We start from the raw sequence: 72,089 nt of genomic DNA, 5'->3' as shown, positions 1-72,089 counted from the left end.
GTTGAATGGCTATGATATGTAAAAACAAAGTGAGCCATTCATAATTGCTTCTTAATTCATCATCAAATGAGTACAAATAAACTCCTTATATGGGAGAAGGAGGAGGTATCTTGTGTACAACATATGTGATGTGCGAGAGTTTCTTCAAATCAAACCAAATGGAGAGGATCATGGGAAAACCCCATATGCACCTTTTAAGGGGCTGTTTTGACCCTTCAAATGGACTCATATGCAAGGGTTCCATAAGTGATGCAAAATTTGTCACACACCTTAACAAGCTTCCCCTTGAGTGTCATATGTAGCACCCAAATACAAAGTATCCCCCCTAGAGAATTTAATAGTAGGGTGTAGGAATCAAATGTCTCTCCTAGAGAATTTAACCTTAGGAGTAGAAAAAAAGTATGCACCCACCCTTGACAAGTGTATTTCATCAAGGTTTTGGTTGCAAAAGTTAGTGCTTTAAGATGAATTTGTGTGTGCCTCCAGTGTCAAAAGGCCAAATATGTTTTTGATGCCTCTTCAGATTTGCAAATTGTTTGTCAATGCCATTGTCAAAATTTTCTTTGTCTTCATGTCGTCCAAAGTCGTTGTGTTGGTTGTTGTTTTCCTTATTTGTGTTGTCATCGTCTTCTTCTTTGAATTTCTTTGTCGTCAATTTTTGTTGATGCTTTTCGGCGATGCCTCTCCTTGCTTGAAGTATGAAGGAGCTCCAAGTGCTTCTTATTTCATCATCAAATAAGTACAAATGAGCTCCTTATATAAGAGAAGGAGGAGGTATATTGTTGCTAGGCTAGAGAAACCTTCGTTAAGTATGAAAAGGTGTGCCTTTGTACCGGTTTGTTGAAAGGAGATCCATAAGTCAGGTGCATTCTCCTTTTTGTGGATGTAGCAATCAGTTTTTCTTTATTTGTATGATGAATGTCCATACTATTTTGACTCTTCAGTACAATGATTTTTTATCTTTTGTACCTTACTTGTGTGTAATGAAGTAGGTTCAATAGTTCCCCCTTTGAATTGGAATTATGATACAGATGGTGCAAGTCTATCCAAACCGCTCCTTCCTTTGTTAGTTGGATTAGGTCTTGGAGGGAGTGTTGCCGCAATTATAGGAACTGTGCTAGCTATAAATGCAAGTCGGGACCTTTTTTCATTTGGACCCTCTAGACTGCATTCATCCAGACCAATAGGAGGCCCAAATGGAACTACGGGATTCTCGTATGAAATTCGGGCGATCATAAATGTACATGTTCTAATGAGACCAACAATACTAGGAGGTTGCCGTATCATAGGGCCCAACAATAAGCATCATGGGCTCAAGTATAATAAATTTGTTGGCAAACTTGAAAGATTTGAGGTGGAGACTTACACAGGTAAGTTTTGCATGCTACTTCAGAGAGTAGAAATGCCACGTCTAGCGGACAGGATGCTGAATTTTGATTATTTCTAGGGATTATGGAAGAGTCTCCAAACTGCATTGGATAATATTGATGTGGAGACGGTATCATTAGGAAAGGGTCATATTGGCGGCCCAGGTGGCAGAGAGATCTCTGGGTGTATCCAAGTTAAAGAAATCCAAGAGACAGTCAGTAGATAATAACTCCAAAGGAGACACAAAAAATGATTCAAAAGAGGATGATAGCTCATATGAGGATGAAGATCCTCTTGCATGATTGATAAAGACCAAAGAAGCCAAAAAGAAGGCCCTTGTGGCAATGGCAAGAGGGGAAGACCCTCGGGGTGTTCACCAAGTAAAATTTTCTTATATCACGTACGTTCACCAAAATGGATTTTAATTACCCTTATACCCCTCTTGTACACATGAATCTGTAAATTTACAAGAAACTAAAATCCCTTCTGTTGAACCCATGTGCTATGTTACATATATTTTGGTGAACTCCCCGAGGGAAGACCTTGGAAGCGAACACCTCAAAATAGTGTAGGAAGTGTCAGACTGAGAATCATGCGACTAATGATTGTGCATTGAATGTGTCTACAAATGTAGCAATCATTTTTTTTTGCATGTATGATGAATGCAAATACTATTCTGACTCTTTTGTAAAATGGTCTTGGTCTTTTTTACCTTACTTGTTTGTAATAAAGTAGGTTTTATGCATTTTGTTTCCGATATTTCACACGAGTAACACTCTCGTACATAATTTGTGAGGTGTGAGAGTATGGAGAGGATCATTGGAAAAACTTGCATGCATCTTTTTAGGGTACCCTCCAAATGGACTCATATGCAAGTGTACTAGGTCTGGAAACCTCTATGGGTCATATATAGAGAAAGAGAAAAACAAATAGACACAAAGAGATGGATATACATTGAGAGAGAGGGAGCAAGCTAAAGAGAGAAAGGAGATGATAGTTAGTGAAATAGAAGATAGAGAAAGAGTGGAGAAGAAGAAGAGAGAGAAAGAGAGAGAGAGAGAGAGAGAGAAGAAGAAGAAGAATATGGTGAGAGAAAGAGAAAAGAAAATAGACCAAAATAGATATGGATATTAATATGTGTGTGTGTGAGTGTGAGGCATAAGGTAGGATTGGGGGGCACGGTCCTACACATGTATGGTCAAGGGGAATCCCACTAGGGGTCCATATAGGGGCAAAGATGGGTGGAGATGAGCATGAAATAGTACCTCTATTCTTACATTGGTATGAGAGCTCAGGGGAGAGGGGAAGTAGGGAAGAGGCATGGAGGCATAAATTCTCTCTCTCTCTCTCTCTCTCTCTCTCTCTCTCTCTCTCTCTCTCTCTCTCTCTCTCTCTCAGGTGATGGAGGGATGACCAAGGCAAGGGAAGATTGTGACAAGGAGGGTATGGTAACTCTCCAAGGTCTCCATGCAACCTTCCATGCAAAGCACGCATGGCTTAGGAAATTGAAGACAAAGGTGGTGGTATTGGATGCTTGCATAAAGCTTAGAGCTTGTTGGGAGAAGCTGTGGGTAATGCCCCTTTCACACAAAAGTGTTGAAGATGAACTTACAGCAAACAAAACGGGCGTGGCACCAAACAGGTGCACCTCGACATGCTCAACAAGGTTCGATTCTATAGCAAAAGTCAAAAGATCTTTCAATTGCCTGCACAAGCAGTTTCTTCCCCCTGCATTTTCACGTGCTACTACCATGGTTTTTTCTTTTTGTTCATAAGGTGGGTGCCCTAATTTAGGCATCCTCCCAAATTAGGGGCTATAGCCCACATCCAAGGTTCGGCAAGTTCTAGCAACCCAAGATTCAACATAGGATTGGAGGGGAAAGCTTGTCCAAGGTATGTGTTTGTTACCCTTGGCAATATAACGAACAGAACAAGAAATGAAATACTTCATTGCCAAAAGATAAGGTTTACAAGACCAAAGAACACGAAACAATAGTGATATTCATCATCATCAGATACACAAAACAAAATAATTAATACATCAATAGTGATATTCATATTCATCAGATACACAGAACATATAAATAATACATCATCTCCATCACTCAATACATAAGACTCCTCTCTACATACATACATAGTATGCAATGCACATTTGATTTATAGACCGGTTTCCAACGCATCGTACAAACAGTTGCACCTTTTCCAACCCGTGAACATGTTGTTTCATCCTATTACTAAGGTTCCCTCGGCCTAACATTTGGCACTCATGGAGGACTTGATCCCAAATTACAAACATTACTCCCCATCAGAGGAATCCAAAAATAACAGGGGAAGGTGGGTTTGGGTTCACATATGATCACAATTGTACAAACGGCTGATAGTCAGATACAAAAAACAAAATAATTAATACATCAATAGTGATATTCATATTCATCAGATACACAGAACATATAAATAATACATCATCTCCATCACTCAGTACATAAGTCTCCTCTCTACATACATACATAGTATGCAATGCACATTTGATTTATAGACCAGTTTCCAACGCATCGTACAAACAGTTGCACCTTTTCCAACCCGTGAACATGTTGTTTCATCCTATTAATAAGGTTCCCTCGGCCTAACATTTGGCACTCATGGAGGACTTGATCCCACATTAAAAACATTACTCCCCATCAGAGGAATCCAAAAATAACAGGGGGAGGTGGGTTTGGGTTCACATATGATCACAATTGTACAAACGGCTGATAGTCAGATACAAAAAACAAAATAATTAATACATCAATAGTGATATTCATATTCATCAGATACACAGAACATATAAATAATACATCATCTCCATCACTCAGTACATAAGTCTCCTCTCTACATACATACATAGTATGCAATGCACATTTGATTTATAGACCGGTTTCCAACGCATCGTACAAACAGTTGCAGCTTTTCCAACCCGTGAACATGTTGTTTCATCCTATTACTAAGGTTCCCTCGGCCTAACATTTGGCACTCATGGAGGACTTGATCCCACATTACAAATATTACTCCCCATCAGAGGAATCCAAAAATAACAGGGGGAGGTGGGTTTGGGTTCACATATGATCACAATTGTACAAACGGCTGATAGTTCAGGCGGAGCCAGTGGATTGAATAGACTCATAGAATTTTCACACTTATGGAGAAAGAAGGATGTTCTCCAAAAAAGAGTCTTGTACTTTTGGACGTTATGCTTCTGCATTGCCACTTCCTCCTTCAGTTGTTCCTCCTCCTCCTTGCTTAGCATCACCTATGTTCTGAGGGTGTCTAGCACCATCTCCACCGCACACAAGGCCACCTCTAGATTTTGCAACCGGTTTAGAGGGTTGGAATCAGATACAGGGGTTGAAAAATTAGGGATCTAGGGATTTGTGCTTACATCAATAGCTTTCCTCTTACCCCGATCTACGGAGCCAATTGTGGTCCTACCCGATGGGCCCAAAGTGTGGGAAGTGCTTGAACATTGGAGAATGGTTTAAGTGCAAATTGCCTCTTGTGCATTTGTCCTTCCAAGTGCATGTGAATGTCCTCTTTTAATAGAGAGACAACATCATCAAGATCATCGTGCGGAGTATGAATGATCAATAAACTCTTTTTTAAGATTGGAATTAAGCATATCTCTGTTATCCGGAGAGGATTAATTGGGTGGCTAGGAGAGGCTTAAGGAATTGGGGTTTTTCAAATGACAAGAGAAGGACAAGAGGGGATGACCTTGCTTGGAATGGGAAATCCTCTTTTAAAGAAAACTCCTTTTATTATGATAAAACTACCATTTCAAAACTCAACTTCCTCTTGAGAGAACTAGATATTAATTTGATTATATCACTAAAAATATTACGCATGTATACTTTATAGAGAGGAAAAAGGAGATTCTATTTCTTTATTTGACTTGAATGCATAATCAAGAAAAATTTGTGAACCTTTCATGAGAGCACTTCTTTTGGATAAATTATAATGCCACTTTTGAAATATAAGGTTAGTTCCAACTTTACACAATAACTTAGGTTAGAGGAAAATAGAAACTTTAAAAATTGATAAGAAATCTTTGCGAGGGTTCAGGGATAATTATAGATAATAGTCACCACTCATCATGCATAATATTTAAATAAGTATGATCTCCAGCACCTATGGATAAAGAGAGTGCTTTCTACTCTCTCTAGGCCATATTAGCATGGTGCTCTAAAGAACTTGAAATAACATCGTGGTTAGTGGTTAGTAATGTTGTTAGTTTAAGAAACATCAATAATTTATTATTCTAAGTAAGAAGAAAGCTTTTGCTGATGGAAACATGAGAGCTCAAGTATGAATTAAGTTAGAATGAAAAGTAACCCAATTTTTAAAATATGCAATAGCATGAAAATGACAAGAAAATATTACCTTGGTGTATGTATGGTAGAGTCTTCTCTTTTCTTTGGGGATTATTAAAGGAACTTGGTGATGTAGTTGGCCTTCTTCACCTTCACTTGAATACCACCAATTTAGCTACTTGGAATGAGGGAATGGAATGAGACAAGGGAGGTTCAAGCTATGGAAAGCTTGAGGGTTAAGAGAGAGGAGAGGGAGAGTCTAATGAGAAGAAGAACATCAAGTTATGGCAAGCTTCGTTATGATTTTGGCCATGGATTTTCTTGGAGAGGGGTGTTTATAGGAGGTGTGTGTGAAAGAGGCTTAGCTATGGCTTTCCCAAGCTTCCTCTACAACTTTACTCTCAAGTTTGCACCTCAAAATGGAGGAGAGAAGTGTTGAACGAGAAAAACTTCTTCAACAAGTTACTTACTCACCTTATCCTTATCTCTTTTTCCTTATGCTAATTCTATTAAGAGGAAAAGACAATTTTTCATGCATTGGTTATGTCCATGTCTCCATGGTGTAAACTTATTGTGAGTAAACTTTGGTGCTTTGATTTAGCCCAAATTTACCTTAACTTTTTTTTTTGTTTTTTAAAAGTTGATGGCTTAGATGCATTGGTCAAGAGTAAGGGCTAGGAGGAGGCCCTTACAAGCTTTCCAACAAAAAGAAAGAGTTGTCCTCAGCTTGGAATAGTAAAGGAAGGTGGTAAATCTTCAACTGCAAGTTACACCTTTAACTTCTAGGGAACGCTAATTCATTCTTTGCTAACTGGCTCATCTATATAAGGTGTAATCTATCCTCATCTCTTACAATAATCTCACCTCTATCTTTCTCTTTTCTTTCCATCTTCTTTTCAAGAACTTCTTAGGATTATCTCTTTTAATCCTTTAGGGTGTCTCTTTGCTTATTAACTTAACTTATGGACCACTGGCAGGAGCTGGTTTTATCAATGGCCATTCCTCATCTTCAACAAGTAAGTGAATCTGTAAGGAGAGATTTGTGGACTGATATGAGCACCTGCTCTTCCTTGACTTGGAAACTTCAATAGCATAAACCAAATGATGGACGTTTTGTGGCATAACAAGGGGGGACACTTTGGGATCGGGATCACTTTTGCAACAATGTTCGCTTGGCTATGGGTATGGAAGCTATCGCTTTGGGCGTTGGATATTATTGTGTGTTGAGGTTGATGCATCATGGGTTCTTTGAGTGAATATTTTTGCTTACAAGATCTAGGTTACTAGGATCCAAGGCAGCATAGACATTGGCTTGTTCATCTATCTCATCCTTTACTGAAATGAAGTTTATTGTTGTTGATCTAGGTGGATTGATGGTTGGCCCTTGAGCACAAAAATGAGTTGTAGGGAGAGTGTTTTCTTGGGTTGGGTTTCTTCCTCGTGCTCTAAGATTTTTGAACTATTATCCTTGATTGGGGCGATTCTAAAAGTTAATAGGGATAGCCAAAAGACTAGGTTATTTCCTTGTGGGCATTTGGTCTTCTTATGGAAAACTTCTAGGCATTTATAACATTGCATTTGTCTCTCAATGGTTGGAAGAGTATTCACATGAACAAAATGGGTGGATATTGGGGTTGGGCGATTGGCTTCAGTGTAAATGCCACTTTGGGTGCCCTAGAGGGATGATTGGGGTAAGAAGGGAGTTTGTGCTTCCTACTTGTTGTAGTACTTCCCTTGAAAATGCTCTTGTGTTTTGACTTGGCCTAGATTAGAGTATCCACCAATAAGGTAGGTCGAAGGACTGTATTTTAGGAGCCAAATCATTTCCAAGCCCAAGGATGAAGCAACTTAACTTTTGTTCCTTTGTTATGAGAGGAGGATATCATGAAAGTTGGACAAACTCTTCATAGTAAGCTTCAACAGACTTGTTCCCTAGCTTGCAAGAAAGAAACTCATTCATCTTAGTGGTTGTAAGGGTGCAAGCCATATAGTGGCCGGACACCGCCCATCTCTATAATTCTAACCTTATTCTTTATAATATAAAATCAATGGAGTAAATGGTATTATCCACTCTAGCTCCATCCCAAACCTAATCATATTGTCTCTTGCACAACATACCACACTATTGCACTCACACAGGCACATTTGCTCACTTCACAAGTGGTATCAGAGCAAGGCGGCAATTTTGGGTCCAAAGGCATGTGCATGAGCTCTATTTTGAGCTAAGGTTCAATGCCTTAGAGCAATTAAGGATTTTACATAGTGTACGACAGTCTGCAGGAAGGAGTTCCAATTGGAGAAGTTCGACCAAGCAAGTAGCAAAGGAGCATTGGAAAGTGCCATAATAGCAAGAAGGCTGCATGAAGAAACTTTGGAGAGAGCACATCAGAAAAAATAAAAAGAAAATTGAGGTTGCATTACTTATGAACTTTAAGGCAACAATAGCAAATCATTGGCAGCTTTTGGAGATAGTGCAAGTCACATTGGCCAGTATTGTGGGCTTCTTAGAAGTGCTATTGAGAGAGAGAGTGCGAGAGAGTAAGTCTCAATCAAATGTGTGTGTGTGTGTGTGTGTGTGTGTGTGTGTGTGTGTGAGAGAGAGAGAGAGAGAGAGAGAGAGAGAGAGAGAGAGAGAGAGAGAGAGAGAGAGAGAGAGAGAGAGAGAGAGAGATAGTTCTATTACCATCCTCGAAGGTCAAATATGACCTGTGAGACCAAATGAACATGTTATGTGGTGTGAGTAGAGGTCATAAGTGACTCTCCATGCTCAAAAATGGATGAAATGAGCATCACAATAGACAGTCCACATGTGGTTGAGAGAGGAAGGTATGTAGGGAGATCTCATGGCTGAATATATGGGGAAAGAGGACCTAATGTGGTCAAAAGCTGAGCACTCAAGTAGTGTGTGGTACTCACTCTCTCGCACTTGACGAGGGCATAAGGTGCAAAGTCGATGAGACTCCTTGCGAGTGCCACAACGTCCTATCTTGCAGCAGCGTAGAGAATGGGAGCTAAGACGAATGGAGGTTGTTAGCGAGTACGCCGCGACGGACGATGGAGCACAGTGAGAACACAGACCAACAAACTGTCAATCCGAGGACGTAGCTGACCCGACTAGGGCATGGAGGCAATCTCTGGGTTGTCAACCCTAACCTACACACGAACAACACTCTACAGTCACTAATCCTACCACAACACTACCATAAAGCAAAGAAACAGACAGCGCATTCTACGAAACACTACAAGCTCGAAACGGTCTCAAATCATATCGGAATGACTCGAAATCGGAGGGCAAGACTCACAAGGACATATCCTATATGGCCAAACACCTAAACCCTGAAAACTATAACTGTAAGACCTCTAATCGCTATCGCGATAGACTCAAAACAACAATTTCCAAAGTGTCCGAAACTGATCTACAAAGACATCAACACGAAGAGCTTCTCGCCCTGATTCTAACGACTACTTGATCATTCAGATCGGATGTCGTTTGAGGTACTTACGACCATATATAGCTCGTAGCAGGCGGGCTCGCGATGTGGTCCTCGACTTGCATTGCTTGCGTCGATGCGGAGAGCTCCTCGATGCTAACACGCTCCTACTCTCATATCTGCAATGTGATTAGTGTGCGCGACGGTGTGTGTGCGTGAAGCTCACTACTGTGTGCTGCAGAACCCACGACTGTATATTAATTGAGATAACGTAATGTGTTTTTTACAAAGCCTTAGGTTTCGGCTTATATACAAAGCCTTCAAACCTAATGTCCGGCCAAATGATATGAATTGTCCCTAGGCCTCTACAGAGCTTAATTACAAGAAACTGAGTTGGCTTTACTCATGATACAAGCATCTGTGGCCAAAATACAAGTGCCGATTTAAAATATGAGGTTCCCGTAAACATTACAAAAGTGGCCGTAATGGCTCAAAATAATAATAACGGGATATTCGATGACGTCCATGAACTCGTATCTTCATGTTGCAACATCCATCTTCATCTTCAGTTGGCTTTACTCATGATACAAGCATCTGCGGCCAAAATACAAGTGTCGATTTAAAATATGAGGTTCCCGTAAACATTACAAAAGTGGCCGTAATGGCTCAAAATAATAATAACGGGATATTCGATGACGTCCATGAACTCATATCTTCATGTTGCAGCATCCATCTTCATCTTCATTACTTCATCACCATCTTCATGTGGAATCTTTAGAATCTTTGAGGAATCTTAATGGAATCTTTGTGGAAACGTTGTTGAAAGGGCGTCCTTTCAACACTCTCCCCCTCCGAATTCTTGTCGTCCCCGACAAGACCCTATGTCTTTGCTGGCCTTGACGAGTTCTTGATGTCTTAGTGTTGGTTGAAGTTGTTGTGGTAGCTTCTTCTATAGTTGGTTGCTTTGCGTGATGTTAAAGCTGCCTTGAAGTTGTACCTATAGTGTATCTGAAGCCTACAACTCTCCCCCTCCGATTGGTTGTTGTATCTTGAATTGCATGAGGTTATATCAACTTGTTGGTGCAGCAGGTTGTTGTCATTGTATCTCTAGTATGCTTTTCCTGTGGTTGTTATTTGGAAGTCGTACCTGTAAGTTGACTTGAAGCTTTGTCAAGCTGTTTTTTGGCCTCTCCCTTTTGACTTGTCAATAGATTTGCAATTAGTAGTGTGGGGATATCGTGGTTCTTCTTGTTTTTGTTGTTATAAAAAATAAAAGAGTAAAAGTAAAATGTAGCGTATATACGAAATGAAGGTCTGGGATACCTGGATAAGACTAAAGGGAAAAACCCAGTGGGAAAAAATGTCTTTAGTCATAATTAAATGCGAGGCTATATGTACTTAGGTTCTGATGTTATAGAGTTATGCTGAGTTAAAGTACATATGGCCATATGGCTACTAGTATGGACTTGATATACATGGATAAGTGTTAGTAGCTTGAAGTCAAAGTCATTGCTCTTGAGCAAAGGCTTAAAAAACCTATTTTCGCTTGGTCATCCTCATTTGTTTGTGTAAGTGTATGGGTGGAATAAAAAAGAGTGCCTAATGCATATGTCCAATGATGGGACATCTATATGCTTGCACAAAGTTATGCATGTTAAACAAGATGCGGTGTGAGAGAAGAGTATTGATGGGTTCTTCATGGAGTTAGTGTAGCAAGAAAAACATATAGCATGAGTGCTTCAAAAGCTTTCACTACTCACAAGAAGGTTTTTTGCTGTCGAGGTTTCTCCACTCTTTCTCACTGTGTCAAGTGCGTGAGTGTTTTGTTTTGACTACTCCGCCTTCTCCACCTTATATATTATATGGACTTTGACTCTTATGCTCACCTCTTCCAGCATGAGCGACATGACTTTATGTATGCTCAACTCTCCAGCTTGAGCTTATACCTATTAGCTAGACTCATAGACCACAGAAAAATATTAACTTGAAGCTTGGGTCTGACACTTTGCTTGTTTAGTGGCTTAGCTGCCCGACTCTAGACTCTTATGCCATGTAAGTTTAATGGCGACTTGGACTTACCTGATCACGGCCTGAAATCCAATTCCATATGCTTTTGATGTTTAGGCCTTTCTCGTTAGTTTCTATTTCAGATGCCATGTTGTCCAATACATTGGCATATATCTACTCTTCATTCCTTGGTAGCAAATTGTGGTCGCTTGATGAGACAGGTATTGATGTTGAAGCAATGGTTGATGAAGTCTTCTTCTTCCAGATAGTGTTCTTCAAAACTGTGACCTCCGTATTTACCGTTGCTTTCTTTTTGTTGTTAAGAGGCTGTAAAGGAGTTGTGTATCTTTCTTGTTGTTGAGCTTCAATCGCGGATTTTGGAACCCACATTGTTCTTGGGCCTGGTATGATCTCCTTTGCCACTTGCCTTGTTTCTTCTTTGACTTGATGGTACCTTGTCTTTAATTTCCAAATATGGCTGTTACTTTTGTAAAAGCCTTGCTCTTGTAGTAATCGACGAGGGATCCATCTATAGGTTGTAGTCCTCTTGGGTGTAGCGGGTGGCTGCTCTTCATTTCTTGATGTTTCTTGCTTTTCCTGGGTGATTCCTTGATAAGCTACTACCTTAGGTAACCAGATTTGAAAGTTACCCTCATAGAATCCTTGTGCTTCGAGTAACTGGAATGGAATGAATCTTTAGACTTGCTTGGAGGTGATCTTCACTTGACTTTGTTGGGTAGTCTGGTAGAATTCTGATTTCATTACCCAGACTTGTCGTATGGTTTGTCCAGTGGAAGACCTTCTGTTTTACTTTTTGTACCTGTCCTTTCTCTTGGTTGAGTTATGTGATTGACGTTGACGGCTTTGTTGATTCCCGACTGAGTGGTTATCATGGGATGGATATCGCCAGGCTGTTATCTTGGGCTTGTTGACCCAAACATCTGAATTTCCTTTCTTGTAGCCTTGTGCAATAATTGACTTGCTTGATGTGATCCATCTTGTTACCTTTTCTTGTTGAGGTTGTTCCTGTGATTGTATCCAAATTGGATCATTAACTTTAATCTGTGCCTTGGATACTAGCACTTGGTTGACCTGTTTTGACTTCCTTTGGAGACTTTTGGGCAATGGAAACTTCGGTTGATAGAATTTTTGCTTGGGTTTCCATTGTTTTGTTGATGGTTTGGATTTTGATGTAGAGGCTTTGTCTTGCACTTGCATTGGCTGTGCTAGAGACTGTGGGCTTACTTGAGCTTTGCCTTTTTCAATAGACAAGAATCTTTGAACTGTTGTAGGCTTGCTTGTCGTGATGACCATTGTGAAGATTCAAGCTCGTCTTCAAAGACTTGTGCCCATGGATTGGACAAAATCAAGTGTGTTCCCATTTGTCGAGAATCTACCACCAAGAATTTTTCCTTGACATTCTGTGAGTGTAGTTGGACAGTAGCTTCTGCAATCCCCATACTTATAACATCCACTTAGGTGAGAGATTTACCTTTATCTGAATATCATAAAGCTTTGGATTACCTAGAAGTAACCACATGCCATATGACATGACATTAGTCGTGGAATTTGTATCAATTTCTGCCATAAAATTCATCTTGACTCCGTCTTGTGCACTTAGCAAAAAGTTGATCTTCTTTGGTACTAGATTTCCCGTGTTCTCTTGAGTGACTTGAGCAATCTTTGGCCTGGAGTCCTTGTCGTCTTCTTCTTCATTGTTCACACTTCTGAGTTCATCTGTGTGTTCTAGCTCCTGCTTGACCACCATTTCCTCTGATATGTCTTTTGGAGAGACAAAATCAGCATTTGGTTCCTGTAGAGTCATAGGCTCTTCTTCCTCGACTTCAGCTGTTGAAATGTCACCAATAGTGTCTGAACTTCCTGTCACTTGCTGCACCTCTTCTTTGATTGATTCCAAGTCTTCATATTGCTCGTTTGTAGGCGTTGGACCTGAAGCATCTTCTTTGGATCTTAGCCCTTCTTCCTGCAACTTTGCTTCATTGACTTGCGGCTCCTCCTTTGTACTATGCATTCGAGTTGGACAGTTTGTAATCAAGTGTGTTATCGCACATTGATCGCAAAGAGCACCTATTTCTATATGACCAGTATTCGGGCTAGGTATCTGGTTTTGTGTTATCCCCATAGCTGATAACCCTATTTTGAACTCATACTCAGATTCTTCATCTGTCTCACCCAGGACCCTTAGCATGTAGTAGGGGACTATGTCATACCCATTCTCATCGCAAAATTTTGTTGGTGTGGTCTCATTAACATAGACATCCAAAGTAGACAATATCTGAGTCCAGTCTAGCGGTTCTAACGCCTCTTCCGGAAAAGGTTCTCTTATGTAAGCATCATCTTCTAAGACCCTCTCTAAGGAATTCTCATTTCTCCCAAAGTCACTACATTCCGATGCTCCGCACATCCAAATTTCTTTCTTTTTGCCCATCCACGGATGGTCTGTTGATCCACTTTGTGTTGCAAAATCAAAATCTTCCACGGGCGTTCTAGTTACATCTTGGTAACTATGATTTCTCATATTTACACGTGTTGTGGTTTCAACATGTCTCAAGTATAGATAATCATAACCCCAATCTTGTACCATCTTGAGTTGCCTCATGAATGGTCTTCCAAGGATGATTTCATAGTTATTTTTCTTGCCAAAGTCAACTATGGCAAAAGTATGCACATACTCTATATCACAAGAAGACACCACTATTGCTTCTAGCAATCCCATGGGTCTTTCCATATGCCCATCCGCTAACTTTAATTTTATTCTGGTTGTTCTAAAGGCGGGCTTACCCCATTTCTCCCATATTCGTTTTGTTGCTATGGCAATTCCTGCTCCACTGTCAAGTATAGCTTTCGTTTCAATCCCATTGTACTCGACAAGTAAAGTGGCATTACCATCTTCTCCTTCACAGTACTCTCCTACTTTGTTCAGAGGTACCGGTCTTACATTTGATCTAGGCTTCTCGATCTCATCTAGCTCTTTTTCCAGGAACCTTAACGGGCTTTTGATCCCAATTTTTCCAAGCATTTTCCTATATCCGTCCACATACTTGGCCTGATTTTCAAAAGTTCTGCCAACGTAATTGTGCACTTCACTGGCGTGGAAAGCAAGTCAGTCAAATTTTTTTGTCCCTCCTAGCCTCTGTGATGGAACTCTCACAATCTCAGACTTTGCCTCAAAATCTCCCATGTACTGTGGCAAAGTTCTTAACGATGCAGGTCTACTGTCTTCGGAGGCTACCGATCCTACGTCACCATAATATGACCTCACATCAACACTCATTTGTGGTCTATCTAATGTGATTTCAGGAAATGGTGCTGGTCCAGCATCCTCTTCTCTTTTTTGGGCATCTCGGACAGCCTTCCATAACTCCTCTGGCCACTGCTCCTCAACTATAGGAACATAGGGTGGGAAATCCCTCATTGATTCATCTGTTGTATTTTGGACTACCCTCGAGTCTTGCGACCTTGGCAGTGGTTCTTCCCTATGATCCACCTCTTCTCTAGGCAATTCGTCTACTTTAATGCTCTCGTCTTTGTGCACTGGGGTGACTATCTTATCCTTCAATTCTGGTGGAGGTGGTTCTAGCAATGCTTGAGCAGTTTCAATGAGCTGCTTACACATTTCTAGCCTCTGCTTCTCTAGTTCAGGATAAGGATAAGTCATCCATCTTTGTTCTAAGGTCTGTCTATTTGCCAATCTAGCCTCATAAGCCTGTAAAATCGCGTCTAAAGGCTCATTCACTTTGTCCACTAGGACAGATCCTCCTGAACTAGCACTCTTTAGTGCTTCAACTGGTTTAAGGGTTTCAACTTCCCTTTGCTGTGTCTGTTGCTCTTGAGTTGTTTTCAACTCAGCTGTAACAGCCTTTTCTTTGTTAGGAAATAAGACATAGCTAAATAGATAATTGAGTAGATTACTTAATGGAGAGAGACAGATTTATATACACGGGATTATAGAGTAGAGAGAGAGAGAGAGAGTACACATGATATACGTGGTTCACCCAATGTGGGCTACGTCCACGGGAAAGCAGCCACTCAATGGCTTTAGTACTTCAAAACAAGAAGTAGTTTACAAAGGGATTATACCCTTAATGGAGCTCCCGCCTTGCTTCACTCTCACCACCTCACACTCACCTTGTTGCATCAACTTCACACTATGAAATGTGTGTAGAAATGTCCTCCTTTTATAGGCCAAAAGGGCTGCCCTCTCTTATGAGAGATAGCCATGTGTAGCCGCCCTTGTGCGAATAAGTCCAAATCGGACCCTCCAATCCGCCCATGTGTGGCCGCCCTTGAGAAGACAAGTCCGCTTTTGAATTCGGCCACCAGCCACCGGCCATTGACTTCCGACCACTGGCCACCGGCCATTGACTTCCGACCACCGGCCATCGGCCATTGACTACCGGCCACCGGCCAACCGACCGGTTGTTTTCCGACCACTTTCCGGCCGCCGTCCGGCCATAATATTCCGGCGAAAAAAAAGTCTCGGGGGCCTCCGCCCCCGAGGCCTTTAAAGTTGCCCCTGATTCTTGTCCGTGAAAATTTTGGTTTCCGGTGAGTGATTTTCCTTCACGCACGATGGCTTCTCCTCATAATGGGCGCCTTACAAATGTTCGCTTTTACCACAAAAAATTACAAGGGTAAATCACGCTCCATACTTAACAATCTCCTGGCACTTGGAGACTGATCTCCAAACCAAACCTGTGACTGCTTTCCATTCTGGCTTCTTATCCTTGAATGCCGATTGAAGATGAGCAAAAGCTCAACTTCTCCTTGTTGACCACCTTTGTAAACATGTCTGCAGGATTTTCACTTGTATGCACCTTTCCTAGCTTTAGTTGTCCCTCTTCCAAAAGAGTGCATATGAAGTGATATCTCACCTCAATGTGCTTTGTCCTTGAATGAAAGTCTGAGTTCTTCGCAAGATGGATAGCACTTTGGCTATCACTGTACAAGACACAATTGTCTTGTTTGAATCCAAGCTCTTCTAAGAATCTGTGAAGCCACATAATTTCTTTGCTTGCCTCCGTCATTGCTACATACTCTGCTTCCGTGGTAGAAAGTGAAACCACTTTCTCCAGCTTTGAAGCCCAGCTTACTGCTGTGCCTCCAACCGTGAATACATAGCCAGTAGTGCTTCTTCGAGTGTCTTTGTCACCTGCCATATCTGCATCAGCATACCCTTCTAGAAAAATATCAGTTCCTCCAAAATACAAAGCATTTGTTGTTGTCCCTTTTAGATACCTAAGTATCCACTTCACAGCTTGCCAATGCTCTTTACCTGGGTTGTCCATGAACCTACTCACAACTCCCAGTGCATGTGCAATGTCTGGCCTTGTCAAGACCATAGCATACATTAGAGAACCTACCGCTGCAGCATATGGAACTTTAGACATATAGGCTATCTCCTCTTGTGTCTTTGGACACATATCCTTCGTTAGTTTAAAATGACCAGCCAAAGGTGTAGAAACTGGTTTTGCATTTTGCATTGCAAACCTTTCTAGTACCTTCTTGATGTAATCTTCTTGAGATAGCTTTATTGTCTTCTTCGTCCTGTCCCTTGATATTTTCATACCAAGTATCCTCTTTGCAGCACCTAAATATTTCATTGAAAAAGATTTGGATAGCTCCTCTTTTAGGTCTTTGATGTCCTGCATGTTAGCACTTGCAATCAACATGTCATCAACATACAACATTAGGATGATGAATTTCCCATCTCCCAAATTCTTCGTGTAGACGCAGTGATCCGAGTTGCATCTTGTGAATCCATGATCCAACATCCATCGATCAAACTTCAAGTACCATTGTCTTGATGCTTGCTTAAAACCATACAAGCTCTTCTTTAATCTGCAAACCATTTTCTCCTTACCTTTTACTTCATACCCCTTTGGTTGAAGCATGTAGATTTCCTCCTCTAAGTCACCGTGAGGGAATGCCGTATTTACATCCATTTGCTCGAGATTTAGATCATGAGCAGCCACAAGGCTTAAGACAAGCCTAATTGAGTTCATTTTTACAACAGGAGAAAATATTTCATTGAAGTCAATACCTTTCTTTTGAGAAAAACCTTTTACCATAAGCCTAGACTTGTACCTTTTCTTCCCACCTTCTTCTTCCTTTAGCTTGTACACCCATTTGTTTTGCAGTGCCCGCTTACCTTTAGGCAACTCAACCAACTCCCATGTTTGGTTGCGATGTAGTGAGTCCTTCTCCACTTGCATGCTCTTCTTCCATTCTTCTTTGGATTCATGTTGCATAGCTTCTTCATATGATTCCGGCTCTCCAAAATCTGAGATCAAGAGATGGTTGAAGGAAGGAACAAACCTTTCTGGAGGTCTACTTGCTCTTGTAGATCTTCGGGGAATAGGTTGAGGCTCCTCATTTGGTTGACGTTGTTGCACATTGTCACCGTTTGCAGTCCTTGAGTCTTCACCGTCCTCAAGCTCCATGTACTCATCACCTGTTTCTTTTGTTTGTTTTCTTTCCAAGTAATCTTTGTACATATTTTGTTCGTTAAAAATTACATCCCTACTCCTTAAGATTTTACCATCTTCAGGATTCCATAGGCGATACCCAAAGTATCCTTCTCCATAGCCAATGAAGAAACACTTTTTGGACTTTGCATCTAAGTTTGATCTTAGGCTTCTATCTATGTGCATGAAAGCCTCACACCCAAACACTTTGAGAAATGCATAATTCACCGGTTTACCTGTCCATGCCTCTTCTGGAACTCCCCCATCCAATGCCGTTGACGGTGACCGATTGATTAAGTACACAGACGTACTTACAGCTTCCGCCCAAAGCTCAAGCGGTAGGCCTGCATGTAGCCGCATGCTTCGTGCTCGTTCCATGATTGTCCTGTTCATCCTTTCCAAAATCCCATTTTGTTGAGGTGTCCTTGGGGTTGTCCTTTGCCTCCGAATGCCATTGCTAGCACAAAAGCTTTCAAAAGCTTGGCTGCAATATTCGCCTCCATTGTCGGATCTGAGGCATTTAACCTTGGTACCTGTTTCATTCTCCACAAAGGCTTTCCACCTTTGAAATATGGAAAATACATTGGATTTATTCTTCATGACATAAACCCATGTTTTTCTAGTCGCATCGTCTATGAATGTTACATAGTACAATGAGCCACCAAGTGATGGTGTACTTGCAGGACCCCAAACATTAGAATGAACCAATTCAAGTTTTTTATTTTTTCTTTCATTTCTTGATTTTTGAAATTTTACCCTCTTTTGTTTACCATAAACACAATCTTCACAGAACTCTAAGTCCACTTCTTTCAAACCTGGTAGAAGCTTCTTTGTTTGAAGGATTTGCATTCCTTTGGCACTCGTATGCCCAAGTCGGTAGTGCCACACCGCACTGTCAACTTCTGTAGTTGCTGCACAAGTTGAAGGTTGCGTGCTAACAGTACACAAGTAAAGTGTACCGACTTTTTCACCCTTGGCAACCACCAAAGATCCCTTTGAGATCTTCCACCGTTTGTTTACGAATGCAATGTTGTGACCTTCATCGTCCAATTGTCCTGTAGAGATCAAATTTTTGCGAAGAGAAGGAACATGCTTAACATCTTTAAGCTTCCATTCATTTCCGTTAGCAGTTTTGACAGAAACTGTACCTTTGCCTACAATCTCACAAGCTTTATCATCTCCCAAGTATACATACCCAAAATTACCTTTGGTGTAGTCTTGGAAATGTTGCTTGTGTGGTGTCGCATGGAATGAAGCCCCGGAATCTACTATCCAGGAATTAGACACATTGTCTAATGAGAGAATTAGAGCATCTTGCTCTACTTTGCCTGCCACATTGGCCTCCGATGTTGGCTTGTTGTCTTGAGACTCTGTCTCCTTCTTCTTCTTGGACCAACAATCCTTCTTGACGTGGCCCTTCTTGCCGCAGTTCCAACATTCAAGAACTGACTTTGTGCGTGACTTGCTCCGCCTTGAGCGATCACAACCCTTTTGGTTTTTGAACCTCTCCTTAAGCCTTCCTCTTGTTTCCACTGATAGTGCAGCACTTGATGATTCTCCTGTGCTTCTCGTTCGCATTTCCTCGCTTAGGAGAACACCCACAACATCATCAAACTTAAGAGTATTTGTGCCAGAGATAGAATTACTTACAGCCATCACAAGGCTGTCCCAACTATCCGGTAGAGATGATAGTATAAGGAGAGCTCGCACTTCGTCATCGAAATTGATTTTCACTGATCGAAGTTGACTTATGTTTGTGTTAAAGTCATTTAGGTGTTCTGCAACTGAACCATTCTCTGCCATCTTTAGATTGAACAAGCGCTTCATAAGAAACACCTTATTGGATGCCGATGGTTTCTCGTAGAAGTCGTCAAGTGACTTCATCAAGTCCTCCGTGGTCTTCATCTCCGAAACATTGAAGGCCACCATTGACGCCAAGCTTAACCGGATTGTTCCCAGTGCCTTTCGATCAAGGACAATCCATGCTTCATCTGCCATTGTTGCGGGCTTCTTCGCAAGACCGCCTAGTGGCAAATAGAGGTCCTTCTGGTAGAGATAGTCTTCAATCTGCATCTTCCAATGTTGGTAGTTTTTGCCGTTGAACTTCTCAATCTTGAGCTTCCCTTCCTCGGCCATAACTCCCACTCAATTCAAGGAATCCTTTCCTTGAGATAATTTAGCTACGAGCAAACCTTGCTCTGATACCAGTTGTTAGGAAATAAGACGTAGCTAAATAGATAATTGAGTGGATTACTTAATGGAGAGAGATAGATTTATATACATGGGATTATAGAGTAGAGAGAGAGAGAGAGAGAGAGAGTACACATGATATACGTGGTTCACCCAATGTGGGCTACGTCCACGGGAAAGCAGCCACTCAATGGCTTTAGTACTTCAAAACAAGAAGTAGTTTACAAAGGGATTATACCCTTAATGGAGCTCCCGCCTTGCTTCACTCTCACCACCTCACACTCACCTTGTTGCATCAACTTCACACTATGAAATGTGTGTAGAAATGTCCTCCTTTTATAGGCCAAAAGGGCTGCCCTCTCTTATGAGAGACAGCCATGTGTATCCGCCCTTGTGCGAATAAGTCCAAATCGGACCCTCCAATCCGCCCATGTGTGGCCGCCTTTGAGAAGACAAGTCCGCTTTTGAATTCGGCCACCAGCCACCGGCCATTGACTTCCGACCACCGGCCACTGACTTCCGACCACCGACCATCGGCCATTGACTACTGGCCACCGGCCAACCGACCGGTTGTTTTCCGACCACTTTTCGGCCGCCGTCCGGCCATAATATTCCGGCGAAAAAAAAAAGTCTCGGGGGCCTCCGCCCCCGAGGCCTTTAAAGTTGCCCCTGATTCTTGTCCGTGAAAATTTTGGTTTCCGGTGAGTGATTTTCCTTCACGCACAATGGCTTCTCCTCATAATGGGGGCCTTACAAATGTGCGCTTTTACCACAGAAAATTACAAGGGTAAATCAGGCTCCATACGTAACATTCTTCCCCTTTTTCCCTTTCTAGTCTCGCTTTCATTCTAGTCCTTCTTGCTCGTCTAGAGTTTCTACGGCTTTTGGAACTCTTACTATTATCTCCATCTGTAGGCTTCTGCTCTTGCACTTTTGCTTGTGCTCTTGTGACAACGTTTACTGGAGCAACTTGCTTACTTTCATCTTTTTGTTGCTTAAGCACCTGTTCTTTTGCAATTGTTTCTTGCTCTGTTGTTGTTGTCGTCTCTCCTTTTGTTGCGGCTCGTTCTTTCTCTGATTTGCTAGTAGAAGGAAAGGTAACTTGTGGTTGCATTTTACCTTTCTTTCTTGGATTCTTAGGACAATCCAAAATCATATGTGTGATTGCACACTCATTACAATATACATTTATCATGATATCATGGTGTGGACAATCCTTAATCAAGTGATCACTACTACCACATCTTTCACATGGACGTATTGGTTGTTGTGGCAATACTTGATATTGACCTTGAAGTGGCCCCTGATCTACCACATATCTTTCTATTTGAAGCTCATGACTCACACATGCATTTCTAGCAGCTATGGGTCTTTCACTTAAGAACACTTGTTCCGCTACAGGATGATATCTAGGAGGTTGAGACATAACATGCTCAAACCCTGGTGGAGTCTTAGGTCTATAGTTAGGACAATGTTGCGTCGGTTGGTCCCCTCCACATGTCATGCACCTTCGTCTTTGAGGAACTCTATAGGCTGGTACTCTATCAGAGTGGTTGATGCGTTGCATCACATTCTCTATGATTTGCTCCTCAACATTTACTTGGTTTTGTCCTAGATTCCCTCTTTGATCCTCAAGATCAGCGGTTTGCTTTTTCTCACTCACATCATTCATCTTCTTCTGACCATCGTCATAGAATTTGCAATTGTCAACTAGGTCAACTGTCGCTTTGGTCACCTCTTCCAAGGTTTGGTATCTTTTCATGTATAGGTCCTTTTGGAGATTCTCATTCCTAAGCCCTCTGATGAAGCATAGGATCTGATGTTCTAGAGAGGGTAACTCTTGGGTAGGACATCTAGCAACATATTGCTTGAAACGCAGTATTGCATGTCGCAATGTTTCTGTTTCGCCTTGTTTAAATTCCTGAATCTTAGGAAGGGTGTTATGTTTTATGCCCCTCTTGGTGAATTCTTGAACAAATTCATCCAACATTTTCTCAATGGTTGTGAACTCTCTCCGGTTCAATAGTTCAAACCATGCTTGTGCATTGTCCTCCAATGTAAGTCCAAAACCCTCATACTGCGTGTGGAAGTCCTCTACTCGTTCTGCTCGTAGGACTTGATTGAAAGCCGAGACATGGGCGTATGGGTCTCCTATGCCATTGTACTTTCTATTTACCCATTTTCTTAGCTGAGATGGTCTTATACTTTGGGGTGCAAAGTATGGAACCATACTCCTCTCTGGTATCGTTTCATCTCTCGTTATCGCTCTAGGGGGAAATCCAGGTGGTGGTCCCCTCTTTGGAATTCTCTTAGAGGTTCTTGTGTTTGGTGGATGTATCTGAGGTCCTTCATTGACCAAATATCCACTCATCTCTAATTTGGTTCTCGTCCATACTTGTCAAAAAATAAAGATGTCCATTGTTGGTCGACCTCGTATGTATAGACATATAAGAGCTTGTACTCTGTCAGCTCATCTGGGTAAGGCTCTAAGCAACTGTAAAGGTTGAATTGATTTCCATTAATATACCTATATAGTCCTTCACTTTCATGGTTATACGCCCAAACTCTCTCCACAAAATTGGTCTTTATGTACTGTAGGTTTGGAAGATCTATTCTGGGCGGGTGCTCATCTATCCCTGTAATCCATGTGCTTGTATAGGCTGAGTCTGAGTCTGATGTAGACATGACTTCTAGGCTTAACAGCTCTAGCTTGTTGTAGTAATACCTCTCTCAGTGTGTTCAAGTGTTTTGGTCAGGGAAAATCCAAAACTATGTCCAAAACCGTGAGCGTTTTCTCACAATTCTCTCAAATTGCCGGTTTTAGACACCCCTAACTTTCGGTCAATTTACTCTAAGATCTGTAGTGCTGCTCTCAAGCTACGTTTTGATAAAAAAACTTTTGGAATCGGAGTCCGTATGTGAATGTTATGACCAAAACAGTGAGATGTAATTTGGAAAGTTGCTCTATCTGATGTTTTTGCAAGTGGTCAGTTTGAGCCCAAAATTGGTGTGTGCACTCCTTAGGCAATGATAAACCCAGTGGTATACTTGGTTTCAAAAATTTTCTCAAAAATTTTCCCTCAATTGTCTATCGCGATAGACTCACCAAGTACCCCTTGCAGATGTCCAAATGCACTCAAACTTTGTGTGCAGGGTATAATGGGCCTTCTGAACCCAAATATGAAGTCAAATTTGAATTTCGATTTTTCTACAATGAATTTTTGAGTCTATCGCGATAGACTCACCAGAGTTACTGGGATACAAATTTTCAACTGTTTTTACAGATTTGAGTTCCCCCTTCTCTTGAGATACTACTCATCCAGTTTCAACCAATTTGGAATAATTTTCCTTTGTAACTTGCATCAAAAAACAGTCTCTTTTCTGATCTTATGAAGTAATCCTCTTAGATGCACTTACAATACTCCAATTTTACTCAAAATTTAACCATAGGCTCACAACAACATGTAGAACAAGGCCTTAAGGTCAGTTTTCAAAAATTTCAATTTCTGTGAAAAGGCCTCAGTCTATCGCGATAGACTCAGCAGATTCTTCAGTTTTGAAAAATTTTCAGATTTCTCTTCACCACTGTGTTCCCTATGCTCTGTGTTGGGGTATAAGCGCCTGTGCCTTGCCCGGCCGCCCAGAGTCTGGGCGCCCACTGACTTGTATACCTTATACATAGCATAAGTGTATAGGGGGCTGCTCACTCTTTGAGTCTCCCAACCCATATCTGTGTGTCGTGTGTCTCCTTCTCTCTCTCACTCTCCGTCTGTGGTGCTCCCGATCCCCTTCAATTGGTGTCAGAGCTTTGGCTTCGCGGCAGATGGAGTGCTACAGAGAAGTGAGCTTTCAGCTATGGTGAGCTCGCTTTCGGTGGAACCTTGAGATCGGTGAGCAAACACTAGATCTGTGCTCATGGAAGCTTGAGGGGAATTCCCAAGCTTGAGGTAAGAGTGTATTGCAAGTGTGTATGGTTATTTGCAGCCATACTTGCAGGAAGAATGCAGATTTTCATATCCGCAGGTCATTTTTCGGACCCCGAAAACAGTGTTTTTTGCATAACTTTTGCATACGGAATGCGATTTATGCAAGGTTAAGGTGTAACCTAGGGTTTTGGCACGCTCCGGACGCAATGGTGATGTCCATTTGAGCTGATTTTGACCTCTGAAATTTCTGCAGCAGCAACAAGTTTTTGCTGCGTTTTTGGACCGAAAACAGTGTTTTTTGGCATATTTTGCACACTCGGACTCGGATACATGTGATCCAGGAGTCTACCTTGGGGTTTTGGCATGCTCCGGACGCGCTCGTCATATCAAAATTTTAAAATTCTGAACGCTGAATTTTCTGCAGCAGCAGTTGTTTATTGTGTGTCGAGGATTTCACACATGGCTTGCTCTCAGATGTGAGAGTGATATTTGTTGCAAGTTTCCTCACAGGTGGGAGGATACGATGTATGCCTTATGTGGTTTGATACTCAGGGAGACTAATGTGATTGCATTTTGAGCTCGGCAATGTATGCCTCGAGCATGTTTTTTGGCAGTCACAGGTAGAGCCGATATTTGTGTACTAGATTTGCAGGTGTTTGCAATGATGTATGCAAAGTGTGGAGATTTGGTGCATGCATTTGGAGTACGGTTTGATGCGCTTTGGTTGCTCATGGTTTTGAGCATGCAGTCAGTTTGGTTACTGGTTTTGTGGCCGTTTTACTGACGAAACTCTGGCGAAATTTTCCCAGGATTTTTATGCACATCATTTATGCGATCTAGGTAGAGATTGCGGGTTGCACTCAGCATTTGCGTGAGGTGTTCTCTGCAGGTGGGAGATTTGTGCGTATGTATGCATCGATACCGCACAATGTGGGCTTGGTGATTCGCTCACGGTTTGACAGGCGTACGGTTATCTTGGCACACTCACAGGAGTGAGTATTGTGATGTATGCTTGTGTGGCTACGAGCTAGGTAGCCGGATTCGAGCACTAATGGCTTGAGGTTTTTCAGCAGGATTCAGCTACAGGTTTACAAGTTTACAGGCAGGTTTGAGGGCTTATTTGGGTGCTGAATTTTCAGCCATTGTTTCCTCTTTGCAGGTGTCCATGTATGGCTCAGTTTGTAGGCTGATCTGGGACACGTTTGTGACTTGTTTAAGCAGTTGTTTAAGAGCTGAATTTTGGGGCTGATTTACAGCCATATTTGCAGACTTTTGTTGATGCGATTCGAGCCAGTTTAGGGCTGATTTGGTTGACATTTGCTACTCATTGCTGGTTGCTCTTTTGCGAGCATTATGGCTGATTTTTCATTTGACTTCCAGCGTTATGGTCTGACACAGTTTGATGGTACAGATTTTGTTGCTTGGAAGGAACATATGCTTGTTGCATTGACAGATTTGGGGCATGATAAACCCTTGCGTGGTTTATCGGCGAAGCCCAAGTCTATGCGTGATGATGATTGGCAGGATCTTGATGAGTTAGCCATGTCTACTATTTGTTTGCATCTGGTTGAGTCTGTTTACTGGCAGGTCTCGAGGGAGACTACAACTCATGCTTTATGGCAGAGTTTACATGCTATGTACGCGACATCCATGTCTACAGGGGAGTCTAGTCCCACTTCTATGTCCATGGGAGATATTGGTCCCACACGCAAGTCTCGACGGCATAGAGACTTGACATGTTGGCATTGTGGACATAGAGGGCACATTAGGCATCGATGTTTCAGGTGTTTGAGACAACGGAGGTGACAGATGCGTGATGCAGATTTGGGCATGACAGATGCTAGTGAGATCGGTACGGTGGTTACTGAGTATGATTGTGACGGCGATGTCACATTTACATCTAGCTTGTCTTTAGACGATCTTATGTCTGCGGATTGCATATCGGATTGCACATTGTCTTCACATTGGTTACTAGATTCAGATGCTACTTTCCATGTCATGTCGCATCGTGAGTGGTTTAGCACGTTTTCTAGTGGGAGACTTGGTTGTGTGCACATGGCTGATGGTGCTGTGTATGACATTGAGGGTACAGGAGACGTATGTTTGTCCTTGCCCAGTGGTATGAGATTTACCCTGCGTCATGTGCGTTATGTGCCAGATCTGAGACGGGATTTGATCTCAGTCAGACAGTTACAGGATAGTGGATGTCAGATTTCGCTACGAGAGCGAGATTTTGTGATGCATTTGGGTTTGCTAGTGATTGCGAGAGGTGCCAGGAGTGGTACAGGTTACCCATTGCATGTGGATCACGCGAGAGACGGTGTTGTCTCTGTGATCATGCAGCCAGGTAGACAGTGAGAGAGCAGGCGAGTCTCTTTTGCTTGTGGGTTGCAGGATGCTTTGCATGGAGTGCAGAGTAGTGAGCTCGTTGTGCACACAGTTGGGGCACGACTTGAGCAGTCACACAGAGAGGTGACAGAGTCAAACATGCATGCTCTGCTAGTGAATGAGCAAAGCAGAGAGTCAGTTGTGCGAGATACTTCTATGCAGGATAGACAGGTAGAGCGGTCTTGCTCTAGTGAGTCACGACAGGAGGACGTTGTGCAAGAGTCTATGCATACGGAGTTAGAGCATGAGAGCTCTAGTGAGTCACAACAGATTGAGTGGTCATGTTTGCAGTGGATGATTGCAGAGGAGGCTGAGATGTTAGCGATTATACAGTCATTCCTTTCTATGCTCAACAGTGAGCATGGGGATATATTTGTGCAGGATATGTCTTCCAGCAGACACCTAGAGCAGCTGGTTTGCTCTGAGGTTGCACGACAGGTTGATGCGTCTTTTGCGGACAGTCAGGAGATGCATGTGGCTGACACGCCTTGTCAGTCAGAGATGCCTATTGCCAGGGATATATATGTTGATGCATGCTCCGTAGAGCTAGCAGGGCCCGCTAGCATTGCATCGGCATTCGGTGGTCACATGTATGAGATGCTGATCTTGAGACCGGATATCGCAGCTGTAGTGGAAGCATTTGCAGTTGGGGTTGTCAGTCGTTTGTTGACTGATGATGGCATAGTGCACGAGGGAGATATGCAGGTATTTCATACATACTTGCAGTACGTGTGCGGTACGTCTGGTGGTGTATGGACTTACACGGGAGCAAGACAGCCGGATGCACACGATCACAGCTAGCCAGTGGACATCGGTTGAGAGCGGTTTTCTCTCACCTTTTGTAGTCTTTAGACTAGGTTTCCTTGCTTAAAGGCACAGTCGCCTTTAAGTGGGAGGTTGTTGGGGTATAGGCGCCTGTGCCTTGCCCGGCCGCCCATAGTCTAGGCGCCCACTGACTTGTATACCTTATACATAGCATAAGTGTATAGGGGGCTGCTCACTCTTTGATTCTCCCCACCCATATCTGTGTGTCGTGTGTCTCCTTCTCTCTCTCACTCTCCGTCTGTGGTGCTCCCCGATCCCCTTCACTCTGTACACCTTGCTCACCAATTTCCACTTGTTTTGGACTTTTTCTTAGGTCTCTAACTCCAACTCTAGAATTCTGAGTCTATCTGATCACTAGAAAATAGACTTAGGATGACTTCCCAATTGTCCAAAATCCACCAAATTTTGTGTGTAACCTCCTGAGAGGCTAAACAAGCTATGCTCCAGAGAGTTTTGAAGATTTCAATTTCTTTGGCCCTGCTTTGAGTCTATCGCGATAGACTCAGCAAGTACCCCTTTTATAGGTCAAACTTGAACTTTGACTATACCACTGTGTTCCAACACCTTTCCTTAGTCCTCCTACCAATTTTCAAGTGGTTTGGACTTTTACTTTGTCAGTTAGACCAGATCTGGTGTTTTCTACAAGTTGAATCCTCTCAAATGGTCTTAGACCCACTTTCTGATGTCCAAATGACTTCAAAAAGTTTATGTGTCCTTAATAGCACCTTTTCAAGCTATGCCACACAGGTTTTTGAAAAATTCAGTTTCTATCACTGGGTTCTTAGTCTATCGCAATAGACTCACCAAGTATGCTAAAATGACACTTTTTTCAAATTTTCTCTTCACAGATGTATTCCCTATCCTCTGTAGATCATGTATACCAAGTTTCACAAGGTTTGGAAATTTGGTCAAGTCCCTTTACCCAATTTGTCTCTGAAGTTTGACTCAAAACACCAGACTTGAGGTTTAGTGGTCAAGCAGGTGTCCACGTACACTCAATTTTTGGGAGCATCCTCGTATTGACGCGTTTTACCTGTGGTATGAGGGATTTTGCCTGATTGTGAGTCTATCTCCAATCCATCAGTCTATCGCGATAGACTGGGCAGAGAGCCACTGGGAAGTGATTTTTTTCTCTGTTTTTGGATAGTTTGGTTCCCAATGCCCTTAGAAGCCTATCCCCAAAGTTTCATTCAATTTGGACTTCTTTTCCTTTGGATTCAAGCATTTCACAGTTCACTTCCTTACACTCAGAAAAAGCAAATTCCCACTTAGATGCACAAGCACTGATGCACATGCTTTGAAATTTCACGTACAAGCTCTAGAAGCTCTAGAGCATATACAAAACAAGGTCTTGAGGTCAAACTTTTTTGAAAATTGCAGATTTGGTTTCAGATTTTTGTTTTTTTGGATTTTTTAGAGTTTTTTTTTTTGGATTGGACCAAATCTGTGTTTTCCCCCTACCCTAAGGTCTCCAATGCAAAAACAAGCACTCAAATCGGCTTTCAAACGACCATTTTAGAGCACTTTTACCATAATCAGCACAATTCCGCCTTTTGTGTTTTCAAGCACATTTTCATGTCAAAATTGCTCTAGATCAACATCAGATGTCCTACACTACCTAAAGTCCTACTTTGGATGGTTGAATGGTTGTTTTTGCTTTCTGGCAAGCAAACAGCCTCCTGCTTACCTTTTGCGTTTTTCTTTGCGTTTTTTTAAAAAAAAAAGTTATTCATAACCATAAGTCACAACCAAACACACAAACCATAAAACCTAATCTAAACACACAACAAAATAATATAACCATACCTCAACCTCATGGTGGACCACCTCGGCGAGATGCAGGCTCCCTGGCTATCCCTCAGTCAAGAGATCCGCTCTCTGACTTCCCACTAAGAAGGCAAATGGTGACAACACTCTAGAAAACTCTAGATAAACGCTATACTATCAAACACGAGTGATGCGGTCTACGCTAGTTTAGGTGCTTCGTCCCCGGCAACGGCGCCAATGTTAGCGGGTACGCCGTGACGGACGATGGAGCACAGCGAGAACACAGACCAACAAACTGTCAATCCGAGGACGTAGCTGACCCGACTAGGGCATGGAGGCAATCTCTGAGTTGTCAACCCTGAGCTAGACATGAAAAACACTCTACAGTCACTAATCCTACCACAACACTACCATAAAGAAAAGAAACAGACAGCGCATCCTACGAAACACTACAAGCTCGAAACAGTCTCAAATCATATCGGAATGACTCGAAATCGGAGGGCAAGACTCACAAGGACATATCCTATATGGCCAAACACCTAAACCCTGAAAACTATAACTGTAAGACCTCTAATCGCTATCGCGATAGACTCAAAACAACAATTTCCAAAGTGTCTGAAACTGATCTACAAAGACATCAACACGAAGAGCTTCTCGCCCTGATTCTAACGACTACTTGATCATTCAGATCGGATGTCGTTTGAGGTACTTACGACCAAATATAGCTCGTCGCAGGCGGGCTCGCGATGTGGTCCTCGGCTTGCATTGCTTGCGTCGACGCGGAGAGCTCCTCGATGCTAACACGCTCCTACTCTCATATCTGCAATGTGATTAGTGTGCGCGACGGTGTGTGTGCGTGAAGCTCACTACTGTGTGCTGCAGAACCCACGACTGTATATTAATTGAGATAACGTAATGTGTTTTTTACAAAGTCTTAGGTTTCAGCTTATATACAAAGCCTTCAAACCTAATGTCCGGCCAAATGACCTGAATTGTCCCTAGGCTTCTACAGAGCTTAATTACAAGAAACTGAGTTGGCTTTACTCATGATACAAGCATCTGTGGCCAAAATACAAGTGCCGATTTAAAATGTGAGGTTCCCGTAAACATTACAAAAGTAGCCGTAATGGCTCAAAATAATAATAATGGGATATTCGATGACGTCCATGAACTCGTATCTTCATGTTGCAGCATCCATCTTCATCTTCAGTTGGCTTTACTCATGATACAAGCATCTGCGGCCAAAATACAAGTGCCGATTTAAAATATGAGGTTCGCGTAAACATTACAAAAGTGCCCGTAATGGCTCAAAATAATAATAACGGGATATTCGATGACGTCCATGAACTCGTATCTTCATGTTGCAGCATCCATCTTCATCTTCATTACTTCATTACCATCTTCATGTGGAATCTTTAGAATCTTTGAGGAATCTTAATGGAATCTTTGTGGAAACGTTGTTGAAAGGGCGTCCTTTCAACAGAGGCAATGGTGCGGATCGCACTCAATGGGATGGGCTGAAGGATGTACATATGGGTTCGGTTACCTCGTTCAAAAAAGAAGAAAAATTTGTAGTTTGGGGCAACGGGTGTGGTGTAATGGCTGAAGCAAGAACCTCTAGATTTCTCCCAAGCCGTGATATATTGGCATTGTAAGAAGGCCTCATTAACTTGGGAGTCGATCGCCGTATCCTTGACCAAGTGACATGCATCCCATATTCCAAACCATTTCTTGATGTCAAGCATCCACCCCGAACTTAGTATTTTGCTCTTGCATGTCTTTTGGACCTTTTGACTTGCTTCATATGCGATTCTAGGAAGTCAACACAAAGGGCTACGTTGCGTCTTAAGCATGTACCACACAACCCTTTGCATGCCCAAGACCTCAATGGGAAGCAATCCGGACTCAAGAAGTAAGATCATGTAGGGTGTTTGTGTCTTGAGTTAAAGAAAGTTCGTGAGAAAACGCTTTTGGACATTCTCAAACTCTTTCCAAGTAGACTTCCTGATGCTTCCACCCCACACCTCCACTCCATAAAGAAGCACCAATGGCACCAATGTGTCAAAGAGGTACTTTTTGAGAGCCCAACACTTGATCTCTTCAGCATTGTACATGTTCTCAAATGTATAATAAGCCCTCTTTCCAGATTCCAAGCTACGCATTGAGCAATCCTTCCATTTATGATTGGATAGAACCTCAAGGCCAAGGTACTGGAAGTAATCTACCACTTCAAGTTGCTCATTGTTATATACAATGCATGGAGTTTCTTCATTGAGGGTCTTTACAAACATAACCTTGGTTTTGGATCCATTCACGATCAGCCCGCTATATGTAGGCAAAAGCATTCCAAGACACTCATAAGCTTTTGTGCATCTTCTAAGGTATGCGCCAAGAGAACTACATCATCGGCATAAAGCAAAAGCATGATCACCGCATTTCTGATCTTAACCTCTTCTATGCCTTCTTGCTGCATAAAATCAAGAACCATGCATTCCAGTTCATCAATGAGTAGCCCAAAGAGGGTTGGGGAAAGTGGGAATCCTTGTTTGACACCAATGGTGCTTGCAAAAAATTCTGAAATTCCATCTCCCATACGTAGTCGACATATCACTTTTTGGTAGATGCGAAAGACTGCATGCATAAATTCTCTCGGCACTTGAAGGCTTTGCATACGTCTCCAAAGATTTCCTCGTGGTACCATGTCAAAAGATTTCTTGAAATCCACAAAGCAACAATGCGACTTTTTTCCTTTTAATCGAGACGCTTCCATAAGAACTCGAAGAGTCACAAGGTGATCAATAGCGCTATGATGCTTTCAAAAACCAGCTTGACCGAGCGCAAGTTTGCCATTATTTTCAACACATTCAATTATCTTCATCTCCATGATACATCCAAATAACTTTGCCATCAAAGAACCAACCATTATAGTGCGATAGTTGTTCACATTATTTACATCTCCTCCTTTGTGCAAAGGTTTGATCCAATTTGCACTCCAATCATGAGGCATGCCATGCTGAAGTGCAAGATTAAACATATCACATATCCAATATCATGTTTTCTTGCTTGTCCATTTAATCATTTCAGCTTTGACACCTTGAAGGTCCCCTGCCTTGCGAGTAGTAAGTTTATCAAGCGTGCGGCATACATCTTCAATGGTAAATAAGAGAGGCATAAACGGAAGGGAGCTACAACATTCCATCTTATCAACATTGGGTTTCTCATAGAGGTTCTTGCAATACATATATATATCCTCAAGAGTCAAGTCACCAAAGCTCTCAACGCGCTTTCTTTTTAGATTTTGCCAAAACTTGCCACATGCATGTGCTTTCTCTTACTGTAAAAGAAGTTGTTTTTTGACTTCCCACCTTCTCCTCTTCTTTTGAATAAGTGCTTTGTATGTGTGTGAATGTTCCAACTAAACTTCCTTGTCTTTGCTTACATCCAATGTTAGCAAGTGTTTTTGGGCTTGACTACATTCCATGTCAAACCATTTCTTCTTGATGCTACCCTTCTTAGACCTTTTGCAAGACATGTGTTTCATCGGAAAGCATTCCTTCGCACAAGAGCAAATTACTTCTTTGAAAACTTTCCACTTGCATTCTAATGTTGGGATCTCTTGATGCTCTATCATGACTAACATTTGGTCCACCATATTAGCATATATAAGTGCTCGTTTGAAGTCTAGATGTAGGTATAAATGATTCACATCATGATTAGAGGCTACATACTCGGGTCTTTTACCACACTTGAGGTCAATATATAACATCCTATGATCCGATTCCGGATTCCATTCACCAAGTGTAAAGATTTGTATGCATTCTAGAGTGGCTTCCGTAAACAACATATAGTCAATCACGCTATTATCATTGTGCTTTCTACATGTAAAGTCATTGGTGCCTTGCCATAGAGTTACACCATTTGCAATGAGTATTCCGATACTATTGCACATATATAGAAGTGACTTTCCATAATGATCCAGTTCTTTTGAATCATTAGAACTTTGATTATACATGTATGAGTCATCCATTCTTCTTGAGACATGCGACATGTCGACTTGTTTGTGTCGTGTTGTAACGTATTTGTGAGAGCATTTATGCCTCCAAAGACAATGAATTCACCTTGGTCCTTGTAAATGAGCAATGTCTTCCTCTAGTTCAAGAAAGGGCTGATCTCTATCCATATCCAAGCGAGCATAAAAGTTGGAGTCATAATGAGGAATGTAGCAACCAGCCACAAACATGACTTGACCATTTGGTGGGCTGATTTTCAGTCATAAGTAGCATTTATACTTATCTTCTTTGACAATGGAAAGATCTTTCAAAACCTTTTTGATCATACATGCTACACCTTCTTGGCCTCTACGTTGCTTTGCATTTTTTGCCCACATCAAAGAATGCACATTGTAATTGTCAATCCAAGAATTCGTTGCGCATCATGCCCCCATGTTTCGACAAGAAGTATCACATTGGAGTCATTGGTAAATTCGTCAATTCCAATTCCCACATTCCATGGATACCCGTTACAATTCCAAAAGCTTATTCGTAAACATGAGTTGGTCTCATAGATCATGTGTCCCTATTTATTGGGTGGACTTACATCCTCCTCAAGTGACTTTTCTTCTTGAGATGACACCTTCTTGCTTCTTTCCTCATATGCTTTGTGACGTACATTTTGTTGCATAAGAGTGCGATCCTCATATACATTACAAACCCTTACTTTGAGGTAGATCCGACTATTGTCAAGGATGATCTTTCTCTTTATCTCATCAACCATGGTACATTCAATAGGCCTTTCTCTTGAGCGAGGGACTCCTTGTTTTCCAACTTGATGTGCGCCATAAGCCATGATTCCAGACATGCCAAAGTATGTAGCAAAAAACTCAATAGCAACCACAAGAGATTGGGGTGTTTCCATGCTTTCCTCCTTGATTCCATAAACGATGATGTTCTTTGAGCGTTTTTTTGTTCTTGCAATTATTGACTGTCCACATTCTCTACATTCTTTGCTTGGACAACGGCTTGCGTGATAGGAGATGTAGAAATCACATTATCCTTACATATATCATCCCATGATTTAGATACATTTCTCATCTCACATACATCATGTCGTATTGTATCTATCGTTTCCTCTTTCAATACATGATCACTCTCAACTTTGCTCAAGCGCTCTTTCAATACATTCATGTCAACAAGAGAGCGCTTACATTCTTGAACTTCATTCTCAAGATGCATCAAGCGTGTTGTTTGCATTTCAAGAACCTTCTTGAGGTGCTCATTCTCCACAACAAGAACTCTTAAAGTGCCATTCTCCATTGCAAGTGCGCACAACTTTTCACCTTGCTTGTTGATGGTTTCTTGTAATGAGACCAAGTAAGCCATGATCATTGCTTTCGTTGTTGTAGACGATGTGGTTGGATTAGCAGCCAAATTCCTTGGAGATTTTGCATCATTCTCCATGGCGAGTGTGGATATTCCACCCTTGCGAATTTTGTTTGTTTTGACATTGCCTTCAAACAAAAACGAAAAGTTTTAACAGTTCTTTCAGTTTTGAGATGCTGTTATAGCAAAGTCTTCCATTGCTAAAAAAATTTCTATTTTACATCAATGCATAGAGGGCTTCGTGCTCTTCGATTGAGGCTATAGATCACCTAAATCGGAGTTCAAATGAGCGAGTTATGGTCAAAAGAGTGAACTGCTGTCTATTAGGTCAAAAAACGGCTGAGAGAGAGAGAGAGAGAGAGAGAGAGAGAGAGAGAGAGAGAGAGAGAGAGAGAGAGAGAGAGAGAGAGAGAGAGAGAGAGGGAGGGTTCTCTCTTTTGGTATCAACATCAAAAATAGAGAGAAGGGGATGATTTTGGCAAGAAAAAAGTTCAGCTGGCACTTTTCTCACATACATCCAACATCGCTCTTGACATCAGGTTTTTTCTCGGTCTCGGCATCTTCGACATCGGCATCCTGTCTTCGATCCTGGACTCTCTGACATCAAGTCTGATTTCTCCAGCTCCGACATTGACTCCATCTCAGATATTATCGGCTTCGACATCGACTCTACCTCTCGGCATCGACTTAGCTTCTCGATATCGAATCTACTTGCTCTTAGTTTTTTGGCATCGACTCTATTCGCTTTTGATTTTCGGCATCTAAGTCACTTGGTTCTGCTCGACATCTCCGACATTAGCTTTCCTACGAAGGACCATTTTTGTGGACGATTACGTTCATGACATGCATGGGTGAGGTACCTTTATCATCATAGAGGAGTGACACCCGGCATTGCCATTGAGCACAACAATTATGTTGTATGGTATAGCTTCGGTCTCAACTCTTTTGGTGGCTACTTGACTAGCACATTTCCATTCGACAGCGGAAATCGACATCGACCTCATAGTCTACATCGACAGGCAACTTACAACTTCTCAGATACGCATAGGTACAACTCTTTTCAAGCAACTTTGGCAGTCACTTTGATAGTAGTTTCTCTGTGGAATGTTATGCACTGACAGATGCATACATCTTGAACACACATAGTGTCATTGAGATCCTTTGAGAGCAAATATCCTAGTAGGGATTTGTTTTACTACACGCAATAGCTTTGGTGTTAGTGCTTGACATGCCAGTATTTACCTTTTACTTACTTTTTGGTTGTAACTAAGGTTGCATAGCTTTGAACCTTAAGGGCATATTTACATAAGTGCCTAGGTAGTTGCTTTTACCCATATAGTCTTACGACGCCAGGGGTAGTTGTTCATGAGACTGTCGTGCATTTTTTAGTTATCAAGCAGTTGTAATGCATTTGTGAAGGTGTATCTTAATGTTGATGATGAATATATAGTGAGTAGTACTCTTTCTTTTCTCAGTCATGGTGTTTTATCTACTTCTACTTTACAGTTCTATAGTCTAGTGTCCAATTTTCTATCACCCTTATTCCTAAAGTTGTATGCTTTCAATGTTGCACATCTATTAGGGTTGTGAGCCCTAACACTTTGGCGATCCCATGGTTGTTTTGAATTCAGCTTGAACCATATGGAATTCAAGAAGGCAACAAGGTATTGCATGTTGGTTGACATAGACCACCTGAGGGAATTCTCAAATTGGGTAAACCTGTAGGGAAAGATCTGAGGAGTATGCAACAAAATTTCTGGAGGAAGTCTTCCCAAAGTTGCCAAGAGAAATCAAAATTGCAATTTCCGACAAGGTAGTTATGTCATTTTTACCTTTTTTTACCTGCAATTTGCCTTTATGTTATAACTGATATGAAAGAAAAGTGTTGGTACGATAATTAAGATAGAAGAGAAGATGCAATGCATGAGTGAGTCTGAGAAAGGCTTCAATGTACCACAACACTCATTTGGTACAAGGTTTAGATTAAGGAGAGAATTCTCTACAAGGGGAAGGCAGGAAGAAGAGTTTGGTAGTAATGACCAAGAAGAACTGTAAGGTGGGTAGCTGCAGGAGTAGAAATTGTTGGGGTAGGGAATGAACTAAAAGGACCTAAACACAGGCTATAGAATACCCCACCACCTGCAAACCAACAAGGCCAACAAAAAACTCCTACCACCACAGACCCACTTTCGGGACAATTGTTTAATTTACTGCTAGCTCACATAGTCTGTAATGGAAATGGCCTATGAACTTTGAGAATAGCAGAATTAAGAGAGTTAGACAGAGCATTTTTTTGAGATTACTTTGAGAACATGTAGGGTGAACTTAATTGATGGTAGAAACATAAACATAGTACTTCATTAACTTGGCATGAAAAATACTTTTTCAAGAGAGAGAGAGAGTATTAGAGAACATGACAACAGTTCAGGACCGTGTTTACTTGGAGCCGGTCCCCCTCCAAAATGTGTTTATATTATAGATCCTCCCACCAAGAGACACTTGATCCAATACAATCTTTGTGTTTCTTGTGATCTAGGTGATGCAATGAAGATAGAAAGCTTCATGCATCAGTAGCATAACATAAACTTTGCAAAAAGCATTAACTATCCCAAGCCTCAGTCCCAAGGCCTCAAACACCTTCGAAGGTGGAGAGAGCTAGCGGGGAATAAGGGTAGGGAAGAGGAAGAAGAATCATCCATAGGAGAAAGAAATAGTTCCTCACTACTCATCACTCTTCTTGCTTATCATAACATAATGGCATAGTAATTAAGATGAAGAAGATGGAAAGCTTAAGCATTGAAGCATGACTCTTGGTTGGATTTGCATTCCATAGCCAAGAGTGTTGGTGTAGGCTCTGAATTTCTCAACACGCTTGGAGAAGGAGATGGAGCTCTTGCACTTTGCACTCCACACAATGAGAGAATCAGTGTGTGTGTGTGTGTATGTGTGTGTGTGTGTGTGTGGGAGAGTATACCCCCTCTTATGCTTGGTCCACCTCTCTCTCTCTCTCTCTCTCTCTCTTATTATTAAATTATATCATTTGGACATGTGTCCTCTTTTTCATCTTTCAGAGAAAGAACTTAATTATTTATTTTTATGTACCTAAATTCTCATTGGACCCCTTTAAAACCTATCCAATAGTATTCAAGCACATCATGAGAGCCACATGTGGAGGATTTTGATGTGTCTTTTATGCTTCTCAAGTCATTTGGTTTGAATTGAACACTTCAAGCACTTAGTCAATTAAGCATGGAAACCGTTTATGCCTCTTGAGAGTTTATATTTGAATTGAACACTTCAAGAACCTTAGTCATTTCAGCATGAGAATCACCTCAAGCTTGGGCAAGGTTCCCACAAACACTTTAAGCACTTTAGTTAACAAGCCAAGAAGCACCTCATTCTTGGGTAGTGTTCCCACCTCAAGGTCAGCCTTAGCTTGCCTCAGGTGAATGGACTTAATAACACTAACTTTTGGAGATCTTTAATGAAGATAAACCTAAGGTATTTAAGCTCCATTAGGTAGCATTGCTCTTTAACAGACCATCTCTCATTTGGACCCCTTTAAACTTGGTCCCGTGTTGAGACAGATCCATAAGCACATGTCTATATTCTAACCCTTTCTCCTGTTTATTCTTGCACATTAAATGATCAGTTTAATATGAGAAAATCATTTGGGTTGGTTAGATATTAGATTTTTTGACATTACCTCTCTCTTGAAATCATAGTCGTCCTTGACTATGAGGTAGAAAAGATAAAGTCTTAGTCATCAGTCTACATTTCTTAGCGGGTAGAGGATCCCTTTTCACCCTGCAATATCATTCTAGAAAGGATGACTAGTCCAAATTTTGGTGCTTGGGAGACATAGCTGCTGGAAGCATGTATTCTCTTTAGTCCATATCATACTACGAAAGTAGAGTGACAAATTCTACTGGATGTCTGAGTGACGTTGTCATCACAAACATTATTCTAAGCATGCATACTATTTAAATTTGTGCACAAAAGAGGATTAGGCTTATAAGACAAAAAAATTGTTCATTTAGAAAGCATTTACATTTGCTTACTCTAGTGCAACATTGTAAGCGTTGACAAGGTTCATACTATCCTTAAGATGTATTCCTTGCATCCATCTAGCGTCTTCAAAAGGATAATTTTTTATTTCAATAAGATGCCGTCGGATAATCTTACCATGTTGTAGTACCTTGTCTTCATTCCAAACGATAGCTTTGGGTTGTAGCACCTCTTCTTAGTCTTCAATTTCTAGAGGGTCTTCAATAATTGGTTCTCTTGGTGGCTCTCCTTTGTAGGGCTTAAGTAGGCTCACATGAAAAGCATTGTGTATGAGCCAATGACTGGGTAACTTGAGTTGATAAGCCATGTCATTTATTAGCTTCAAGATTTGGAAAGGACCATAGTAACTTTTTGCTAATTTAGCATAGTACTTTTGATGGCCCGTAGGATTTTTGTCCGTCGTCTGCCTCAATCGAGCCTTGGGAAACTTAATTAAGACCCAATCGTTTTGTTTGAACGTTAAGGCCCTTCTGTGCTTGTCAGCAGGAGATTTTTGCCTTTGTTGAGAGATGGATATAGCCTCCTTAACCTTTTGAAAAGATTCTTGTAGGTCACGGCTATACTCATCAGCAGCAGCGAAGATCTTCCCACCTAAGCTCTGATACCAGTGTAAGAACTAGGGAACTAGACCTTTAGATCCTCCTCCCAACCTCCCTTTATATAAGCGAGCTCCTAGCCCCTTGCCCTAGACGGATCCCCTGTCCACACTGCCTAGCCCGACCCTTGGACGTAGTCCATGACTATCCTAGTTCTTAGGGTACAAGACCCTTGTCCTGACAACTAAGATTAGGAAAATACAATGCTTCAAAATAATTATAGGAAATTTGAAAAAATAGTTGTATACAATAAGAAAAGGGGTTTTCTTTAAGGCATTCAAAATGTAAAGTAAAGCACTTCAAATTTGAGACTGCACACATCAACACAACCCATAAGCATATGACAACCTAGGGCAGAGGAGCCGATTTAGAGGCGCCCAACTTGGGCGACCAATTCCTAGTGATTCGGCTCTTTGTAATTGCCACAGTGAGTTACATCACCCTACCAAAATCACCCAAACACTGTGGCTATCCCTACCATTTCACTGTACATAGGCGTGCGTGAGTCACGGGACTTTTCCCATATCTTCTTAAAAAACCCTCAATTAGCTAGTCATTGGGCTAGTTGAGCCAAAAAAATAAAAAAAATAAAAAATATAAGTATATTATGGTCCATGCGTATGTAAATATTTCTTTGTATATAGGGCCTAAATAAAAGATTTTTTCATAATTATTTTGATATTTATTTAAATATTTCTACCTAGGTGTGTGTTATTTATGCTCTGTACATTGCCTCACCATTACCACAATTTTTTCTTACCATTTTTCATACTCTTTATTCCATATAGAAATATTTTCATGTAAGCTTCTCTTATATTTGGTGTAACTCCACCCCAACAAAAATCCAAAAAAACTAGTTTTATTTATGTGTATATTTTTTTCACTATTGTGATTTTTCCCTTCCTACATCTATTTTGTTTTTTTTTCTAAAAAATTAGAACACCAAAAATATTTATCTTTTTATGGTAGCCTCATAATGAGAGAGATTTCTTTTGACCCCTTTATATTTTTTTCCACTTATATTATTTATAGTTGACATGTACATATTTTTTAGACCCCTCAATATTTGATTTTCTTAGTTGTACTATTCACTTATATCATAATCTCAACAATATCTTCAATTATAGACCTACCAAATAAGGTCAAGGGTAGGTGGCATGCATACATGCACTATGGAGGGCTCACTCTTGGAGGTATTCAAAAGAATCATCCAAAGAAGGACCCCACAAGGACCTTGTGCAGTGGAAAAAAACGGTCGGTTTTGCTGAATATTTAAAGTTCACTTGCTCTCCGAATTTGAAAAGGTGATACAAACAAAAGTTGTAGCTCGTGGGCTGAACTTTTGCCTCAAATTTTTTCATATTTTTTTGAGCTACGAGCTGTGAGCTATGATTTTATTAGTGGACCCCAGTTTTCCCATGCTATGCAGCCACACTCTCTCTTCCACTTTATCATTGTCCTCTTTCACACACACTTCTCCACTCATCATCCCCACCTCTCTCACCACTCCTCTCTGCACCCTACTCACCTTCTCCTCAACCTTGAAGAATAAGAGAAACCATGGTGAACTCATACCTCCCACACACAATTCCATTCCAAAATTGACCACCTAGTCTCATTTTTCCTCCTCCAATTTACCCATATCTATCAAAAAAACCACAAAATTCAGCCTCTTCTCTTAAAAGACAGCATCATGGTGGTTGATTACTCAGCTTCAATTACCTTGTCTCTCAAGGAAGGTCAAGAGTGGAGAAAAAATGTACCGTCAAAGCTAGTGGACCGTCAACAAGCGTCAAAAATTGGCCCTACTCAAGACACTTGGAGCATCAACCTTGTAAGAAATCCACCTTTTCTTACCTCTTAAGAGTTTTTCTTCCTTATTTGTATCCTACATGGATACTCCCATTGTAAATATCCAATTCCATTTGTAAATTAATACTAACTCTACTAACACTAACCCACTATGAAAAGTCCTATCACCTCCATTTCTCTCCTCTCTCTTTCCCCACCAACTTCTTGATAATTCCAAGAAAAAGAAATTAGATAAATGGCTGAAAATCTAACCCAACCATGGTTAGAGGAGTAACCCTAGCCTTCAAAATTGCTATAAAAGGAGGGTGTAGCTAGCACAAAAGGGGGAGCCGTAAGCAAGAGCACTATGCTATAGCTTGAGAAGCCAAGCTCAACCTCTCTAGAAGGAGCTCTTGAGTGGAAGCTCATTGTCTTATGCATGTGCATGTGTTGTAATAGGGGATTAGCAAGGGAACTCTATGCCATTGTAAGAGAGAGAGTGATCATTCAATTGAGAGTAGGAAATCTATCATTTCTCCTACTAGTGTAAGCCCAACATTTGCTGAATCAAGGAGGGTGGATTTGGACTAAGCTTGGATACTTTGTCTCCCTTCCAACGTGAAGTAATGGACAACAATGATGCGTAAGTGTCTTGGTGTTTTTTGTTAAGTTCTTGATAGCTTGTCTCTGGTGTTGTCATCAATCTAGCCATAAGTCCCACATACTGTAAGAGGGTGACAGGGTGGAGAGGACTCCCCTAGCCTTAAAACAGTGATTGGGGTGGCTTTTCTTGTGATGTGTTGTGGTGAAATTTACGCAAGCTATGTTGAACAAATACTAATCTCACTTTGATTTGTCATGACAGATTTGTAAGAAGGTATTAATGCAACAAGCACCCCCTCCCCCTTTCTCTCTCTTTCTTAAATATATAGTTGTGTTTGCTTGATCATTGCCGATACGTTTCAAAGCATCCCGAGCACTCTCTCTCTCTCTCTCTCTCTCTCTCTCTCTCTCTCTCTCTCTCTCTCTCTCTCTACACGTCCTAGTTCGCATCCAAAACTAGGTGGTGCCCCAAATTTGTGTAGGGTCAGGTTGCGGGTTGGTGTGTGTGTTGTTGTTTTTTTCCAACCCCAACCCAATTGAGCAGCATGGGAGCCTAGAAGAGTGCTTGGAGGCCACTCTTCTTGTTGCCCGCGCTAGACCGCCTCAAATTGGTGCCCCCACGGAGGAGAGGCTTGTGTATGTTTTGTGAAGGCTGAACCTTTAGCATAATTAAGTAGCTTGCATGAATCACGAGAATTTGTATGATCCCTTCATTCCCATTGCAAGGGAAAAGGTACACATAATTGTTAGTACTAAGTTGCAATTTCAACGTGTCATTTGTAGAATTTTAGGTCCTCTTAGGTTGGCCGAGATAAACGCTTCAGTAAATCCTTTTATTTTGCCTCTTATTAGGTACGACCTTAGTTTGGACGTCTATATTTTTGTTTTGTTTTAAGCATTAGGTCATGCATAGACCATGGATAATGGCCCAGGAATAGAGGTTTTCCCCTTCCATTTCACTCCACACATTAGAATAAACATTGCAATTAGTAGGAAAATCCATTTTCAACAACGTATGGTGTTCATGTTTGGTGCCCAAAGAGTAGGAGAAATGCTTGCATCACCAAACCCTGTCATTTTACCTCTCATCAACTACCACACTTCTTTTGATGTACATGTGTTCATTTTATTTTAAAATGAAGTGCAGCCCGGCAAAATAGTGCGTATGTTTGTTTTTTCTTTGTCCAAGTTGTTACAAGAAACAAAAAAACGATCATTTGTTCTAACTGGGAATGTGTGTGCAGTGAAAGTTCAATCCTTAGAGATCTAGCTCTATTACCAATTGAGTTGCAGGAGCTAGTAGTAAGGCGTCTCCCTCATAACAAGAGTGTGGTGAAGTTAAGACGGAAGGTCCTACGCGTGGATTCCATTTTCCTCTTGTTGTTGGGCACTAAGGAAGACCGCACATTCATCCAACTAGTGTGTGCCCTAAGATTGGTAAATAGAGTGAAATTTGGCGTTTGGCGAGTGTATTTCACCGCTGAGGAAGACTCTTCAGGAAACTTGCGGCCAGAGTTCATGCTTCATAGACTCACATTTAGTGAATTTTTCCCTCATTTGCGTCTTATTAATAGTCTTCCTTTTGCTTTCAACAAAGGAGATAGGGAGCTATTCAGAGCTTGTCTTAATAAAGAGAGCATAGAGAAGATTGCAAATTTGTATAAATTCTCATCCTTCTCTACTTTCTATGACACTTTGTTCATAGAGACATTGTAAATCTCTTTATGCTTTTGAATGATTTAACCATAATCCTAAGGAGTTTTCGTCCAGGAATTTTGTAGCACAAGTGGAGTCTTTAAATCTTGCAAACTTGATTGGACTTGATGAGGATGTTCTTTATGAAATTGTGAGAAGGTTGCCTCACTCCGACTGTGTGGAACTCGAAGGAAAGGAGCTCCTAGTCAATTGCTACTTTCTCATGGCCTTCGACGAGCATGAAGATCTAGTTTTTATACAAACCGCTTGTGCGTTGGGAATTGTAGAGCAAGTGCAATTTATCACTTGGGACGTGGTTGCTCTTTTGGATCTAGAAAATGAAGTTCTAGATATTTCTGTTTATCACCTTAGCTTTGAAGAATTTCAACCCTTCTTAGAGCTCATCAATAGTCTACCTTTTTGTTTTGATCAAACAAATCGAGACCTTATTGAAGCTTGGATAGCTGAAGAAGAAAACCTAGCGTGGTATTTTCTTACTTCTTCATTTGCAGGCGAGTGGTTCTAAATCTCTATTGTATCCCTTATTGTAACTCGTGTTGTAATCTTTCATAATAATGGAGAGCCAACGCCAAATGTTTGGATATCCTCTTTTCTTTGGAGAGCCTGGAGAGGATGCAGAATTATTTTTAGCAAATTTCAAGATGTCTTGCCGTATCAAGAGGATAGTAACCGATCAAGAACGTGTAGAAATGTTTGAGGTGGTCCTTAGGAAAGATGCTAGTACTTGGTTTGACTCTTTGCCTGAGGAAGTTAAGGGGAATTACACAAAAGTTTTGAATCGTTTTAAGAGATACTTCTTTGATCCCCAAAACACTCAAAAACTATGGCAAGACATTGTTTCTCATAAGCAAAAAGACATAGATGACTACTACTTGTACAAGCAAGAGTTTCTACGTCTTTGGGCTCTATGGATACGAAATGTTGCTAACCCTGGTGATGGTGCATAATTTTTAAAGAAGGAGAGGTTCATAGCCGGACTCTTTCCTAACCTTAAGGTAAAAGTTGAGGCGGGTGCATCTGCTACTTTTGATGCAGCGGAAACTAGGGCTGCTGAGAAGTATAGGAAACTCAAGTGCTTAAGGGGAGAGGTTCCAATAGAAGTTCTTAGACCCAAAGGTAAGTCACAAGCATCAACATCTAGGGAGCTTCCTGATGTAACGGCTGAAGTGATTGAGAAGTGGCGGCTGCTGTGAAGCAACCGAGGTACCAGGGATTGGAGTCATTGGCTCCCATCATTGGCTACATTTTGGAGGGTGAGTTTCCACCAGACTTCACAAAAGCTCAGAAGAGGAGACTCATGAAGAAGGCAAGCATGTATCTCTTCCTAGAAGGCTCCCTCTATCAAAGAGGGAAGGATCAAGTGTGCAGAAGAGTACCAACTATCGAGGAAATTCGAGCCATTCTAAAAGGTTTGCATGAAGAGGCATGTGGTGGTCATTTTGCCCAAGAATCAACTGTGAAGAAGATTTTGCTTGCGGGGTATGTTTGGCCAAGTCTGCATGTGGATGTCCAACATTGGTGTAAAAGTTGTCACAATTGTCAGGTAAATGGGAATAGAAGATTGGTTTATGGTCCAAGGCAAATCGTGCTTGCAAATGGACCGTTTGAAAAGTGGGGCATTGATGCTATGGGTCCTCTACCTAGGACAAAAAATGGTAAACTCTACATTCTAGTGCCTGTAGACTACATGACTAGGTGGGTGGAAGCACAGAGTGTGGCAAAGGTAAATGAGAAGACAGTGAGCAAATTCGTCTACACTCACATTTGTTGTAGATTTGGCACACCTTTGGAGATTGTTTCTGATAATGGTCCAGGGTTTAGGAAGGGCTTGCTCATAGAAGTTTGTGAAGAACTTCACATTCTACATCGTCATAACACACCATACTACCCACAGTCAAATGGTTTGGTGGAGAAGGCTAATGGTGTCATTGCAGGAATCATTAGAAAGATGGTGCAAAACAAGACAAAATTATGGGATGACTTCTTGGATGGTGCCTTGTGGGCATATCGAACCACATATAGGGAAGCCACGGAGTTCACACCATTTCACTTGGTCTATGGTCAAGAGGCTTTGCAGCCTATCGAACTAAACATTCCAACAATGCGACTTCATGGCAAATCAGCACAAGATGATCAAGAAGCATGGATGGATCGACTTCTTACCTTAGCTAAGCTTCAGTGGAAAAGAGAAGCAGCATACGAGTGCTATAAGAGGAAAGCCACACAGACAAAGGAGAAGATTGACAAGAAACTGAAAAACAAAGGCATCAATGAAGGAGATCTTGTGCTAAGGTATGACAATCAACTCGATAATCGTTTTGATGCCAAATTTGAAACAAGATGGCAGGGGCCATACATAGTCAAGAAGGCTTTCAATTCAAGTTACTATCAACTTATGGACTTGAATGGGAAAGAGCACTCCAGGAAGGTAAACGGCTATCGCTTCAAGCCCTATTTGAGTCGCCTTCTACCAAAGGATCTACCAAAGATCTGTCAAAAGGCCACTGTCTCATGTAAGTATTGTTACATGAAGCATGAGTGTAACTCTAGCCAAAATTCTGAGGGGCCAAACAATAAAAATCTCGTCAAGGACTCTGAAGCACTCTCTTTGGAAAAGATGCTCTATGATGGTAGATGTATATACCATCATCCAGGGGGAGGGCTAATGATAGCCGTTTTTTGGCTCTTTGTAATTTCCACAGTGAGTTACCTCACCCTACCAAAATCACCCAAACACTGTGGCTATCCCTACCATTTCACTGTACATAGGCGTGCGTGAGTCACGGGACTTTTCCCATATCTTCTTAAAAAACCCTCAATTAGCTAGTCATTGGGCTAGTTGAGCCAAAAAAATAAAAAAAATAAAAAATATAAGTATATTATGGCCCATGCGTATGTAAATATTTCTTTGTATATAGGGCCTAAATAAAAGATTTTTTCATAATTATTTTGGTATTTATTTAAATATTTCTACCTAGGTGTGTGTTATTTATGCTCTGTACATTGCCTCACCATTACCACAATTTTTTCTTACCATTTTTCATACTCTTTATTCCATATAGAAATATTTTCATGTAAGCTTCTCTTATATTTGGTGTAACTCCACCCCAACAAAAATCCAAAAAAACTAGTTTTATTTATGTGTATATTTTTTTCACTATTGTGATTTTTCCCTTCCTACATCTATTTTGTTTTTTTTTCTAAAAAATTAGAACACCAAAAATATTTATCTTTTTATGGTAGCCTCATAATGAGAGAGATTTCTTTTGACCCCTTTATATTTTTTTCCACTTATATTATTTATAGTTGACATGTACATATTTTTTAGACCCCTCAATATTTGATTTTCTTAGTTGTACTATTCACTTATATCATAATCTCAACAATATCTTCAATTATAGACCTACCAAATAAGGTCAAGGGTAGGTGGCATGCATACATGCACTATGGAGGGCTCACTCTTGGAGGTATTCAAAAGAATCATCCAAAGAAGGACCCCACAAGGACCTTGTGCAGTGGAAAAAAACGGTCGGTTTTGCTGAATTTTTAAAGTTCACTTGCTCTCCGAATTTGAAAAGGTGATACAAACAAAAGTTGTAGCTCGTGGGCTGAACTTTTGCCTCAAATGTTTTCATATTTTTTTGAGCTACGAGCTGTGAGCTATGATTTTATTAGTGGACCCCAGTTTTCCCATGCTATGCAGCCACACTCTCTCTTCCACTTTATCATTGTCCTCTTTCACACACACTTCTCCACTCATCATCCCCACCTCTCTCACCACTCCTCTCTGCACCCTACTCACCTTCTCCTCAACCTTGAAGAATAAGAGAAACCATGGTGAACTCATACCTCCCACACACAATTCCATTCCAAAATTGACCACCTAGTCTCATTTTTCCTCCTCCAATTTACCCATATCTATCAAAAAAACCACAAAATTCAGCCTCTTCTCTTAAAAGATAGCATCATGGTGGTTGATTACTCAGCTTCAATTACCTTGTCTCTCAAGGAAGGTCAAGAGTGGAGAAAAAATGTACCGTCAAAGCTAGTGGACCGTCAACAAGCGTCAAAAATTGGCCCTACTCAAGACACTTGGAGCATCAACCTTGTAAGAAATCCACCTTTTCTTACCTCTTAAGAGTTTTTCTTCCTTATTTGTATCCTACATGGATACTCCCATTGTAAATATCCAATTCCATTTGTAAATTAATACTAACTCTACTAACACTAACCCACTATGAAAAGTCCTATCACCTCCATTTCTCTCCTCTCTCTTTCCCCACCAACTTCTTGATAATTCCAAGAAAAAGAAATTAGATAAATGGCTGAAAATCTAACCCAACCATGGTTAGAGGAGTAACCCTAGCCTTCAAAATTGCTATAAAAGGAGGGTGTAGCTAGCACAAAAGGGGGAGCCATAAGCAAGAGCACTATGCTATAGCTTGAGAAGCCAAGCTCAACCTCTATAGAAGGAGCTCTTGAGTGGAAGCTCATTGTCTTATGCATGTGCATGTGTTGTAATAGGGGATTAGCAAGGGAACTCTATGCCATTGTAAGAGAGAGAGAGTGATCATTCAATTGAGAGTAGGAAATCTATCATTTCTCCTACTAGTGTAAGCCCAACATTTGCTGAATCAAGGAGGGTGGATTTGGACTAAGCTTGGATACTTTGTCTCCCTTCCAACGTGAAGTAATGGACAACAATGATGCGTAAGTGTCTTGGTGTTTTTTGTTAAGTTCTTGATAGCTTGTCTCTGGTGTTTTCATCAATCTAGCCATAAGTCCCACATACTGTAAGAGGGTGACAGGGTGGAGAGGACTCCCCTGGCCTTAAGACATTGATTGGGGTGGCTTTTCTTGTGATGTGTTGTGGTGAAATTTACGCAAGCTATGTTGAACAAATACTAATCTCACTTTGATTTGTCATGACAGATTTGTAAGAAGGTATTAATGCAACAAGCACCCCCTCCCCCTTTCTCTCTCTTTCTTAAATATATAGTTGTGTTTTCTTGATCATTGCCGATACGTTTCAAAGCAGCCCGAGCACTCTCTCTCTCTCTCTATCTCTCTCTCTCTCTCTCTCTCTCTCTCCATCTCTCTACGCGTCCTAGTTCGCATCCAAAACTAGGTGGTGCCCCAAATTTGTGTAGGGTTAGGTTGCGGGTTTGTGTGTGTGTTATTGTTTTTTTCCAACCCCAACCCAATTGAGCAGCATGGGAGCCTAGAAGAGTGCTTGGAGGCCACTCTTCTTGTTGCCCGCCCCAGACCGCCTCATCGTATGCATAAGGGAGGGGGGACCTACCCCGCGGGGCGGGGGGGATTAAGTGCTTATGCCATGAGACACATGCCCTAACAAGCCAATTAAATAATCTTTCACATGTGGGTGTTGTTCTTGGTATTTCAAAGAGTTAATTTACTCCACTAGCAAACCAAGATAGCTATACCAATGAGAAAAATATGGTACCTCCCTGTCCTCTCCCTTAGCTAACATCTTTAAGACTTGTTCAACAAGCTTCTAGATTTGTTGGGGTTGATGCTACCACAAACTTGACTAATCTTCTTGTATGTAGCCACTAGGCATCAATATCTTGGACATTCAGACCCTCATTAGCCTCTTCAACATCATCATCATGGATATCACCATCTGGATAGCCTTTGTCTCTACATCTGCACCCTCATTTTATTTCTTGTTGTCTTCTTGCACATCATCCAAGTCACTCTTCTCTTCTTCTTCTTCGTATGAAAACTCAATAGTAGCAACACCAATGGCATGATCAAGAGCTTCTCCTGCACCCATGATACCAGCTTTACAACCATCATTGTAATCAGCTCCTATTTGATAGGAACACTCGTTCGTGCTTTCTGTGACAAAGGCTCAAAAATCTTAGCACACATTTTCTAGGTGTCGCCCAGGCTCCCCCAGGTCAGTTGCGTCCATTGCCTTGGTGTGATATGGGATCACATTACAAAATGATGAGCTTTATCTTAGGCCCTGTGCCACACACGAGCGATTGGACATGTCAGAAAGTGCAATATTGGGTCAACGTGTGTGTCAATCACAAATCCAAAAAATCAAGAATGTGGAACAAAATGATTTTGACAGTAAACGACTATAGGTCCAGACATTCCTCACAACCCATTAGTGTATGGGGAAACTGATTTCAAAAATGCTAGTTGAGGGCAAGTGCAAAAGGAGAACTTCTATCCCGAAATAGAGAGCATTAGTGTAAAAAATTGAAAAACAAAACTTGTTTTGAATTTCCTCTTGACAAATTCAAGAAAAGAAATTTTGTATGTTTGGGAAAATGGTTTTTCCCGCACACTGCAGCCCATGATCAATCTATCATTTGAACACACATCCAGGCGGACATGCGAATGTGTGTCATATGAGCCTTGGCCACAACCTGTAGGGTAAAGGGGCCAATAAAAAACCGGGTCCCTGTGAAGGGACCTTGGCCTCCCCTACTTTATGACCTTTAAGACCCGGAGGTAGGACACAAGTTCCTCCATGGTGGGATGGTTAGTTCAGCATGAAATGAAATCGTCGCCGTGAGATCTGGGTTCAAGCCTTGTTGGCCGCATTTTCTCATACTGTACCGCAGGTGTGGCTTCCCATTCACACTTGATTTTGATACACACAAAAAGTTTTCCGTTGTCATGCGTCGCCCTCGGAGCTCCAACCATGGCACAATTTTTACTACGGGTAGGTGTTGCTCCGCTCTTTCGATCGCGCCCATTCAGCCTGCAAACAAAGCATTCAGCCACCGGCAATTTTCTTTGCGGCTTAGGTGGCCCTAAGTTGGCCCCTTTACCCTATGTCTCCTTTTCTCTATTTGGGCGGCAAATGAAATCTCTCTTAGTAATTTTGGCAGATGGGCGGGATGTGAAAAACAACTGGGTGGGATGTGCAAGCGGGCGCCAGAGACAATCAAGGGGGGGGGGGGGGGGGGGATCAACGTTCAAGAGGCTGCCCAGGTCTACTGGGGAGATGGAGGAGGAGAGGAGGGAAGGAGGGGGTGGTGGGGAGGCTGGTGCTACCATCCGTGGCCAACTACTATGGCCGTGCCACCCGACTGGTGCTCTTTGTGCAACCCCCTAACTTGGTCTAGAGCCTCGCCATCTGCAGGTGATTGTTGCATGTCATGGACGACACACATGTGATTTTTGTGATGCAGGATGCCGATGTTGCCTTCATACATGAATCAGTAAGTTTGCTACTGTTATAAAGGTCACCGGATAGTTTGTTGATGATCGAGATTACCTGATTAGAGAGAGAGAGAGCCGGTAAAGAATTCCTGGCGGTATTCGAACAGAGAAAAACTCTCTCTCTCTCTCTCTGCGTTTATACATTACTCTACACCACCAACAACTCTTACACGACAAACCATAACTTTTGTTGAAGTCTGAAGGATGACCTTCGACTCTTATGGAAGGGTCTCATGTCTCCATTACAATTTTGAGCAAGTAATCTGGTACAGTGGCGCCATGCAAGGTTTGTGAGGTGAGCAAGTAGTCTGGTAGTAGTGTTGTTTCTTGTGCATGGCAGTAGTATTCTAATTTTGTTGAGTTGCCTTGGTGCTAGGGATATTGATGCTCTCTGTTCTGGCTAATTATGCGATTCTGCAGTGATGACTAGGGGAGTTGCAAAAGTTTCCCACTTGTCATATGGCAGTAATTTGTAGCATCTGTGCAAGTTCTATTTTCTATTTCAACCATTGTTTCCCTTTTTAAGTGTCCTAATTTATTTGGAGCTGATGAATGTACTGTTTTTAAAGGATATCTGAGTTGAAAGATGGAACTGTCTGGTTGTGGGTGTGTGGTTATAGGTATGATCTATGGAGTATTGGTGTAGTTATGTTGGACTTGTATTGGGAACACCTCATGTTTTCCAAATAGCTACTTGTACAAGGGCTTTACTTGACAAGCACCTGGAGGGGTGGGGCAGTTCAGCTTTGAATACTGCTTACATGTAAGTTTTCTAATTAGTATACTGGATGTAAGCTTGTTTCCTTCAAATTCAATTATCAGATGGCAAATGCGGGGAGAAGAGTTCTGAATAGTGTGGAAGAGTTTTAAATAGTGTGGAAGAGTTTTAAATAGTGCATATTGTTACCAAAGCAGATAAACTTGTTGTGAGAATACAAATGTGCTATTGTGATGGAGATAATGCTTAATTTTTTGAGTATCCAGATCCATTGATGACATGTTTGTAAACGTGTGGTAAGCATATATTTATGACAGGAACCCTTCTTGAGGAGCAGTTTCTTGCTAATATTATGGTTTTTATGTTCTTGATCGAAAGTATGTACCTCTTTCTGTGGGGGACTCTCTGTCATTTGTTACTGCAACACTAAAGGCTATTTCAAGATTGAAGCTTTCCATCGGCCTATGTATGGGGATCTTCCTTGCTGCCTACTATGCCCACTCAGCTCTGTGTTTTTCCGATCTTTGGAATCTTTTCTTTCTTTGCGACCTTCACTTTCCCTTTCTGTCTTCAAGGTAACATGTCTCCCAAGCTATGGCATCGCAAGCTCCACATGCATGCACGAGGTAGAAACCCTGATTTCTACAGTCAACCTGGTGCGTGAAATTTTTCTCCACTTGCAGATATAGCACGTTAAAACCAGGTCTTAGTTCGTGTAAGGTTTTCCTCTTCTATGCTCTCTGCTCGCAACCCTTATCTGGAATTTTGTCTCCCTTTCACTGCAAGCCATCATGTGTGATGCTATTTACGTTGGCCTGTAACAGTGCCACCTCAATCAAGGCCACACAAGCCATATATTTGCAGATGTAGATTAACCTTTGTAGTATAGAATGCTCTATTTTTTTAGAGTCTGACATGGTGCTTTGTGAAAATTTTACGAGAAAGGCAGTATTTTGCTGTTTCCAACTGAGCTTTTCCCTCATGCTTGCTGCCTTTGAACACATGCAGAAGGATTTTTCCTTGCAAGTACCTGCCATGAGTAATTACTCCTTTGTTACTAGAGGCCGCTAGAGGCCAGTAAATTGTTTTACTATGTTGGCATGGGCCTATACCATCATAAAGCTCCTAAATGTGCGCTTTTTTCTTCATGGTTGTGTTAGCAACAATGTTTTTTTTCCCCACTTCTCAAACTTGTGCAGGTATATGCCTACTATTCACCCTCATGCCTATTTTGCCATGTTTCCCTATTGGTTGTATATTTACCCTCAAAGAGATGCCCCCACCACCCAACTACTTACAAGTTACACTGTTGTTAATCCTCTTGCGCTGCTTGGCCCTATGACCTGCTGGTGGTGATGGTGGCCTTCTACCACAACTCATGTCCGGAGTCAGAAGCATCCTCTACAGCCTGACACAACTGTCTAGACTCAGGTTTTGATCAACTCGTGTAATGATGGAAAAAAGGAGCCAAAACAGTTATTGGGAGCTACCTCTTTGTTTGGACTAGGTCGCTAGAGGCCAACAAATTGTTTTACTATGATGGCATGGGCCTATACCATCATAAAGCTCCTAGATGTGTGCTTCCTTCTTCATGGTTGTGCTATCAACAATGTTTTTTTCTCCACTTCTCAAACTTGTGCAGGTAAATGCCTACTATTCACCTTAATGTCTGGTTTGCCTTGTTTCCCTATTGGTTGTATATTTACCCTCAATGAGATGCCCCCCCCACCCAACTACTTACAAGTTACATTGTTGCTGTTAATCCTCTGGCGTGCTTGGCCCTATGACCTACTGATGATGGTTGCCTTCTACCACAACTCATGTCCCTTTACTGTCATCTCATTTTACACAGGAAACTATGGAACCCCATACCAAACCTCTATAAGAAACACATATTTTAGGGAGTTGGAAGCGTACTCTACAGCTTGACATAACTGCCTAAACTCAGGTTCTGATCAGCTCGTGTAACTTTCCTCCCATTGTCTCCTCTTGACCCTTGGTTGTGGAGAGGTCTTGCCCTCACTTTTGTCCATGTGTTTGCCAACAAAGACACATGGGAAACAGTTAGTGAGGTGAGTTTTAAGCTAACTTGCTTAACCTCCATGGTGTTAGCTTAACATGCCAATTGTTCCATTGCGCGTCTCAAGTCCATTACTGACTGAGGACAACCACAAGTACTAGACAGTGATGCCATAATCCTTATATTTTGTTTATGGAACCCTTTCAAACGGGAGTCTTGTCTTACTTATGTGGAAGAAAACATTCTAGCTACTTTGCTTTGGCTTTGCTTCAAGGATTTCATGCTGGTAGTCCGCTTTATCACAAAACTTGCTCATCCCTTGCTTTCATTCTCATGCTCCAAACCTTTTGATCACATAGTTGTTATCCTCTATCCCTTTGACTGAGTACCTTGACATTATATTAATAAGGTTATGCTTGACATGACTGGTAAACCAAGCACCACGTAGGTAGGCTTTGATGACGATCTTAAGTTGTTAGAGCATACCTTTGATGATGATCTGAAATCGCTATGGACTTTGGTGCAAATTGGTTTGCTTACGCCGATTGATCAGGTGGGGAGGTGCATTTTACAAGGAATAGGATGCTCTCTCAAATCTTAGTGGAACTATATTTTCGTGCGTTATCAAGCCACCCAAATACAAGCGGGTTGCAAATTTTGTTGTCCATTACCTTGTTATGAGATGACAGAAGGTCCAAGCTAGATGGAAAGCTAGTAGGAGTAGGAGTGGCTTGAGAGGTGCTGCTATAGGCTGAACTGCTGGGGGTCGTGCTCTCCATCATGTCAACCATCTAATCTTCAGTTGCAGTTTTTATCGCAGTTTATGTAATGGGTAGATTTTGTATCATCTTTTTCTTTTGGGTCGCAGGAATCGAAGTGTTGTTGTTGCTTGCAACGTAGTTCTTCTCATCCCTGCTGCTCATTGCATCGTTCTTGAGAATTATGCATGTTGGTTGTGACTTTGTAAGCGCTTGATTCAGTGGAGAACCCTGCTCAATAAAAGCTTGAATCCAATTTTGTTTTTGCAAGTGCCATGTGCTAAATGGTTTGATGATTTGCTTGGCTAGTGAATGCATGTTTGGTAGGATTATCGCTATGGAGAATACATATGTTGAGGGAGAATAACACACCGATGTGATGATCCACAACATAACCAGAGCTGCTGAAGTGATGGATTTCAATGATAAAATTAAGTTGCATCGCTCATTTATTTCAAAGAATGTGGAATATATATAAAGGCTTGTAAGCACAAAATTGACTTTCTTGTTCATCCATGTATGCAAGGAAATTTTATATTTCATTGATTAGCTTCATTTCTACTATTTTGTAAAGTAGTGGGACCAAGAGAAACCATTTAGGAATAGTAATTGTTGCATATAACATCACATTTTTTCCCCCAACTTAAATAATTGTTTGCTTCAAGATCTTGGGATAGAGACAAAATGAGAGTTTATTTAGTCAATTTAAAGGCAATCAACAGGATGACTTAAGGTAGATTATTTCAATGTGAGGTTACTCACTCCTTTTCTTGCTCCTCATCAAAAGAAATCATTTGGTGGAAGATTTTTGCAATCCTCCCCCCTTGACCAGCTCCCATGGTTCGTGATGTGTGCATATATCTCCTTGTGTCCCCCCTTCCCCGGCGTGACCAACATCACTAAGCAGGACACTTTTCTAAAACATCCCTTGCATTTTGAATTCGTGGTTTGTTCTCTTAACATTTATTGCAAATGAAAATACACTACGATCTACACTTCTCAATTCATTTTCACTTCAACATGTATTTTTGCAAAAGCATGTGCTTCTAAAATTGTTATGTTATTAGCATACATAAAATAGCGGGTCATTACATTCCATACGAAATCCGTATGAGGGGGGATGGCTCATTGCAAGAACGTTCATATCTTGCCCGTATGTAGGGGGGTAGGTTAGCATGTAAGATACCGTATATAAGGGGGTTTCTCTAATTTTGATGCACGCAGGTGACATCCCCCCATTACTAATAGTGAATCCCCCGGGTCTACCCTATAGTTGTGCGCAGTAAGTCATCAAGGCTCAATAGTACAGAGCTACCCGCTCTCTGGATTTTTTGATATTGGAAGCATTCACTATCTATGGCTCATCATCAAAGGTAGCCAATTCTTGAACATGGTAAATTCTAACGTTACTTGTTGGCATCTCTCATGCTTTGAGCACTTGAAATGGGATTTGTTAGCTGTATTGTCATCTAAACCTACATACAAGCGTTGCACAAGTTCAATTTCTAGCATCCTTGGAAAATCTGGCAGGCTGGTGGGTTTGGTCAGCTCATCACCTTTGATGTATAGGCACCATCAAAAGGCGTGAAGCAAGAGATTGCATGATTAGTGTACTCCAAGTTCTTGGCGCCCAATATAAAGTTTATAAGCAATCTCAACCAGTTTGATCGCAAGGCATTAGTTCTTGGGAGCATCCAAAATCTGCAATTTTTTTGGATTTTCTCGACTTCTTTGCACATCATATATATAGATCCCTCATAATCCCTCACTTTAAGAGGTGATAGATAATCAACTCATGGGCTTGATGAAGTACACCATATATATAGATCCCTCATAAGCCCTCACTTCAAGAGGTGATAGATAATCAGCTCATGGGCTTGATGAAGTACATCTTGGGTCTAATATATATGATAAATAAGGTATTGAATACAATTCTCTTAGCCTTTTCTCCAAGCTATGCATGAGAAAGTTGATGATGTAATGTTTCTTTGTAGATCAATGTAGTGTTTGGATCATATAACATCATTTGGATTTCACAAGTCTAGTGATGTATAAGGCTCGTGCATGAATTGAAGTGTTGTGAGGTAAGAAAGTCATTGGTGGGTTTGGAGATTGTAGGTGTAGAACAAGGGTAATGCAAACATTCAAGTTTTGTGAGGTATTGAGATATTACTTTCTTTAAGATCCTATCTCATGTTCTAAATTATATGTGTGCTTGTCAAATACTTATCACCTCGTTTACATTTTTACATGGTCACAGGAAAGAGTAACATGGCATCAAAAGCTCGTATCAAGGTTTTGAATATGGACTCAGTGAAAAGAACCTTTTGGGTTATGTTAGAACAGAAGCTGATTGTACTTATAGCATCCTTTGTCATGAAATTGTGTAAGATGGCATTTTAAGTGAAGAATTTGACTTTGTCATTGAAGATGAAGATGACCATGATATTTGCACACAAGAGGAGCATTGGCAAGTAGAAAATAAGAAATATGTTGGTATCAAGCGGGCATTAAGCATGGTTGATAAGAGTGAACCATCTAAGCGTGTTTGTAGAAGTTCGAATGACATCGTGGAGACTAGTGCTATGGATGCAACAGAGGAAGGTTGTGAATAGGCAAAAAATGTTGATGGCAAAGAAGTTCATGGAAACACCATGCTCAGAAGTAGTTTGGTATCAAAATTAGCCCTTGAGGTTTGGGAGGTGCAATGTCAGAAACCCATAAGAAGTTGAGGGAGCGAAATCCACCTAGAGATGATAAGTTTGAGCTTGCTATAGAAGATATCCATGATAGGCCTATGATTCGAGTGTAGTGTCATGAATGTGGGAGTGATTATGGAAGCGGAATAGTTGGAGGAAAGCAATCGGCATACTCATGCTTGTCCAATTTCTTGAGGTATCACATTTTTAGAAAGTAAAGTGCATCAAAGAAGATACTCACTCAATAGAGGGCTGAAGATGGAAGATTTGTTGACTTCTACAAAAATCAACAAGAATGAAGAAGATGATTGTGGAGATGCACTTATAGTTTTGGCAGCTGTCAAGGAGATGAATAAATTTAACTGTACTCATGAAGGTACAATTTCGTTTCATTTTTGAGGTCAAACAATGTCTTTGTTTTGTAGATGATTCTAGATAATTTCTAACAAGGTTATAAATTTGGAGCTCTTTTCAATGGATTCTTTCCCCTTTTTTTGTGTTTTCTTGTAGGGGCTGATTTTCAATTGGTTGAGACCACCTTGAATGCATATAAAGACAAATTTATTGTCAAAGTGGAATGTAAATATGATGGAAAGTGGTTACGCTTGTGTCCTTGAGGTAGTGATTTGCATGTGAGCATTGCAAAAGAATTCCAAGTGATGGCCAGTTTTCGAAACCACGGCCGCAACAAGAACCAACCCCAATCGAGGAGGATCACATTACCGAAAATTTTTAACAATCACTACCCCCCTTCTATGCTTGGCCACAATGGGCCGCCACCAATTTGGCCACACTTCCCCCCATTATCACCAGAGAACAGAGGTCTCTCTCTCTGCTCTGCCTGACTCCGCCAACCCACTATCTCTCTCTTATCTCTGCTCCTGTGTCACCTAGCCCAAAGGGTGCATAAAAATGAGCTGCCTTTGGTTTTTCTTCCATTGGCGGGCCGCCATGCTTTTACAAGGGTCTTCCTCTCTCTCTTCCATTATTCATATTAGAGCCTTATCTCTCTCTCTTACCTCTCCTCTCCTGCCCGACGGACCAACATACCACCCTCCGCTTACACACTCTCTCGCCACCTCACCAACCCCCCTTGTTTTTTCAACCCCCCTTGTTTTTTCAATGGCGGGCCGACCTTTCTCTCACACACCCACACACTCTCTCTCTTTGCAATACTCCCTCCCCACACAATCACTGATTCTCTCTCTCCCTACACTCTCTCTCTCACCCTCTTTCGTCCTAACTCCGTCTCTTGCCCTCGGTGAGAACGGCCCCGCTCTCTCTCTCTCTCTCTCTCTCTCTCTCTCTCTCTCTCTCTCTCTCTCACACACACACACACACACACACACACACACACACACACACACACACACACACACACACACACACACACACACAACCCAACACACCACCCTCACCCTTCCCTGGCCCGCTACCCTTTCCCCACCCCGTTGACCGTAACCCCCCCCCCCCCCCTTTCCTCGTCTCTGTCGGCTACAAGGCCGCGCCAGCCTCATTCTCTCTCTCTTTCTCTCCCTCACGCTCACTGTGTCAAGCCTCATGGCCGCCATGCGGTGCAAAATTCTTCCTCTCTCTACTTCACACACACACACACACACACACACACATACCCCACACTATGCCCCCATACCCCTCATTCCCTCAGCCTCAGCCCGCCTCTCTCTCTCTCTCTCTCTCTCTCTCTCTCTCTCTCTCTCTCTCTCTCTCTCTCTCTCTCTCTCTCTCTCTCTCTCTCTCTCTCTCTCTCCCTCTCTCTCTCACGCGTGCACGCGCGCTCTCGACACGCCTGGAGGCGCAGTGAAAATACCCTCTCTCTCTCTCTCTTATAATACATACACACTCTCTCCCTCTCTCGATACCACAAACACACACACGCACACTCCCCGTCCCTCTCACACCCCCCCCCTCACGAGCTCACCCGCCATAGCTCTTTTCCCCGCTTGCGTAGAAAATTACATATATTATTTATATGTATAATAAAATACTCTCTCCCTTCTCATTTCCACGCACGCACTCTCTCGATACATACACACATACTTACACACACCACCCCCACATACATGTACACACATACTCACAACACCCACACCCTCACAGGATCACAAATAGAGCACACACACACACACACACACACACACAAATATATATGGAAAACACACACACACACACACACATCATACACACCCACCAAAAATAACAAACGAAGGAATCAACATCGACGCCAAAGAAAAGAAAATGGTTAAGTTGCGCGATGCCAACACCAAAACAAGAAAAGACATCGAAGGCATACTCTGGCCAGCCCGAAAACTGGAAAACATGCTACACTGACACACCAGCAAGGCCCGCTGCCGACATCTCGTCCATGACACATCTTTCCAGTAATATCCGTAGGTTGTCATTATTTTTCCAGTTTTAAGCCAAATTTTATAGAAAACCCCAATTGTAGATTATCACCTCTCTCTAGGTGATGGTCATAAAGGCCCACCTAGGAGTTTTCATTTTTTAAATTCTCCCAGGACAGAGCAACAGTCAACTATCTAGGACCCACGACCTTGCTTTGTCTCCCCTGATTAGGGCCCTAACCTGATCAGACTGTCCTAAACCTAAAGCAGCCAACACCTATAAAAAAGCATTGAGAGGTCACTATCGAGGGGGGGGGGGGGGGGTCAACACTTGGTAGCATTTTGTTAGGAGGGATTTGCAACACTTGTATCAAGAGAGAGGGGATTTAGTGTAGCATTTTGGGAATGAGCATTATGTGAAGAAGCCATGTCTACACCTCGACTCCAATGGTCGACACACACACGTTCTAGCAGAATTCTCCATGTCTATGAGTCACTATCTAGAGAACGCACTATTAGACTCACTATCTCTCTCTATCTCTCTATCACCATGGTTGCCATCTCGCCGAAAATGAGGTTGCTGTAAATATTGCATTTAAAGCGGTTTTCCCTCACACCCCGAGGGCTTTTCATCACCTGCGTCACTCTCACTCTGTGTGTGTGTGTGTGTGTGTGTGTGCGCAAAGTTTATACTACTTCAAATCACCATTGTCCGTGTCCTAGCCGCTCAAAGCTAGGTGGTGCCCCTGTTCATTTCACAGTGGCCAGCTCGACGTGCATTGGCTCCTGGCGCTTGAGGCCGTCGGGGTCCGTTTCGCGCTTTGCGCTCGTCATTTGGTGCCCCCACTGAGGAGGGCTTCTCAAAAACCTTCAGTTTACAATGCTGAAGACAATGCACGTCATTGACCATGGACGAATGGCTGAAATAATTCTCCAACTGGAGAAGGGAGGAGGAGGAGACTAAAGAAGCACTAACCGCCTTCCTTGAAATACTACTGCCAGGCTGTAATGTCGTCAATATTCAAGAGGTAAGCTCCCCATCTCGTGTTGCTTGTGCTAACTGCAAATTAAGAGCATCAGGTGGGAAGGCTATGAAATTCCATCACTGTTGTCGACCAAAGCACACTATCAATGAATGCCAGCAACGAAGGGGCTGAAATCATCTACATCAACGTTCACCGTGAGGAGGTCGTCTATATTAAGGGAGGAAAAAGATCGATAAGACCTCTCTTTCCTAGGAAAACTGCAAGCAAAGGTATAGCCTCTACTCCTAAATGGCCAAAAGGGGCTACTCGAGCCAAAGGAAAGGAAGGGCTAGGCCAGTCCGGAAACACATGACCCCAAAGGAAGAAGCACTTGGCCACACCAGTACTTCAAGTTCGGGAAGACGAGTCATGCCTAGTTTGCTAAAAAGAAGGTAATCCGAGGCGAAGCGGTGGAACGTTGCCTATCGATTTGTGCGGCGCATGCGAGTATTGCTAGTTCATTTCGCCAATCCTGAAGCAAAAGTGGTAAGAAGGTTCCCATGCCCTAGGGAGGAGTGGTTTGGCTACTGCACTCACTGTTCTGGAGGACGGGTAGAGGCCTTCCTCCTCTCCCCGTACAGCTCATCCTGAAGAAATTGTCCACCATGCGTGAGACCCAATGGGCTAGAGACAAGTTACAACTGAATGGAGTGGAGTTCATGCAACGCGCCGACTATGGTAATTACCTACAACTGCTGCTAGCTAAAAGGCTAGGAGTAGTCAAACGAGTCGCCATCACCCCGTACATGCTGAGCAATGAAGAAAACGTGGAGCCTATGAAAGGCAACGACCTCCTGTGGATGTGCCGACTCATCGACACCGGCATGATAAGAGTATAAGTAACTGCTCCACCTTATGTGCATCATGGAAAACGGGCTACCAGCTTGCCCATTTAGGTTTTTGCAACACATGCATGTGAATATTTATGTAGATAGGAAAATCTCCTACCAACAGAAGATTGTGTATCTGTTTGGTGCTGCGGTGCTAGGAGAAATTCTTAGCTCCCCAAAACCTATTATTCTTCCCGTAGTGTATTACCACCACTCTTTCAATGTTTCCATTTTTTCTCATATTTTAAATCCATCCACCCAACCTTGTAAAGAGCCACTATGCGCCGTTGAGTCATTTGTGATTAAAAAAAAGTAGAAAAAAGTGTAATTTCCTGCTCATTGAGTTACTACCATGGCAAGTGTCTCTTTTCCCACATTTAGTGGAAAAAGGGACAAGATATCACCACCGATTTTTTGGATGACTTTGACATCGCTTGTGTGGTTTCCAACAAGGATGAAGACGCCTCATGGCTACAAATTTTTCCTTTACTGATGAAAGTAGAGACCAAGTCTTAGTACAATGCTTTGCCCCAAGCTACCAAGAATGCATGGGATGTATTACGTGATGCCTTTGTGAAGAGGTTTGGTGGAGGCACAACCTCAGAAAAGTTATGGAAACTATTGACAGAATTAAAGTAGGGAGGTCTGCTAGAGTATGCCAATTACGAATCCAAGTTTGTGTATTTGTGGGAGCGATGGGTTGCCTTACTAGAGGAAGGTGAAGGAGCGCCTAATTTTCTTAAGAAGGACCATTTCATTGCTGGACTGTGGTCGCCGCTTAAGGAGAAGGTAAAGGGGAGGTTCCCTGCAATGTATGAGTTGGTAGTTGAAGTAGCCCACCTTAAAGACAAGAAGCTACGCATGCAAGCAAGAGTCAACAAGTTAGAGGAATTGAGCTCAGTCCAACTAACCCCAGTGACTGCAACAACCGCTTATAGAACCCAACCACAAGAGGCATTAGAAGAGCAGAAAGACCTATTGTGTTGCATCACTGTTTAGCTTGAAAGTTTATCTATGCATCTGGTGCAGCAAGGGCATGCACCTGTCGGAAATCCAAAACAAGAGAGAGGACAACGAACGCAAAACCAAGAATACCAATGATACATCTACAAGGAAGATGGCCATGGCATGTATTACTGCCCACATCCGAGAAGGTAGAACTTCAATAGAGGAGGAAGACATAATCAGATCTCTCCACCAAGGGCAAGACCACAACCACCCAGGAAACCAGGGCCAATTCTGCCGATCCAAATGCTTCGACCACCGGTACAACAACCACCACCACCACAACCTCTCATTCCACCGCTACCTCCACCACCTGCTATAAACCAAGCGGTGAGTGTTATTGATATGGAAGCTAAAGGGAAGGCAAAGGTAGAAGAACTGTTCTGAGAGAAGAACAAAGGAAAATGAAAGGTAGAAGAAGTGGATGCGATGGGAGTGAAGCGTGCTAGGCACGAAGAAGCCTCTCAAAGGGAGGAGAAAATGAAAGGAAAAGGCAAGTCTAGCAAACAAGGCATCTAAGCCTTGACAAAAGATCGACATTGTGGATTTTTCACTGGGTGAGTATGCTAAACCATATGAACTAGTTCATGATGTATTGAGGCAAAACGAAGACAACTTTCATAACACCATGGGGATATTTTTCTTACAGAATTATGCCTTTTGCCTCACCAACACTCCGGCCACATTCCAACACTATGTGACTTTTGTCTTCTAGCCATACTTTGGAATGTCAATACGAGTCTTCATAGATGATTTTTGCATCTCCCTCCATTTGAGCAAAGTCTATGATGGCTTGACCAGGCTGCAAACCTTGGGTGTTCAGCTCAACGTGGATAAGTGCCACATTGGTGAAAGCAAGGTCACTCTTCTTGTCCATGTAATCTTAGCAAAAGGGATTCAGGTTGACCCAACAAGATTCAAGCTTTGGTATCTTTGTCATCACCCACCACAGCTAACTAGTTGGTCTCTTTCCTTCATAAGGTAAGGTATTTGAGAAGGTTCATTCACTTTCTATCTCAGGTGATTCTCCCTCTACTGTTTGATAAACTGTCTGTGTTTGATATTAGAAATTAGTTGATCGAGCTTGAGAAATCACTTAAAGAAAACAATTGCTGAAAGAATATCTTGTTTCCAGATTGAACTCGTGGTTAACAAGTTGATTTCGCGATTAGTGGAAAATAAGCTGAGGTTGTTAGCTCTCTTTTTGTCTCTTGTGGTTAGCAAGATGCCTTGCAGTTAGCACGATGCCTTGCGGTTAGCAATTGGGAAAGTATGCATATTTCACAGTTAGCAAATAAGTAAATCCTTTGCAAAGGCTCTGTTGGTTAGATAGAGAAAGTCCGCAGGTAGTGGCAAACTCTTAAGAACAATTGAAAGATTCATTTTTGTTGAATTGTAGGACCGTCTTCATTAGACCACGTTTGAGAAAGAAATGTTTTGGTGATGTTTGAAGGAATGTATAAAAGTGTGAGTGTGGGGTAGAAAGTGGGGGCGGCTCAGGTTGCCAGTTAAGGATGGGTGGTCTTGATTAGTCCAGAAACTCTCCATTCCCTCCTAAAAAGAGAAGCAAAATTAGAAACTTATTGTGCCAAGAGTCAAGAAGTCCCAAATATATGTATCCCTGAAAGCTATGGACCCAATAAGTCGGGTATTTTTCACAAGATTTCTAGTTAGTTTAGGCTAAGTCTCATATCATATTTATGGTTTATGGATGACAGCCGTGCCGCTTAAACATGGGAAAAAGGTGTTGTTTATGGATTTTAAATATGTCAATGGGATTTCATCTTTATGTAGGAAACAAATTTCATTAGGATCCTTGATTTATCGACTTGGCTTGTAGTGTATGACCCTTATAACCACAAACACGATGGATAGAGAACTTCCTCTCTTCTGTTGCTTGTATCTCTACTTTGTGGAAACGGATTAGGGTGTCGTCAATGAAAAAGGAGAATAAAGGAAGGCCATCTATCAAGTCTCCCCAATCTTATCCGTAGTATACCAAAGGGTAGTAGGGTTCAATGTCAAGGGTGGTTGGGATCTAGATTTGGTAAATGCAAGAAAAACATAAAGAACATAGGTGCAAGTGCGGTTGCACCATCCTTCTTGGGAATTCGTACATGGGAAAGAGGGGATAACACTGGTCAAGGTAGCGCTTCGAAGGCACAATTCATGTGGTTCTACAATAATAGTGTGATCAAACATGGAAAATCTGTAACACAATCGCTCAATGTTCTGCAAGAGTACACAGAACTTGGTATGTGGAGAAGGGAACAAACATAAATCCCTTGGAGTTGTTGGGTTTGGAGACAGGGGGTTTCACCGTAAATAAGATCTCAACAAGGGAAACCAACAATGTGCGTTATCAGCCAGGAGTATCGATTTCGGCAGCTAAGAGATTGAATCTGTCATAACCATGGAGGCACATGTTGTTCAACACGTTGTTGTGAAGGCAGACATGCATGAAAAAATCATGGTGGAAACATCTTCTTCTTAAGCTAGAGGAGAGAGGTATGAAGTTCATTTTGCCAGTAGTCCAATGTGTACATGTGGAGACTTTGCAAAACGAGTGGTGCAAAGTAAACCATATATGGCATGCAAGCATATATACTACATATTCCTCCACTATTTTGGCTTGGATTTGAACCACAATATGTTTGTCCATCAGAGCAAGCTAATAAATGAAGATCTGCTATGTGTGTTCAATTATCGACGTTCAACATAATTGTCCTTGAGCACTTGAGAATTTGTATGTAATTGCGACAGATTTGGTATTGAAACTTTTTTAATGAGAAATCCTAATTTGGCTTCGAGATGATGTAATGTCCTTTGTTTTGAAAATCTTCGACTTTGTACATAACATATTTCTTTGTTAATGGATGTTATATGCTGAGTAAAAAATGTTTTGTAATTTGTCTACTTTGAGCATATCATATTTCTTTGTTTGTAGATGCTATGTACCAGGTTGAAGTTGTTCGTCTACTTTGTGTATAACATATTTCTTTGTTAGCGGATGCTATGTGCTGAGTTAATATTGTGGTTTGTGTCGGGACTCACATGTCCTAAAGTGTGGATTGTATCTTATTGTCCTTCAAATACATATCAAGCATAATTTTTATCAAAGACAATGGTAGTTTGAATATTCTAGGGGATTGATAAATAACAGAAAGCTCCCACCAATAACCGGTGGATCCAGTTCCACAATGTTTGGATGCGGCTCCACAAGAGACACTGCCTTCAGGAAATGCTTGACCTCATCTGCTAGTCTCTTGTCTCGCTCCTGAATCTCTTGCAGTCAATGGGCTTGGATCTCCAAAACATTGCTTAAACTACTAGAGACATCCTCATTGCTCTCAACCACTGTCATCATACAGCCCATCTGGCTACCCATTCAGGCCAATGCACCGCAATCACCCCGGTAGTGAACAACAATATCATTCTCATTGGTGTATTGTGTAAGCAATTGCCAAAGGAACCAATTTCCATGTTCCATACCCCCTATACAACAAATATTTGTCAAAGGATTTAGTAACAGGACAAAGGAAAACTATACTTAGATCCAATGAAAGACGGACTATACCTCGCATTGGTGTCCCATCCTCCTCTCGTGTCCAATCATCCTCTTGTAGTGAATCGTACCAAGCATCATCTGATGGAATGTCAATGGTCTCTGAAGTTCAAGTCTGCTCTTTTCTCATAGCTGACACCAACAATAATGTGCGCAGGGTTCTACTTTTTGTCTTGCACATAGGTGTCTTACACACAACCACATTCAAGTGATCTTCTCGCCAACCAATAGCTGATGCCCTATCATGCACCATTCCATAATTATCTGACGAACAAACAACCACAAACACACCTCTATCATCGGTTGTTGCCCTTGGAAAAGCAGGCCAGCTGTCCAAAATGGAATGCTTCCATCTTGTTCTAATCAAGGACTTCTGTTTCAAACAGCACATACAAAGTCACATTTGATGGCAAGAAAAGTGTAGATGCGTTCACCAATGACTCAATGGCCGCCCCATCTCGGATTGACTATAATGTAAATGGCCTATGAACTTTGAGAGAGCGGAATTAAGAGAATTAGAGTGAGCATTTTTGTGACCTAGACCCTGTGTAATTCTAACAATGGAAGATGTCTTTCCGTATGTAATGCGACACATGGATGTCTCATCTAGGATCTTTAAGTGGTTGGTTAGATTACAAGAGTTTGACTACACCATGCAGGTAGAAAACTCCACCAGGGCTAGTCTAGTAGGTATTCTTACTCATCATCTCACTATGAGAAGAAGCTAAAGGTCAACACAAAAGGTAAAGAAGTGACACCAATGGTAGAAAGTCCTAAGCTAGAAAGAGCTCACTCTCTTTTCTTTGATGTAGCATACAAAAGAAGAGTGGAACAGTCAGCTGGCATCATCATTTTCAATGAGCAAAAGGAGAAGGTATTCTCCATTGGGCAGTTGTTAAACTCCCACTCGAACAATGAAGCAGAGTATGCGGCTTTAATTCTTGGATTAGAAAAATGTATTTTGCAAGGGATTCAACACCTAAATGTATTTGGCGATGCTCTGCTTTTGATAAAGCAAATAAATGGTACTTGGATTTGTAAAAATAAGGTTTTACTTGGCCAATTATGCTAGGTTAAGGATCTTTTAAGAAATTTTGAAGCAGTGCAATTATTTCATGTCCCTAGGGCAGAAAATAAGGAGGCAGATGCTCTAGCCAAGGAAAGAATACAAGAAGTTCCCATAGGAGCAATTGAACTAAAAGTACCCCTCTTTCAAGGTAGTGATGCTATGCCTGATATCATCAGCTTCTTAGACACATGAGAGTGTTCTGAAGGGTATACTAAGGGCTAGAAACAATGGTTGGTCAGGAAGGCTACAAGATACCGCCTTGTAAACAACAACTTATATTGCAAGGTAAAGATGAGATTCTCAGGTGAGTACCAACCTCCAGTGAGATCACGGAGGTAGTCTCAAGCTGCCATGATGGTGTCTCTGACGGTCATTTTGCTTTAGACATCACCAGTAGGAAGATTCTATAGGTAGGATTCTCTTGGTCTAGTCTGAACTTGGATGTGCATCATTGGTGTAAAACATGCAAGGCCTGTCCCAAGTGTCCAATGATCGTACACTAACCTATGAGCCTCAGACTCCTATCATCTCATATGGTCCATTTGAAAAGTGGGGAATAGATGCAATTGGTCCTCTACCAAGGGCCCAATCAGTTAAACAATACATTCTAGTTGGTGTAGACTACATGACCCGATGGGCAGAAGCAGCAGCCACCACACGCATTACAACCATTGGAAATGTCATCCACCACTTATAGGCCTTGCCTTTAAGAGATACATTTGTTTCCACAACCGTATTTACATATGGGGTGTGTCTCAATCTATGAATATCACTTCATTTGTGTAAGAACGTATTGACCGCATCCTTGTTGCAATCACGCTCTTCCCCGTGAAACTTAGGAATGGTGATATTCTCAAGCAATGCATTACTATGTTCTTCATCTTATGAAGCACTTGTCTCTTGGACTCCTTGACTCATGCAATCTTGGTTTCCTTGAACCATGCCACTTGTGGCTCCTTCAGCCATCCTGTGAATTCATAAATTTCACAAGTAGCTCAATAAGATTTCTAACATTTGCATTGAGTGCAGAAAGGTTGCGTTCAAGTACACTTTGGAAAATTTTCAATGTCTTAAAAGCAGCCATACCTACAAGACCATGATCTCCTATATCATCATCTTCATGCATATTAGTGTCGACAGCACCTCTAGTGCCTCGACTTTGATCTACGTGCTCAAAATCAAAAGTGTGCATAGGTGGGATGTCTTCACTGGCCATGGTAAATACACACTAATGTGAAGAGAGAAAAAAAAATTCAACTTGTACTTTGAAAGCTTGAAGTATTTCTGTTTTTTTTGCTCGGTGATTTGCATCGCATATGAACCTAGCTTTGCAAAAATTGTAGCACTGCACGTGTCATTCATCGTAAGAACACCTTCGTGGATTCTTCACAAAAACTTGTCATTTTTGTGAAGGCTTTTGTTCACTTTGAGGCTACCTCCCTTGAGGAATTTTTTTCTTTTGGAGAAAAACTTGCCTTCCTCCAAGAAGTGAAAAGGAAGGGTGAAACCACTTCCTTGAAGTTTAAAGCTTTTCCTTTCCTTCTTGCTTTCTTGTCAACACAAGTATGCTATCGTTCCTTGCTATACACAACAAGACTCAATAGTTTGATGGTAAAGTGTTGGCCTCTTACCCAAATGGGGTGGTTCAACCCTCCTTCATGCAAGGGTTAAGCGGGTCTTCCTGCACGAACGGAGTCTTTGGAGCCTCGATGATGTAGAGTTGCTAATCGAGTTTGCCTTGGTCGTCCATTGTGGAGGGCGGCTGTTGCTATCTTTGTGCGGTGGTGCGCACAAAAACTGTGCTTGTCTTCTTTTTGTTGCACAATGGAGACGTTGCTGTCTGCGAACCGTGGAAGAGAATCAATGCGTTGCATGCACATGCAACCCGCCTTTCTCCTTTCCCAAAAATATCTTGGATACCAGTGAAAGGGAGGTGGTAATGCGTTTGCTAGTCTCCACCCAACTGTGCTATCTTATAGCCTACCAAATGTTGTATGTGTAGGATGGTCTCAGCCTGACAAGCTAAAGAGATTTCCTTTGTGTACCTATCGTGTCATCTGTGTCCTCGATTGACATTATGTTGATCTAGGTTGTGTTGCATGCACTTTATGGGTGGTGTGAATCACTCTCGCAACATTAGTGTCACTACCGGGGATACAAGGACTTACGTAGTTATTCCTACTAACACTTGTGTGATGGTTGCTTGCTTTAGTTTTGGCAAAAGAAAACATTTTTCTTAAGTGGATCCGGAAGAGATTGTTCCGAGATCAAGTGGATAGCTAGGAAGCATGTGTGTTGACCCTGCACCAGACCATTACTGTACTTATGTCTTAGTCAATCAACACTTAGTCAGTCGGACTTTGATAAGTCAGATTTTGATTAATCAACACTTAGTCGGATTTTGGTCAATCGGATGTAACTGCTATAATTGCTAGGAGTTCTTATTTAAAGGTCCTGTTGTTCACGCGAGAATGTAATTTTGGGGTTGAAATGGAAGTTATCTATGGACCAAGATGAATCAACTGTGTAGTCTCTTGCTCTATGCTTCATGCTTGTTCTGCAATCTGCTGTGTCGAAAGTTGGTGAATAATGAAATGCTGATGAGTTGAATGTATTTGACTTTTTTTTACTCTGTCTTTAGTGTTTCTGACATGTTGTCAACACTTTAGTTTTGTTTGTGTTGAAGAATCCCAACACTTTGGCGATCCTGCTGTTGTGAATCTGTGGAGAATCATGTATGTCACAACAAGAGAGGAGAGTAGGCATAGTTTATTATATGAGGGCATGGGCACGAGCAGGAAACCTTGATATTGATCCTTTTCATTATGATGATGCCTCTGATGGAGAGGAGGAGTTCCGTGACAGTGAACAGGAGTTATTGAACCAAGGGGCTGAGGGTTCTGTGAGAGCATATGGGAGGCACGTAAGGCAATTTGTTGGAGCACTTGCCTTGAAAGGAAGACCTGCAGGGACAAGAAGAAGGCTTCAATTTGACCCACTACAGGGGGCTATCAGGAAAAGACATAGGAGACCACCCAGAAATCCTCCCATGGCCCATCCAAAACCTACAGTGAAAGCAACCAAATTTAGAGGAAAGTTGAAAGAAGATGCAGACTGTCATGCCGCCCAGTTTGAAACAAAGTGGCAGGCTAGTGGTTATCAGGCCTTGCATAATGACCAAACAAAGATGGAGCAATTTGTAGCTACATTAGAAGGCAAAGCCATGAGTTGGTTTAGCCAATATGGTATAGCTCATTTTGCTACCTATAATGCTTTGAAAGCAGCTTTTTTACAGAGATTTAGAAAGGAGAAGACTCCTACAGACATTTTGAAGAAACTCAGGGTGATCAGACAAAGGGATATGGTGGTTGAAGATTTTGCTCAAAAGTTAAGAGTTTTGGTTGAGAGACTTTAGGGCAATGAGAGACCCACTGATGAGATGTTGGCAGGATATTTTTTGACAGGTTTGAGAAAAGATTTAAAGAATGCTGTGGCAAGTGTGGATATAGGTACAGGTTTTGCTGCACTAGTTGATGCAGCAGTCAGAGTCGAGAAAAGACTTGGCAGACCCAAAATGAAGAGCAGGTCCAAAGATGATGAGGATTCTGATGATCAATCAGACTCCACTGATGCCCATGAAACTGATGAAGATGATGATTCAGATGATGACACTGAGTCAAGTGATGTTGAAGAAAAGTCAAAGAAGAAGAAGAAAAGCACAAAGAAGAAGTCCAAAAAGGATAAAGAAACTCAAGAAGGGGAATTGGTGAGTAAATTAAAGAGCATTGGTTATTCAGTGTTGGCACCCAAAGCTAAGTTGTATTGTGAAATATGTGACAAAGAAGGACATCCCACCTCTAGGTGTTGGTTTAACCCCAGGAATAGGGAGCAGCAACATACAGGAAGAGGTAGAGTTGAAGCTGCAGCAAATCGGGTAGCTCCATTTAGAGAAAGACAACCATTTAATAGACAACCAAGACCTCCAAGACCTCCTTGGAGAGAGCAAAACAATAATCAGATAAGAGGAGATAGAGTGATTCCTTGTGTCTATTGTGGATCACCAGACCATTGGGTTGGTCTTAATTGTAAATTATGGGTTAGACATAGGGGAGAAAGAGGGATGCCCATTGTGAGGCATGGTCAGGCAGACCAACAGGGAGTGCAGCAGCAACCACAGCATAATCAACCAGCTCAGGCCAATGTTATTTTGGTGGACATTTAGGACCAGCAGGAACCAGAGCCAGTCATAGTACATCAGGTTGAGCATAAGAAACATGAAGAAGGATGGTATTGTGATTGTTACCAATGTGGTCAGGTGGAAGAAGCTGAAGCATTGGCAGTCACAAGAGCAAAAGCTAAGGGACCAATTAATTGGAGAGAGCAAAAAGATGTGAGGGATAAGGTTCATGAAAAAGTGCAGAGAGAGCAGGTTCAGTATGCAGAAGAGAAGAATGAAGAGTTGGAGGTATCCAAGAAGCAATATAAGCTTGACAAGCCAGGTTTGATGCCAACAAAAGAAGACAAAGATTGGTTTGAGGTGCTGGTGAACTCTCCCTTGCAATTGTCATTAGATCAATTATTATGTATAGTTCCAGCCTTTAAAGAAAAATTGTTGAAGAAGCTTCAGGGTCAGCAAGACCAAGTGTTGGCAAACCAAAATCCTGAAGTAATGCTGCAGCAGATTGATCCAGCAGATGTGGATTTTGTAGTACCTGTGGTGGCAGTAATGTTTCAAGGCATTCTATTTCAAGAGGTGCTTTTGGATGGAGGATCAGGGGTGAATATACTTCATGAGGAGGTTTATCGAAGATTGAAGTTAGGAGGAACATTAGCTCCAGCACCATTTCAAGTGAAGATGGCAGACCAGAGGAGAGTCCAGCCTTTAGGCATTCTCAAGCAGCAAGCAATTGAAATTGTAGGTATGGTTTTCTTTGTGAACTTTGTGGTACTTAGAATGAAGGATTCAGATTCTTCCTACAAGATGCTGTTGGGAAGACCCTGGTTTAGACAAGCTAGAGTTAAGCAGGATTGGGGAGAAAATGTGGTCATGATGAAAAAGGGGAAGCAGTCAGTAACCATATCAATGCAGAGAAGAAAACAAATCCCTCCAAAGACTAAACCATTATGTGCTCATACCATAAACTTGGCAGATGCAGTGGAAGATGATGAAGAGGAGGAATTTTTGAGAGCTAATCCCACTATTGTGCCTCTCTTTGAGGTTGATGTAGAAGGGATAATACAGAAGGTTGAAGATCAAAGTGAGGAAGAAGTAGAAATAGTTCCAGGCCAGGAGATTGCTGGATTAGAAGTGTTGCAGATGATGGATCGGAATTCCGAGGTGCCTCAGAAAGAGCAGATTGATCAAGAGGAGAAGGAAGCAAGGGTAATGGCAGAAAAAATCTATGATAAAAGGTTTGGTACCTCGAGCAGAGTAAAAGAGGATGAAGTTAGAGAGTTTAATTTGGGAACTCAAGAAGATCCCAGGATGGTCAGAATTAGCATCCATGCTGAAGGGGAATTTTTGAAAGGTTTGATTCAGCTATTGTAGGAGTATAAAGATGTATTTGCTTGGGATTATTCACAGATAAAGGGTATTGATCCTGAATTACATCAACATCACATTAATCTCAGAGAGGATGCTAAACCAATCATACAACAGAGATACAAAATGAACCCCAATTTTGCAAAGCAAGTAAAGCAAGAAATAGATAAGTTATTGGCAGTTGGATTCATCAAGCCAGTTAATGAAGTGTCATGGTTGTCACCAATTATTGTTGTGCCAAAGAAGAATGGGAAGTTGAGGGTGTGAGTTGATTACAGGAAGTTAAATGCTGCAACTATTACTGATCCATTCTCTATGCCATTTTGTGATGCTTTGTAGGATGCAGTAGCTGGACATGAGATGTATAGCTTTCTTGATGGTTTTTCAGGTTACAATCAGAT

Source organism: Adiantum capillus-veneris, chromosome 3 (genome assembly GCF_014529385.1).
Source record: "Adiantum capillus-veneris isolate H3 chromosome 3, ASM1452938v2, whole genome shotgun sequence".
Classification (NCBI taxonomy): Eukaryota; Viridiplantae; Streptophyta; class Polypodiopsida; order Polypodiales; family Pteridaceae; genus Adiantum; species Adiantum capillus-veneris.
This window is presented reverse-complemented; position numbering follows the sequence as displayed.